This window comes from Musa acuminata, chromosome BXJ2-8 (genome assembly GCF_036884655.1).
Source record: "Musa acuminata AAA Group cultivar baxijiao chromosome BXJ2-8, Cavendish_Baxijiao_AAA, whole genome shotgun sequence".
Taxonomy (NCBI): domain Eukaryota; kingdom Viridiplantae; phylum Streptophyta; class Magnoliopsida; order Zingiberales; family Musaceae; genus Musa; species Musa acuminata.
The window spans coordinates 32,360,514-32,432,602 of NC_088345.1; the positions used below are offsets into that span (position 1 = coordinate 32,360,514).

The 72,089-nt window shown below is 39.3% G+C and overlaps 1 protein-coding gene across 1 annotated transcript; it reads left to right on the forward strand.

Moving 5' to 3' along the window:
• Positions 1-35,912: 35,912 nt before the first annotated feature.
• Positions 35,913-38,871, forward strand: LOC103994893 (B3 domain-containing protein LFL1-like). Its single transcript, XM_018830255.2, has 7 exons — positions 35,913-36,047; positions 36,991-37,032; positions 37,109-37,195; positions 37,281-37,381; positions 38,316-38,362; positions 38,464-38,540; positions 38,614-38,871. Exons 1-7 carry the CDS (start codon positions 35,913-35,915, stop codon positions 38,869-38,871), a joined length of 747 nt encoding a protein of 248 aa, XP_018685800.2.
• Positions 38,872-72,089: the final 33,218 nt, after the last annotated feature.

A 72,089-nucleotide genomic window follows, 5' to 3' on the forward strand; every position in this document is an offset into this window, starting at 1 on the left:
AAGTCAAGCAGAAACATTGCATGATAACTACTTTTGGATAAGCTAACATTTTTTACTTTACATGTGCAAAAATATTTTGCTTCTTCTTGAGATGTGCAAGTTTCTTTCTTCCTTTGTCATAAAAATAAGAAGAAGAGGAAGAAGGGTAAGGAAGGAATTTATCAAGAATCAAATTCATGAAAGGATTTGAACCAAGTCAAATGAGTTTCATTGAATCAAGCTTTTAGTTCAACAAAGAAAAGGAATTCATGAAAAGGATCAAGATATCCATATGAAATCAAATCTCCATTCTTGAAAGTGATCATCACATATTAAAAATTCATAAATTCTTCTTTCATGAGAAGAGTAAGGAAGAATTCATGGGAAAGGAGCATCACATGAAGGATAAAGAAATCCATGAATAAAACTTCAAAAATCAAATTTGTTTCTTATTAAAAATTCAGAAGAGTGAAATCCATGAGAGATGTAGTTGTCAATGAATTCCATGAGTGGAGGGACTAAGTGTTTCAAAAATCGTTAAGTGATGGAGCAAGGGTATGAAATAAATTTGATACCAAGTAAATTGATATTCTGGATTTCATTAAAGCTTTAAAAAATCAAGAAAGTTCAAAAAAGATATATAACAAACTCATGCATTTGTACAATTTAACATCTCTAACTCTCATCTAATAAAATCAAATTATTCTTCATTTAATGGTTTTGTAAAGATATCGACTAACTGATGTTTTGTATCAATAAACTCTAAAGAAATGTCATGATTATTAACATGATCTCTTATGAAATGATACCTAATGTTAATATGTTTAGTTCTAGAGTGTTGAATAGGATTTTTTGTTAAACATATTATACTTATGTTATCACATTTTATGGGAATATTCTTAAGGTGAATCTTAAAATCTTCTAATGTATTTTTCATCCATACAACTTATGCACAATATAAACCAGCTGCTATATACTTCGCTTCGGTTGTAGATAATGTAAGGATCAAGAGCGGCACTAAGAGGGGGGGTGAATTAGTACAGTGGAAAAATTACCCATTTCAAAAGTCTTCGTTTCGATTAAATCTGATTCCGACGAAAATCGTTTCATAAAGATTTTAACTTGAAAGTATATGAGAGAATAGAGAAAGCATTAAAAAGGTAAAGTAGCTTGCAAGAAAGGTAAATTACTTAAGACAAAATGCAACCAGAATTTAGAGTAGTTCGGTCGTTGTGACCTACATCCACTTTCGGATTCCTCCTCTGTCGAGGTCATCGACATCCACTAATGACCTTCCTTCAATAGGCGAAGACCAACTATCTTTTACAGTGCTTTCTCCTTTTCATGGTTTTAAGTGATAACCTTTACAAGTCTTACCCCCTCTTGAATAATCTCAACACTTAGAAAGGGAGGAGTACACTAGCACTTTTGCAATACTTTAACACTTCAAAGACTTAAGATTGTACCAATACTTTCGCACCGCAGAAAAGGGTGGGGTATTTATAAGCCCCATTGGCTTCAAAATTGGAGCCAAAAATTGTCATATCCTCGGATTTCAAGGTACTGGTGGTACCACCGCCATTACTGGGCGGTACTACCGCCTGCAATCTGACATTGGGCAGGCGGTACGACCACTTGACAGAGCTCGCAGACCGAGCTCTAGCAGTACCACTGCCTGACAAGGGTGGTACCACCGCTGGCAGCATTAACTGCCAACGGTACCACCGCTGGCAGCATTAACTGCCAACGGTACCACCGCTGGCAGCATTAACTGCCAACGGTACCACCGCCCAGTTTGGGTGGTACCACTACTTAGACCACTTGGAAGACTGGGTCTCCCAAGTAGTGCCACCGGCGGCCATGATTTCAGGGGTTGAATGAGCTATTCAATCTGGCCCAATTCAGCCCTATTAAGGGCCTAGTTGGCTCCTAACTAAGTTAGTGGGATTACCTCCCAATCCTAACTCAATTTATGAACTAACTACAATAATTAAGATAATTGACAAAGCATTCTTGTTTTGGTACGTTAATTGCTCTTTCGGTGAGCTTCTAGCGATCTTTCGGTGAACTTCCGATGAACTGTCAATAATGTTCCGATGGACTCCTAGTAAGCTCTTAAACTTTATGATGATCTTCTTGATGAGTTCTGATAAGCTTCTTTGGTAAGCTCTTGGACTTCTCGATTAGTTCCGGTAGAACTTTCGACGAACTCTTGAACTCTCAACGAGATCTCGATCTTGACTTTGGCACAACACCTGCTTTGTATCTTATTGCTATCGTAGTTAATCCTACACACTTTTCTCGACATATAGATTAGATCAAATGATTTATAATTGATTTCATCATTAAAATCCGAGATTCAACAGATAATGTAACCGAGTTTTGCTTCTTGGAAGACTAAGAAACATGTACATGACCTAAGAATTGACATATTCCGAATATGCTTTTTCTATCTTCTCTATATCTAGTAAAATCTACATCAGCATAAGCAATTAATTCAAAGTTTTCAGAATTTGGATACCATAATCTTAAATTAGGGGTTCCTTTTATATATCTAAGAATTCTTTCAACTGATTTAAGATGAGATAGCTTAGGATTAGATTGAAATCTAGCACAATGTCCTACGCTAAACATGATGTCTGGTCTAGTCGTGATGAGGTATAATAAACTACTTATCATACCCTTATATGTTTTTTGATCAAAGCTTTCTTCATTTTCGTCCATGTCTAACTTAGTGGAGGTACTCATAGGAGTATTGATAGCTTTTGAACCATCCATATTAAACAATTTTAGCAATTCTAATGCATATTGGGTTTGACCAAGAAAAATACCATCACTAAGTTGTTTGATTTATAAGCCTAAAAAGAAAGTTAGTTCACCCATTAAACTCATCTCAAACTCTTGACTCATACTCTTATCAAATGATTCGCATAAGGATTCATTTGTAGACCCAAAAATAATATCATCAACATAAATTTGAATAACAAAAAAGTCATTTTTAAAATTTTTAATAAACAATGTAGTATTGACCTTGCCTTTAGAGAAATTATTTTGGATAAGAAATGAGCTAAGTATTTCATACCAAGCCCTTAGGGCTTGTTTTAATTGATAAAGAGCTTTAGTTAACTTAAACACATGATTCAAAAAATTATCATTCTTAAATCTAGGAGGTTGTTCAACATAAACTTCTTCGAAAATAAAGCCATTAAGAAAAACACTTTTGAAATCCATTTGAAATAACTTAAAACTATTACTACTAGCATAGGCAAGGAGCATCCTTATGGCTTCTAATCTTGCCACAGGAGCGAAGGTTTCTTCATAATCGATACCTTATTCTTGGTTGAAATCCTTGGCCACTAGTCTAGCCTTGTTTCTAATCATGATACCAAATTCATCTTGCTGGTTTCTAAAGACCCATTTAATACCGATAACTAAATGGTCACTATGTCTTGGAACAAGCTCCCACACCTCATTTATCTCAAATTGGTTCAACTCTTCTTGCATTGCGATAACCCATGAATCATCTTTTAAGGTCTCGTCAATGTATTTAGGTTCAATTTGAGAAAAAAAAACGGTGTTGACATAAATTTTTTTAAGAGTAGAACGAGTTTGAACCCCTTTTGATGTGTCTCCTATGATCAGCTCCTTAGGATGAGTATCTATATACTTCCATTCTTTGCGTAAGGATATTTCGAAAAAATATGTATCCAAGTTGCTAATTGGAGGAGAGTGTTCATTTAAATTCAAAGCATCAAAATTAAGATTATTAGTAAACTCATTTTTCTTATAATCGAAGACTTCATTAAAGACAACATAAATAGACTCTTCTGTGACCAAGGTTCTTTTATTAAAGACACAAAGGGCTTTTGAAATAGAAGAATAACCAAGAAAAATACCTTCATCATATTTTGCATCAAACTTTCCTAAGGCATCTTTTTCATTCAAGATAAAACACTTACAACCGAAAACATTAAAGTATGAGACATTGAGTTTTTTGTCATTCCATAATTCATAAGGAGTTTTAGAAAGTAATGGTCTTACTAGAATCCTATTCATGACATAGCATGTTGTATTAATGGCTTTGGCCCAAAAATATTTGGGGTAGGCTATGTTTGTTCAACATGGTTCTTGCCATTGCTTGTAAATTTCTATTTTTTCTTTCTAACCTAAAGTAATCACTTTTGTGTGCCAAGAAATATGTCGAAGTGTATCTACTATAATCATTCACAATTACAAAGGCATATTTGCTACCTCCTAGGTTTGATGTATCAATTAGTGTAAACAAATCCATATGGATCAATTATAATGGTCTAGATGTGCTTATTCAATTCTTTGGTTTGAAACTACCATTTATTTATTTTCCTAGTTGACATGCATCACACATATTATCTTTAATAAAATTAATATTAGGAATACCTCTTACAAGTTCTTTGGATGAGATTTGAGATATTAGTTTCATGCTAGCATGACCTAATCTGTTATGACTCTAGCTAGGAGAGTCCTAATTGAGAGGGACATTCATATAAAATCTACCTAAGTCAACCCCTATTAAAGAGGTGAAGAGGCCGACTAGGGTTTGTAAGTTATTTCTTAGAGAAGAATTAGGAGTTGTAAAAGAATAGGAGTCTTAAGTATGAATCCTATTAGGAGTTGGTTAGAAGTAGGAGTCCTGAGTAGGAGTCTTATTAGGAGTCAGAGTTTAAAAACCTTATAAATAACTATGTATTCATCCTCTTTTAATAAGGAATAAATAAATCTTTTCTGCAGCCTTTGAGTAGTAACTTGGAGGAAGGAACCACTATAGAGTTCCAAGGAGGCTGATCCCCTAAAGAGATCAACCCCAAGCTTAGAATCTACAAGGGTTCTAACATAATTTTGTTGGGAAATCTTGGGGGCGACATCACATGCGCAGTGGAAGAACAAGAAAATAAAATCCCCGATTCCCAAAGAGATGTTCGTCGTCGAGCGAAGATTGGTGCGCAAAATCAGCGAAACTTAAAACTGCGTATAGAGTAGATTGTATTACCTAGGGAGATCGTATATCCCTGTTTCCTTACAGATCCTTAGGAGAGGGTGAAGGAGGTCAAGCGTCCTCCTCTCTAGCGGTGATCCACACAGTAGGGCTGCGATGACGCTCCTCAAAACTCTAGGCCTGCTCTGAGGTGGAGAGGGGGAGGAGAATAGGAGAGGCAAGCAAAAGCTCTAACCTTTGAGGCTATGAATCCCTCCTATTTATAGAGGTCCCTTGTCAAACCCTAATGGGTCCTCCCCTAGTGGGTATTGGATCTGCATCCAGTAAGACAAGGGCTCCGTCGGATATCTCATATCCTGAATCTCTACTCATCGCAATGCCTACCATATGTGTATGACCCTCTAGGCCCAATATCGAGCTGGTCGTAAGTCATACCTGTCAGAACTCCTTCTAACTCAGTAAATTATTATCTCTGTAATAATTCACTTGACTCATCGACTACGGACGTACTAGGCCACTACACCGTAGTCCCCAAACGATACAGGGGAATCTAATCCATTGGACTTGTCTATCCTCAGTTATCGTGTACCTATAGTTCCTCATCCATCTAATATCCCAAAGACCGTATATCGAGCATGGTGCTGTCAGACCCATACGGTTTCTACTCGAGTCTCGCTCTAATCGGATTCTTTTGGAGAACTCTTTCTCTCACAACCCGAATGACCCTGGCCAGGGATTCTTCTGAGCAAGAACACATGGGATATTCCTCTCATGACGCCAAGAGTGGTTATTCCTCTATCGACACTCAATAGCCCTCGTAAGGTCGACTACCACTCCAAATGACCAGTTGTACTAGATCTGGGACAGCCAAACCTATAAGTCTGGTATCAAAGAGTGGAGCACTCATACAGGACATCCTTGGTGTCTCAAGTCCAAGGACCAGATATACCACTAGGACTACGGAATCGCTGTCTAACAATAAGGTATCATCAACCATCCAACATTTCATAAGCAGATCAATCAGTGAACTCATTCTCCAATGAGCACATGTACTGTATCCCTAGTGTCCCTACACGAGCAACTATGAGACCAACTGCATCCATCATATGGATGGGTATACAGCACACCAGTCTGTCCGGTTATCACGATGTCCCTCTCGAGTAACCTATGACCGGGATTATTTAGGATATGTGTTTAAAGGTGAATCGATCTCATTATCGTGATCTCATCACGATCTGATTCCCATTGTACAAATCCAAGGACATCACAATATATATATGCATATATACAATAGTTATAAAGTGATATATGCCAAAATGTAATAAACAAAAAGATTATGTATCAAGTCACACGTGTCATCACTCATGTGATTGGCTTGTTGGGCACCTATGACTAGCAATCTCCCACTTGACCTAAAGTCAATCACCTATGTGTCTGATCCCCATCAGACCCTTGTGACGCTCAAATTTAAATCTGAGACAACGGCTTTGTCAGTGGATCTGCAATGTTATCTTCGGATGGAACATTTTCACTACAACATCTCCTCGGGTTACAATCTCTTTGATAAGCTGGAACCTCCTCAGAACACTTCTGATAAGACCCGTGTTCCCTTATTTGAGTAATCGCCCCATAGTTATCGCAATATAAGGAAGTCAGCTTCTCGCTATCCAGCACAACTCCCAAATCTGTGATGAACTTCTTTGTTGCATCTGATGCAGCAATGTACTCCGCCTTTGTGGTCGAGTCAGCAGTAGTATCTTGCTTGGAACTCTTCCAGCACACTGCTCCTCCATTCAAGGTGTACATATACCCTAAATTCGCCTTGCTATCATCGACATCAGACTGAAAACTCGAGTCTGTATAGCCTTTAACCTTAAGGCTATTACCTCCATATACTAGTAAAAGATCCTTAGTCCTTCTTAAGTACTTAAGGATACACTTTACTGCTTTCTAGTGCTCCAAGCCTGGATTCGCCTAATACTTGCTCGTGACACTCAAAGCATATGCTATATCAGACCTAGTACATAGCATGGCATACATGATAGACCGTATTGCTGAGGCATAAGATATCATATCCATGTTCGCCCTTTCTTTTGGAGTCTTTGGGGACATACTCGTAGAAAGCGATATCCCATGTCTCATCGGTATGAGACTTCTCTTGGAATTTTCCATGCCAAACCTTTTGACAATGATTTCTATGTACCTGGATTGGGACAAGCCAAGCATCATCTTGGATCTATCTCTATATATTCTAATCCCAAGATATATGATGCTTCCCCCAAGTCCTTCACGGAGAAGTGTCTAGATAACCAAGCCTTTACTATGGATAACATTCCTACGTCATTCCCAATGATCAGGATGTTATCCACATATAACACCAAAAAGGTGATAGCACTCCCACTTGCCTTCCTATACACACAAGGCTCATCTTCGTTCTTAACGAAGTCATAAGATCTGATTGCCTCATCAAATCTTATGTTCCAACTTCGGGAAGCTTACTTTAGTCCATAAATGGATCTAAGCAACCTACACACCTTATTTGGGTAGTTCTAGGACACAAATCCCTCAGGTTACATCATATACACCTCCTCCTCGAGGTTCCCATTGAGGAATGAGGTTTTCACATCCATCTGCCAGATCTCATAATCATAGTGCGCTACAATAGACAATAGAATTCTGATGGATTTTAGCATTGCTACGGGTGAGAAGGTTTCATCGTAGTCAACACCTTGCCTTTGACGATACCCCTTAGCCACTAGCCTTTCTTTATAGGTCTCTACCTTTCCATCTACTCCGATCTTTTTCTTAAAGATCCACTTGCAACCGATGGGTACAATACCTTCGGGCGTATCAACTAGGTTCCAAACCTTGTTAGAGTACATAGAATCCATCTCAGAATTCATGGCTTCTTGCCACATCCCGGAGTCTATACTTATCATAGCCTCCTCGTAGGTCTGAGGATTAATATCCTCAACATTCTCTCCTTTAATATGTCCCACATATCTCTCAGGAGGATGTGATACTCTATCAGACCTACGTAAAGTTGAAACTTGTGTATTAGGTACCTAAACAGACTCGGGCTGTAGAGTGGTGCTTGAGCTTGGTTCTCCAACCTCGCTCAACTCTATCATTCTCCCATTGTCTCCGCCAAGAATGTGTTCCTTCTTAAGGAACACGACTCTCTTAGCTACAAAGACCTTTTGGTCCTCGAGATGATAGAAATAATACCCACAAGTTTCCTTGGGGTATCTAACAAATTTGCATCGCTCTGTCCTTGATTCTAACTTATCGGGGTTGTGTCTTTTAACTTGGGCAGGGCAGCCCCAAATCTTAACAACTTTAAGATCAGGCTTCTTCCCTTTCCATATCTCATATGGTGTAGACACTACCGACTTAGTTGGAACTCTATTCAGAAGGTAAGCTGTAGTCTCTAGGGCATATCCCTAGAATAAGATGGGTAGGTCAGCGAAACTCATCATGGACCGTACCATATCTAATAGCATACGATTCCTCCTTCCAGAGACACCATTGAGCTGAGGTGTATAAGGAGGTGTCCATTGGGATAATATCCCATGGTCCTTGAAGAACTGAGTAAACTTTGTACTTAAGTACTCACCTCCTCGATCCGATCGAAGAGTTTTAATACTCTCTCCAGTCTGGTTCTCCACCTCATTCTTTTACTCTTTGAATTTCTCAAAAGCCTCGGACTTGTACTTCATTAAGTACACATATCCATACCTTGAGAAATCATCAATAAAGGTAATGAAGTAGGAGTAACCACCAATGGCATGAGTTGACATGGGTCCACATACATCACTATGTATGAGTTCCAACAGCTTAGTAGCTCTCTCTCCAATTCCACTAAATGGAGAGTTGGTCAGTTTTCCACGAAGGCAAGGCTCGCAAGTTGCATATGACACATAGTCGAATGGATCTAAATATCCATAATATAGCAACTTTTGAATCATTCCCTCATGGATATGACCTAGCCTACAATGTCATAGGTATGCACTGTTCACCTCATCTCATTTCCTCTTAGACACTTACATTCATGATATGTGGAGTAGTGTCTAGCATAAACAAACCTTTATGCAATATTCCTCTTGCCAATCTCCCCTAGGCTTTGCTAGAATTTATAATAAATTGTAGATGTGATAAGCAATACTAGTATACAATACCAATGCACTATCACAAAAATATGACAATTGGAGATTGATCATGAATGTACCTGAAGCTTCTCCAAGCTTCTATTTCGCCCTTTCTGCAAGGTACTCTTTGTAGTTCCTCTTTTAGTGCTCATCTTTGCCAAAGTGAAAACAGTGGCCTTTGTCCTTTGTTGGGTCTTTCTTAGCAACCTTTGCTTTACCTGGTCTGCCCTTGCCCTTTCCCTTCTTAAGGGACCTTTCTACTTTCCTTTTCTTTCTGGTCTCACCAGTGTAGAGAACTGACTTCTCTTTCTTAATAGTACTCTCTACCTCCCTCAATATATTGAGGAGCTCTAGGAGAGTCACCTAAAGCTTGTTCATATTAAAATTTATTATGAACTATGAAAAGGAATCTGGTAGGGACTGAATGTTAGAACCCTTGCAGATTCTAAACTTGGGGTTGATCTCTTTAGGGGATCGGCCTCCTTGGAACTCTATAGGGGTTCCTCCCTCCAAGTTGCTGCTCAAAGGCTGCAGAAAAGATTCATCTATTGCTTGAGAAAAGAGGAGGAATACATGGAAATCGGAGTTGCAGAGGTCAACTAGCCGATTGGGCAATAGGCCACAAGAGAGGATGATGTGCCGAAGAATCAGGCGAAGCGTCGATGAACCAATGATATGTCGGATAACATGATTCAAGCTTTGTAATAATTATATAAATCGAAGTAAGTTTTATTTATGCAGGATTAACTATGATAGTGATCAAGGCATAAAGCAAAATAAAGTCCCAAAGTTAAGAACGAGACTTCGTTGGGAGTTCAAGAGTTCGTCGGAAGTTCTACCGGAACTGACCGAGAAGTCTAGGAGCTTACCAAAGAAGCTCATTGGAACTCTCCAAGAAGATCATTATGAAGTCTAGGAGCTTGCTAGGAGTCTGTTGGAACATTGCCGAGAGATCATCAAAAGTTCGCCGAAAGATCGGTGGAAGCTCGCCAGAAGAAACCTAGACTAACCGGATTGAATTTTCTTAGTGTATGCCTTAAATTTTGTAGTTAGCACATAATTGAGATTGGAATTGGACTAACCTAATTAGGGGCCAGTTGGGCCCATGTATGGACTATGTTGGGCTAAGTGAAAGGCTCAAATAGTGACCCAACAGGTGGCACTATCATGACACAGTCTCTGAGACTATGTCAGGTAATGGTACCGTCAGTCTGGGTGGTGGTACCACCTAGATATAGTCTCCCAAGCAGTGGTACCACCAGACTGGGTGATGGCACCACTCAGTTTCAGTGCTGTAGGCAGTAGTACCGCCTAGCATAGGCAGTAGTACCGCCTAGCATAGGCAGTCATATCGCCAGGACCTGAGAAACCTAGGATGAGATCATTTTAGGCTCCAAGTTTGAATCCACTTGAGGCCTATAAATACCCCTCTCATCCCTAGTTAACAAATACATCACTAAAAATAAAAACAAGAGAAAATTATGTTGTAATCTTGAGAGTTCTCCTCCTTTAGTCTAAAGTGTGATTTTTGGCTAGAGAGGAGGTAGTGGGGGTGTAAAGGTTCTCTCCTGAGGTTACAAAAAGAGAATAGAGTTGTAAAGAGGTGGTTAGTCTTCAAGGAAGATCGATAGTGGATGCCGATAACCTTGATGGAAGAGGAATTGGTGGAGTGGATTAGGTCACGACGACCGAACCACTATAAAAATCTAGTTTATATTTCTTTTATGCAATTTACTTTAATTGCAAACTGCCTTCTTATTGCTTTCACTATGCTCCCTTACGCTTCCAAGTTAACATCTTCCAAGATTAGTTTTCAAAATATGAAAGATTTTCCGAACCGACGTAATTTTATCCACTGAACTAATTCACCCCCTCTCTTAGTGCCGACTCATTCCTAACAGAAGGAACCAAACACCCATAGGCCAGAGATTTCTTGGTTCCCACCTCCTATTCTACGCTCACTATTAGAGCTAGGTAGGACCTGCATGCATAGGTCGTATGGGGTCGATTCGATATTCATGATAAAATTATTATTTTGATATTCATGACTTGATGTTTTAATGATGTAATAATGCAATAAAATGATAGATATAAATCTTTCTTGTACACCTAACAAGATTAGTTTAAGAAGAATTAATGAGTATCTTGTTGATTTCATGATTTTGATTGAAGATGATTTATGCTTAATGAAATCATGCTTGATGATTTTATACTATGCATGAGACTTTAAAGTTATTCACGATGAAATGTGGCTTTTTCGATTTTAAACTATGATATATGGTTTTCATAAGAAAAACTTGAGCATGTTTATATGAAATCAATCATATGAATTGAAATACTAAAAAGAGGAAAGCTTTCTCTTTAAATTTTTTTCTTTATCTTATCAATTTTTCACTAAGAGATTAATAAAGTTGTTTAAGTCATTTTTAATCTCTCGAAAAGTGATTTTGATTTGAATGAAAAATTTTCAACCAAATCATGAACTTTCTTTTTGATTTCTCTACTTGAGCTATTTTTATGAGAATCAGAATATTTACTGTCTTTGATGATCTTGAAAATGGTTTGAAATTATGCATGTTATATGTTAAACATTTGAAACCATGTTTTGGTATCATGTATATCTAAGCAATATTGATTTGATAAATTGAAAGAGTTGAAAATGAATGATGATTTTTCTCTTGAATATAAATCATGATATTTTTTATATGAATCATCATTTTGACTTCTTGTCATGTGATTGTATGAAATCATGAAATACTCATGATAGTGTGTTAATTTGATAAATTGAATGAGTTGAAAATTATGATGAATGTTTTGAAAATAAATGATTGTATCATATTTAATGATTTTACATGTTGAAATTATACATGATGAGTTGAAGTGATGATTTAAAAATATTTATTCAAATGCATGAATCGATAATCTTTTTGTCCAAATGAATCATGATTTTTTGGAATTATAATTTTTATAATTCATAATGAATTTAGAGATATTATACATGAATCAAGATTGTTTATGTGTTCTCTCATGACATCTTTTAAGGTTTATGACTTGAATTTTATTATGTAAAATTCTTTGAATTTATGAAGTATATCTTATCACTAAGTTCTTTTAGATATTCTTCATGTGATGATACGAATGTATGAAACACTTATAATATTATTTTGATGCATGCAATGATGAAATATTCATGATGAAAAATTGTTTTGATATTGATTACCTTACTTTTATCATAATTTAAAAATTGATGTAAAGGGTCTTCCCTTCTTTCTGACAATGACAAAGGGGGAGATAAAAGATGCTAATTCAAGAAGAAAACAAAAATTACACATCATAAAATAGAAGAAAGAACTTGCTTCTTGAACATCTCAAATTGTTAGCTTCCATGTTGTAAAATAAAGTAACATTTTGTTAGCTTGCGTTTTTTCAAAGGAAGCAAAAATAATCGCACTTCTCAAAAGGGAAGAAATTTCTATCTTGAACAACATCAAGAATTGCTAGCTTGAAATCTCAAGAAGATGCAAAAATATGCTATCTTGCACATCGTAAAGAAAAGCAAATTTACAAACTTACACAACTCTAAATTATTACTAGATTGTATGTTGCAAAACTTACTTTCTTTTTCAAACACTTGCTAGCTTGATTATTGCAAAACAAACATGCTGAACTTGTATATCTAGCAAAATTTACAAACTTGCAAAACTCAAAATTTTTGCTTGCATGCATGATTATAAAACTGGAGATTTATGAGGCAATGTATTGAACTTATATCTCAAACACATGATAGTTGGAACTTCTCCTTTTTGTTGATAACAAAGGGGGAGAAGTATGTTGATGTTATGTATGATTTGATTATGACATGTTGCTTGGATTTTTGAATCCAAGAGTTTCTATCAATATGACATATTGATAGGGGGATTTTGTTTAAACTCCGGGAGTTAAGGTTAACTCCGTCATCAATTGGTTGTCATCATCAAAAAGGGAGAGATTGTTGAATCTCATATTTTGATGATGAAACCAATTGATAAGTGTTTACATTTTAAGCTGCATTTTGAGTGATGCAAGATGCTTCGATCAGGATGAGACAATTAAAGCAGGAACATGTCAGAAGATTGGACGTCGAGCCGGAGGATCGGTCGACGTATTAACAGAAGGCTTCGGGCCATGGATTCGAGCATCAGGCCAAGAACAATGGATATTATGCCAAGGATATCAGAGTTGCAGAGTCAACTAGTCGATTAGGCAATAGGTTGCAAGAGAGGACAATGCGCCGAAGAATCGGACGAAGCATCGAGGGACCAATGACATGTCAGATAACATGATTAATGCTTAGTATTAATTGTCTAAATCGAAGTATATTTTTACATATGCAGGATTAACTACGATAGCAAGGAATGAAGGAAAATAAAGTCCTGGAGTTAAGGACGCGACTTCGTTGGGAGTTCGAGAGTTTGTCGGAAGTCCGAACGTTCGTCAGAAGTTTTAGCAGAACCAGTTGAGAAGTCTCGGAGCTTGCCAGAAAAGCTCGTTGGAACTCGCCAAGAAGATCATCGTGAAGTCTAAGAGCTTACCGAGAGTCCACCGGAATATTATCGAGAGATCGTCGGAAGTTTGCCGGAAGCTCGTTGGAAGAATAGACTTACGGACTTGTTTAGCTCAGATTATGTCTTAGATTTCGTAATTAGCATGTAATTGGGTTTGTATTTGGGCCAACCTAATTAGGGGCCAGCTAAGCCCATGTAAGGATTGTGTTGGGCCCAATAAGAGGCCCAAACAATGCCCCAAGAAGTTCGTATCTTTTGGTATGTCTATGTCTTCTGGTATATTCATGCTTTGTACAGCATGTAGAGGGACAGCCCAAGGCTTAATAGTCCCATTTTAGTTAGGTTGGTGGCCATTTTAGGCAAGTAAATAAAGGTTGTGTCATGTGGACACGTGTGAGAGATTTTCGATCTATAGTGTATCATTTTACCCTTTGTTGTACAACTGTTCAGAGCTTGTAAAGTTTGTTTGTAATTTGCATTGTCTATGAAGTGTTTTCGGAAATGTTTGCTTGTGGATCCCGAATGAGGCATTTTCTCTAACCTGTTCTCTCTTTTGTGGGTCCTAAGGGACATGGGAGGCTTCGGGGAGGCTGACCTTTGCGGACGAACACGCAAGGGTGTTACACGACTTAGGCAAAACCAGCTAAGTCCGTGACAGATGGTATCATAGCGGGACAAGCACTCATAGAAACACTTAATATACAAATGTGGGGTACCTAGCGGGGCTGCGTTGAGGGCAGTCAGCACACGCGCGACCGTTTGGGGGAAAACAAGCATGGAGATGTAGGGAAAAGGAGTCGCTCGGAGGAGCGGGCATCTGAGATTGGCATTCAGAGGAATGGCCAACCCTTCGCGCAAGAGGCATCACGAGAATAGGCAAGCTTGGAAGAATGCGGAGTGCACAAAGGTTAGGATGGTTGAGTTTGAGCTATGGCTCAACGTTGACAACTATACTTGATGGTGCTTAAGGCAAGCGAGGTGCTTGGTAAAGGATGAGACCATGCAAGGTGGAATGAGTTGCTCAGCGACCGAAAGAGTTGTACAAAGCTCACAGAGGTGAGGGGAATTGCTAACTCAAAGAATTTGGTACTCATACATGGGCTTGTATATGGATGATAGAATGTTCGCGGCCATCCCAAGGCGACCGAAACTCGGTGCCATGGAGCATTGAAACTTTCTCTTTGGCGTGGGAAGGATACGTCCGTAGGAGGTTGAAGTGTGCAACGAGTTCAGCATGTTGCTAGGCCTTGAGTGGTGCAGCGAGGGCTGTATTAATGTGGAGTCACAATCTAGCAAGTGCATTTGCAGGAGGTAGAACAATGCACAGTTTGTTCAGCAAATTGGAGTAGTCCAAGGGGATGGTGGTCTCCAAAACGAAGAAAGATGTTGCTCCAATGGGACAGTTATCCAGGAGGGATAAGTCCCGGCTCTCTAGAGGGAGAGTCATGTGGGACAGACCTCACAGGTTGAGGAGGAGTACCTCAACAAATAACAACTCCACGAAGCTCAATGGACCGAGCAAGCGGCGAGGACTCGTCTCATGATCTCGCTTGAGAGAATGCATTGGTGGATGCATTGTGAGATCAAGTGGGGGAGTGACCCAAAAGTAACATAAATGAAGGCACACTTGGAGTCGATACGGAGATCGAACTCAAGGGAGGGCTGACCCGTGGAATGGTGGGTGCGAGGGCCACCATCAACTCAATGAAAAAATGAGCGGAGTAACTTGGGTGTAACTTGGCAAAGTACCCAAGCCGCATGAAGGTGTTGGGAAATCATTGGGCTACCAGCCCCGCTGGCAGCAAGGCTGTTACAAGCAGGCCGCCGGTCGGCTACTACAGACGCAGCCCCTGTGCTGCCCGCCTTCGGCTGAGCTTCACGCACGCAGATCGAGGGCAGCAACTATTGTTGCCCTTTCTCGCTTTTGCGTCAACGATTTTGACGTCAAAATTCTTCCTAAACACAACACACGCAGTTCAAAACCAATCATTCGCACGAACAACCTAGCTCTGATACCACTGTTGGGAAATCATTGGGGGGTGACATCATATGCGCAGCGGAAGAACAAGAAAACAAAAATCCCCGATTCCCAAAAAGATGTTCGTCGTCGTGAGAAGATTGGTGCGCAAAAATCCGCAAAACACAAAACTGCGTATTAGAGATTGTGTTACCTAGGGAGATCGTATATCCCTGTTTCCTTGCAGATCCTTAGGAGAGGGTGAAGGAGGTTAAGCGTCCTCCTCTCTAGCGGTGATCCACACAGCGGGGTTGCGACGACGCTCCTCAAAACTCCAGGCCTACTCTGAGGTGGAGAGGGAGAGGAGAATAGGAAAGGCAAGCAAAGGCTCTAGCCTATGAGGCTGTGAATCCCTCATATTTATAGAGATCCCGTGTCAAACCCTAATGGGTCCTTCCCTAGTGGGTATTGGATCTGCATCCAATAAGACAAGGGCTCCGTCGGATATCTCATATCCGAACCTCTACTCATCGCAATGCCTACCATATGTGTGTGACCCTCTAGGCCCAATATCGAGCTGGCCGTGAGTCATACCTGTCAGAACTCCTTCTAACTCAGTGAATTATTATCTCTATAATAATTCACTCGACTCATCGACTACGGACGTACTAGGCCACCACACCGTAGTCCCCAGACGATACAGGGGAATCCAATCCATTGGACCTGTCTGTCCTCAGTTACCATGTACCTATAGTCCCTCATCCATCTAATATCCCAGAGACCGTATATCGAGCATGGTGTTGTCAGACCCATACGGTTTCTACTCAAGTCTCGCTCTAATCGGATTCTCCCGGAGAACTCTTTCTCTCTCAACCCGAATGACCCTGGCCAGGGATTTGTCTGAGCAAGAACACATGGGATATTCCTCTCATGACATCGAGAGTAGATGATCCTCTATCGACACTCAATAGCCCTCGTAAGGTCGACTACCACTCCCAATGACCAGCTGTACTAGATCTGGGACAGCCAAACCTATAAGTCTGGTATCAAAGAGTGGAGCACTCATACAGGACATCCTTGGTGTCTCAAGTCTAAGGACCAGATACACCACTAGGACTACTGAATCGTTGTCTGATAATAAGGCATCATCAACCATCCAACATTCCGTAAGCGGATCAATCAGTGAACTCATTCTCCAATGAGCACCTGTACTGTATCCCTAGTGTCCCTACACGAGCAGCTATGAGACCAGTTGCATCCATCATATGGACGGGTATACAGCACACCAGTCTATCCGGTTATCACGATGTCCCTCTCGAGTAACCTGTGACCGGGATTATTTAGGATATGTGTTTAAAGGTGAATCGATCTCATTATCGTGATCTCATCACGATCCGATTCCCATTGCACAAATCCAAGGACATCACAATATATATATGCATTTATGCAATAGTTATAAAGTGATATACGTCAAAATATAATAAGCAAAAAGATTCTGTATCAAGTCACATGTACAATCACTCACGTGATTGGCTTGCTGGGCACCTATGACTAGCAGAAGGGAGCCAGCATAGAAGATGGAACGTGGAGCAAAGGCATAGTGCTTTCCTTGGACAAAGGTCAAGGACATGAACTATTGCAGAGGCTAGAGCAAGATCATGTTGTTCCATGGGTCCTTCATTCTGACGGAGCAGACTCATCTTGCATGGTGCCAAAGACGAAGGGAGCTTCTGGGCACATGCACCTTATCTCGAAAAAGCATTTGATGGAGAAACTAAGGTGACTCAATTTGTGAAGGCAAAGTTGGGTTTAGAAGACTTTGGCACGGGGCAAAAGGATGTATAGGTGGGTACTCTTGAAGAATATGTCATAGTGTTGCCATTCAAGTTGCTAGGCAGGAAGCGGTACGCAGTGGAGATTGTGCTGGTCGAGGTAGAGGCCTAGGATCCAGACAATGGTGCACTAATTGCAGTGAAGTCGGTGGACTTTGGGAGCTACTAGGCGACGGACTGTCCTAGAGCAGTGCTTCATCTAGGTGTGACCCAAGAGTGGGTAGATGAAGGTCGATTACAAAAGGAGCGAACAAAATCGAAGGTGGAAGAGATCCTGCAATGTATTGGCAGAGGCCACATATGGAGGGATCACAATTCAAGTTCATCCCACAAGGATCAGAATGCAATAGAGATGTCACCAGGATGTGACATGGTGGAATAGTTCATGGCAATGCGATACACATGACATAGTCCCGTGAGAGACTAGATCATACAGAGGTATGATCAGGAGCTATTGAAAGCTCCACTTCGGTGAACAACACGGCGGTAAGAAGGGCTATGGATTCAAGGAGTGAAGGCCATGGTACCACAGAGGCGGGTCTTCCGTGCGTGCATCGAATTTTGCATCGGATGAAAGCTTTGGTCATCAGCATATGGGGGCTGTGTTCCACCAATGGAAAAAATTCGAATGCAAGTACCAGTAAGTCCCATGGGAGGGACTTGATCATGCAGAGGTATGATCGAAGTAGTTGGAGAGTTGGACTGCTCCAGAGCTTATATTCGCTTAAGGGTGACCGACAAGTCAGAGGACAAGATCGAGTAAGTAAACGTTGCTACCAAGGAAGCTAAGGAGAACAGAATCGGTGCAAACCCTACAACGTGATGGCAGAGGCCATGCATGGGAGTTGCAATCTGTATTTCCATCGACCAAAGGGAGCTTCTAGGAGAATACAGAGGTGTTGAAGCAGGAGGTCGAAAGGGGCGAGGAAGCGACGATGAGTCCAGAGGGACTTAGCAACCCAAAATCAAGCATCAGTTAGAATGAAGGTGGACTCGGAGGAGTGCCACAGAGGCATATCCCCTGATTGTGAAGAAAAGGGATGCAGATGTAAGGCGATGGATAGTAGTGCCATGGGCATGGCAACGCCATGGTACCGCAGAGGCGGGACTTCCGTAAAAGTTATTGATCCCTTGCTCTCATGAAGGGAGAGTGCTTGGTCGTGAAAGGGGCCGAGAAGGTGGAGCATGCAAAGGCAAACTCCAAGTACCGAGACAAGGCTGCAGGGCAAAGGCCAACGAACTTCGTAAGACCGGTGTCAACGAGCTTCTCATTAAAATAGCCGAAAGTGAAGGACTTCAGCTCAGGCAAGAGTGCATGGCCAAGAAACGAAGCAGGCAGTATATGGTACTGTACCTTTGCTACTCAGTGGAGTAGGCGACAGGGTTGATGGAGAAGATGGTACAATCCCAAAGACGACCAAACCTATGAGAGAATTACTCCAAGTTAGGGTGAAAACTTCTTGCATTCCAGAAGTTCGATGGCATCGAGAAGGTGAATCACAGTAACTAACTCAACGCAAGGAGTGAAAACACTTCAAGTGCTTCAGAAGTGTGAGCAAAGAGCAGGCAAAGGCTAGTAACTAGCTCGATGCATAGAGTACAACCTCGAGAAGGTGAGCAAAGTCAAGTAACCTTTGCCTTCTCAACTCTTAAGAGAATGGGTGAAACCGAGTACACCAATTCTCTTATCTATCCAGCAAAGGAGCTTTGCACAAGTTCAAAGACCCTTCGAAGATAATGGAAGATAATAGTTGTCAAATCCTCACCAACGGTGATCAGTGCTACTAAGAGTAGATTGTCCGCTTCATTTCCCAATGAAATGTCAATCGAAAGTGGAAGTGATGCGAACCTACTTGGAAGTGACAACTAAGTGAAAGAAGAGTCAATGGGCAAATTTTATGGAGGAAAGACCCAAAACTTCAGAAGTTTGTGAGACGATGCTCGTTAAAGCTCCAACAAGCATCCACCCAATTCAAGCAGCATAACGCATTTGAGAGACTAGCGCAGTAATGATGGTCTTTTCCTTCATCTGGAGGATCTGTAGGAACCAATAGGGATCAACACAACTCAACCAACCCCACACTAGAGTCAGAGTCATTAGCGAGTTGAAGCAGCATGGCAAATCAAAGGTTCGACTACTCAAAAACAGCAGTGGAGAGCAGCTGGGAGCCAGGAGGCACATTGCAGCTGGAGCAGAAGATTGAAGACTCAGCAAAGGTGAGGAGTTGCAATGTCGACAAAGGCTTCGACGAGGATGTTGAAGGAATAAGTGGGGGAGAATGTCACGGACAAACTTGTAAACAGGATGTTTGATGTAATGCTTATGTATGTCCATGTCTTTTGGTATGTTCATGTTTTGTACAGCATGTAGAGGGACGACCCAAGGCTTAATAGTCCCATTTTAGTTAGATTGGTGGCCGCTTTAGGCTTGTAAATAAAGGTTGTATCATGTGGACACGTGTGAGAGATTTTTGGTCTATAGTGAACCATTTTACCCTTTGTTGTGCAACTGTTCAGAGCTTGTAAAGTCTGTTTGTAATTTGCATTGTCTATTAAGTGTTTTCGGAAATGTTTGCTTATGGATCCCGAATGAGGCATTTTCTCTAACCCGTTCTCTCTTTTGTGGGTCCTAAGGGACATGGGAGGCTTCTGGGAGGCTGACTTTTACGGACGGACATGCAAGGGTGCCGTATGACTTAGGCAAAACCAGCTAAGTCCGTGACAAGAAGCTCATTGGAAGAAGAGACTTACGGACTTGTTTAGCTCAGATTATGTCTTAGATTTCGTAATTAGCATGTAATTGGGTTTGTATTTCGGCCAACCAAATTAGGGGACAGCTAAGCCTATGTAAGGACTATGTTGGGCCCAATAAGAGGCCCAAACAATGCCCCAAGAAGTCTTACCATCGTGGCATAGTCTTTGAGACTGTGTTAGGCGGTGGTACCGCTAGTCTAGGTGGTGGTACCACCCAGCACTGCCCCCCGGGCAGTTGTACTGCTAAACCATGGCGATGGTACTGCCCAGGGCAGTATCAATGTCAAAATGACACTAGGCGATGGTACTGCCCAACGCAAGTGGTGGTATTGCCCGTGCCCGGGGAACCCGGGATGGAATAGTTTTAGGCTCTAAGTTTGAATCAACCTGAAGCCTATAAATACCCCTCTCATCCCTGGTTAAAGCACATAAGCACAGAGAGTTTATAAGTAATGAAACGCTATTGTAATCTCTTTAGAAATTCCCTCCTCCACTCTAAGTTTAGAATTCTGTAAGAGGAGTGTGAGTGCTTGTAAGGGTTGTCTCCTAAACCCGTGAAAAGGAGAAGATGGGTGTAAAAGGTAGTTGGTCTTCACCTATTGAAGGAAGACCTCTAGTGGACATTGGTGACCTCGTCAGAGGAGGAAGCCGAAAGTGGATGTAGGTCACATTGACTGAACCACTCTAAAATCTAGTTTGTGTTTTATTCTTGCTATTTACCTTTATGCAAACCTCTTTAATTACTTACTGCATTCAATTCATTTATGAACGTGTTTTAAGTTAAGTTTCCAAAGAATCAGTTTTTAACGTACGAAGGTTTTTGAAGAGGTAATTTTTACCGCTGCACTAATTCACACCCCCCCCCCCTCTTAGTGCCGACCCTGACTCTCGATCCTAACAGTAAGGACTATGTTAGGCCCACTAAAAGGCCCAAACAATACCCTAAGAGGTGACATCGTTATGACATAGTCTCCGAGACTATGTTAGGCGGTGGTACCGCTAGTCTGAGCGGTTGTACCGCCCCTGGCAGGGTGCCAGGCGGTGGCACTACTAGTCTGGGCGGTGGTACCGCCCAGCATAGCCTCTCAAGCAGTGGTACTGCCCAGCGCAGGTGGTGGTATCGCCCGTGCCTGAGAAACCCGAGATGAGATGTTTTTAGGCTCCAAGTTTGAATCAATTTGAAGCCTATAAATACCCCTCTTATCCTTGGTTAAAATACACAAGCACAAAGTATTCAAAAGTGAGAAAACACTACTACAATCTCTTTAGAAATTCTCTCCTCCATTTTAAGTTTAGAATTCTATAAGAGGAGTGTGAGTGCTTGTAAGGTTTGTCTCATAAACCCGTGAAAAAGAGAAGAGGGGTGTAAAAGGTGGTTGGTCTTCGCCTATTGAAGGAATACCAACAGTGGATGCCGGTGGCCTCGACGGAAGAGGAATCGGTGAAGTGGATGTAGGTCATGACGACTGAACCACTCTAAAATCTTGTTTGCGTTTTATTTGTGCCATTTACTTTAACTACAAACCTCCTTACTCATTTTTTACTCTTTTACGAACATGCTTTCAAGTTAACATCTTTATGAAACTGCTTTTATCGCAATGAAATTTTTAAACCGACATTATTTTACTACTGCACTAATTCCTCTCCCTCCACCCCCCCCCCCCCCCCCTTCCCCCCTCCCTCGCAATGCCGACCTCTGATCCTAATAGTAAAGAAGGGCAATTTGTAGGAAATGTAAATTGCAAGAAGTAAATACAAACCAAGTTATAGTGGTTCGATCGTCGTGACCTACATCCACTCCACAGATTCCTCTTCCGTCGAGGCCATCGACATCCACTAACGATCTTCCTTCCTTTAATAGGCGAAGATCAACCTCCTTCTTACATCTCTATTCTCCTTTTGCAGACTTAGGAGAGAACCTTTACACTGTTAGGAACAAGTCAGCACTAAGAGGGGGGGGGGGTGAATTAGTGCAACGGTAAAAATATCAGTTTCGTAAAATCTTCATATGATTAAAATCGATCTCAGAAGGTGTTTAACTTTAAAACATTTGTAAGAATGTAATGTGCAAAGTAAGTAAATCATTTTTCAATATGAGAATTAAAAGCAAAACAAGAATGCAAACCAATTTATAGTGATTCGGTCGTCATGACCTACATCCACTCTACCGATTCCTCTTTCGTCAAGGCCACCGGCATCCACTATCGGTCTTTCTTCAATAGGCAAAGACCAACCACCTTTTACACTCCTCTTCTCCTTTTCACAGGTTTAGGAGACAACCTTTACAAATACTCACTCCTCCTAAATGGAATTCTAAACTTAGACTAGAGGAGGGGATCTCTCAAGTGATTGCAATAGTATTTTCCCACTTTTAAGCTCTCTATGTTTGTGTGTTAACTAGGGATGAGAGGAGTATTTATAGGCCTCAAGTTGATTCAAACTTGGAGCCTAAAAATGTCTCATCCCTGGTTTCCCAGGTCCTGGCGGTACCAATGCCTGCAACACTAACACTGGGTAGTACCACCGCCTAGTTTGGTGATACCATTACTTGGGAGACTATGTTTGGGTGGTACCACTGCCTGACACTACCATAGGGCGATACCATTGCCTGACACAGTCTCAGAGACTATGCCACAATGGTGCCACCTGTTGGGTCATTGTTTGGGCCTTTTATTGGCCCTAACAGAGTCTATATATAGGCCCAACTGGCCCCTAATTGGGTTAGCCCAATTCTAATCTCAATTATATGCTAACTATGAAATCTAAGACAATTACTAAGCTAAACAAGTCTGTAAGTCTAGGTTTCTTCCAGCGAACTTCTGGCGATCTCTTGGACTTCATGATGATTTTCTTAACGAGTTCTGACAAGCTTCTTTGGCAAGCTCCTAGACTTCTCGGTTAATTCCGACAGAACTTCCGACGAACGTCCGGACTTCTGACGAACTCTCGAACTCCCAACGAAATCACGTCCTTAACTCCGAGACTTCATTTTTCTTTATGCCTTGCTATTACAGTTAATCTTGCACACATAAAACTTACTTCGATCTAGATAATTAATACTAAGCTAATCAAATGTTGTTCGACACGTCATTGGTTCATTGACGCCTCATCCGATTGTTCACCTGTTCGGTCACGGTTTGTGTCTTTCACTTGGCCCAATACATCCCAAACTTAGGTCACTGAATGGGCCTTTCTCTTGGCCTAAAACAGTCCTATTTTAGGATTAGTTAGCCCCTAATTGAGTTGGTCTAATTATATTCTAAATCAACCCAATTAGACTCAAAACTAACTCAATCTAGACATAATTGATTACAAGCGAATCCTATGTTGTCTGGTATGTCATTAGTTCTTCCAGCACTTTGTCCGATCCTTCAACGCATCGTCCTCTCCTTCGATGTATTACCCAATCGACATGTTACCTTCTTGCAACATCCGATCTTCTTAGTGCAATGTCCAATCTTCTTAGCCCGATACCCGAATTCACGGCCCGAAGCCTTATGTCGATACGTCGACCGTTCCTCCGGCCCGACGTTAATCTTCTGACATATTTGCTCTGACCCAACATTCGACTCCTCCTACTTTAATCAATTTACCTTTTTTGATTAATGTCAGCCCTGCATCACTTAAACGTACATTAGATCATAAACACTATCAATTGGTTTCATCATCAAAATATGAGATTCAATAATCTCCCCTTTTTTTATGATGACAACCAATTAATGATGGAGTTAACCTTAACTCCCAATATGCTATATTGATAGAACTCTTGGAATCAAAAATCCAAGTAACATGTTATCATAAAATTATGTATAACATCATACTTCTCCCCCTTTGTCATTAACAAAAAGGCGAAGTGCAACTTTCAAGTGCAGCTCTGATACCAACTATTGGGAACGAGTCGGCACTAAAGGGGGGGATGAATTAGTACAGTGGTAAAAATTACATCAGTCATAAATCTCGTTGTGATTAAACCCATTTCAAAAGATGTTCACTTCAAAGCATATAGAAGAGTGTAGTGGTCGTAAAGCAAGTAAAGAAGGGCAGTTTGCAGTAAATATAAATTGCAAGAAGTAAATGCAAACCGAGTTATAGTGGTTCGGTCATCATGACCTACATCCACTCCACTGATTCCTCTTCCGTCGAGGCCACTGATATCCACCAACGATCTTCCTTTAATAGGCGAAGATCAACCTCCTTCTTACAACTCTATTATCCTTTTGTAAGCTTACGAGAGAACCTTTACACCCCCACTTACTCCTCTCTCAAACTATACTAACACTTAGAGATTTGAGAGGAGTTCACACAAGATTACAATAGTATTTTCTTTCTTTTTCACTCTCAATTCTTGTGTTTGTTAACCTGAGATTAGAGGGGTATTTATAGGCTTAAAGTTGATTCAAACTTAGAGCCTAAAAAGTCTCATCTCGGGTCTCCCTGGTACGGGCAGTACCATCGCCTGCAGCATTAACACTGGTCGGTACCACTGCCTGACATCCTAACACTGGGCGGTACCACTGCTTGATAGTCCCTTGGAGACTGTGTCTGGGCAGTACCACCACCTAACACAGTCTCGGAGACTGTTCCACGACGGTTTCACTTGTTTGGTCACTATTTGAGCCTTTCACTTGGCTCAACATATCCCAAACTTGGGTCACTGAATAAGCCTTTCTCTTGGCCTAAAATAGCCCTATTTTGGACCTAATTGGCCCATAATTGAGTTAGTCTAATTACATTCTAAATCGACTCAATTAGACGCTAAACTAACTCAATCTAGATATAATTGATTACAAGCAAATCCTATGTTATCCGGCATGTCATTGGTTCTTCCGGTGCTTCGTTCGATCATTCGGCATATCGCCCTCTCCTTTGGTGTATTGCCCAATCAACATGTTGTCTTCTTGCAATATCTGATCTTCTTGGCGCAATGTCCGATCTTCTTGGCTCGATACCTGAAATCACGGCCCGAAGCCTTATGCTAATACGTCGACTGTTCCTCTGGCCTGACGTCCAATCTTCTAATATCTTTGCTTAGACCCAACATCCGACTCCTTCTGCTTTAATCAATTTGTCTTTTCTGATTGACGTTAGCCCTATGTCACATATTAGATCACAAACACTATCAATTGGTTTCATTATCAAAATCTGAAATTCAACGATGTTAAGTCATGAGTCATCTTACTTTTCAATACTCTCGTACCAACCTGACAATTATTCATGTTTGTCTACAATTTTTAATAAAAGAAAGATTCGGTTATGTGTTTTTCCCAAGAGACGTAAATTGTTATGGTTATATGTATAAATATTGGTGTATTAAAGTGAAATATTAGTTTGTATATATATACACTAATATATATACTTATATTAATTTGTATAAAATTCTTACCATCTCGATTTTTGCGTAAGTGAGACTTCGGCCAGCACATATCTGGTAGCCCTTGTCGTGGCACTAATTGTTGGTTTTAGATTTTAATTCTCAAAATCAACCGTTTCAAGTATAAAAAAAATTAAAGTATTCTATCAAAATTTGAACCCAAGTCCATAGGACTCCACCATAAAATCTTGTTTATATATTTTTTATTTATATTTAACTAATTTTATAAAAAGTTAATTCTGATTTTAATTTTTATGAACCAAAATCAAACCATAAGGAGTCACCCACATATCTAGGGATTTCTATAGAGTATTAAAAAATATTTTTTATTTTATATTATTTTTTTATGAGTAATCGATTTTGTTTTAGTCAAAAATTCTTAAAAAATAAAATAGATCCAAATTTATGATTCACATGACTTAAGAATCCAATGAATAATATGGTCCAAATTTATGGTTTTACTAAACGTTTGGCTCAAAATCTTAATTAACATAATTTTACATCTTAAATATTGATATGATAGTATATAAGATCTTCTTACCAAAGGTTGAGGGGGTTTGTGTTAGGACTCTAGCTAGGAGAGTCATAATTGAGATAGACATTCATGTAAAATCTACCTAAGCCGACCCCTATTAAAGAGATGAAGAGGTCGGCTAGGGTTTGATAGTTATTTCTTAGAGAAAAATTAGGAGTTGTAAAGGAATATAAGCCTTGAGTAGGAGTCCTATTAAGAGTCTTAAGTAGGAGTCTTAATTGAGTAGGAGTCTTGAGTATGAGTCCTATTGGAGTTAGGGTTTAGAAACACTATAAATAGTCATGTATTCATTTTTTTTTGATAAATAATAAATAAATCTTTTCTGTAGCCTTTGAGCAACAACTTGGAGGAAGAAACCCCTATAGAGTTCCAATGAGACCGATCCCCTAAAGAGATCAACCCCAAACTTAGAATCTGTAAGGGTTCTAACACTTGATATTAGAGCAGTGTTCTTGATATCTCATTGCCCTTCCACAGCCATTCATTAGCCCTCCATAGCCACCCAAACAATTCCCATAATTGCTTAAAAGATCATCGTCAAATTCCGTCATCATCTCTACTACCGTAGATCATCCTTTAATCTCCCCATGAATTGCAATAGGTTTTAGTTTTCTATCTTATTGCTGCTGTAATTTAGTTATCCTTGTTCAAAAATCCAAAAAAAAATTCTTCCAAAATTGCTGCATAAACTTTTCATCGTAAAGTTTTTATCTCTACGATGAAAGATACATTGTAGAATTCCAACCGCATAGCACAATCTGTTTGATCTTGCTACTATATTTTTTCTATCTAAATCTCTACGAAATTTTTATGACAGCTTTGACACTTCCTAACAGCAGATTTTTCTTTGGTTTTGTTAAAAAATTCTCAATATAAATAATTGATCTTTTATGTCTAAACTGCTATACTTGAAAATCTGCATTGTAAAATTCCAATCGCATAACATAGTTTGTTTGATCTTGCTACTACATTTTTTCTATCCAAATTTTTATAAAATTTTTATAATAGATTTGACACTTCCTACAGTAGATATTTCTTTAGCTTTATTGAAAAATTCTCAATATAAACTACTGATCTTTTACATCCAATCTGCTATACTTGAAAATATGCAGAAAATTTCAGCCACATATTGTTGCCTTAACTTATCTATTTGCAATCCTTTTTAAACAAATTTTTTATACACTTCATAGATCATCTTAGCTTCCATATAAGATTAATTTATTAGGAAATTCATTTCTAAAAACGATTTTGTGTTACTATAAATTTTTATCGCAAACCGCTAAAATTTTTCGACGAGAATTCTACTATCACAACTTACACCAATTTCCTTGCTGTAATACTGCCAAAATCTTCTTGATTAAATTAGACATCCTTACTGTCATATAAATTAAGATTTTATTGTCAATTTCCTCCTCAAATCTCTCAAGTTTTTGGTGAAAATTTCGTCGAGAAACCGCTATTTCTTCGACGATAATTCTGCTCTTATAAGACAGCACATATTTGTAGCAACTTCAACTCATTTCTATCAAACCTTTGCTGCCATCTACCATAGATCCAAAACTTTTATCCATAGTCCTAAAACTCCACTAAACAACACCCTCAAACTACACCTAAAACAGCCACAAAACAAGCCTAAAGCCACAGCCTACATCCACCAATCCACCAACCCTTTCGACTATCACTTCTCTCAACCTATACATGCCTTTAACCCGACAATAAAAGAGAGATATTAATATCATAGACATATACTATGGCATCTGAGAAGGTAATTAATGCTAAATTCGAAGCCTTCGAGGCCTAAATGGAGGATAAGATTCGGACTCTCTTTACCGAACTCAGTTTGGGCCGACCACCAATCCTGAAGAAATTACATCAAGGAGAGAGCTCAAACCAATCACACCAAGCCCGAAGAGATGACTTCCAAGAGAGGGGAGGCTCTATGACTGACCCCAACTATCCACGCATGAGGGCGGACTTCCCTAGATGGGAATAAGGAGACCCGATTGGTTGGATCTCGCGCGTGGAGTGATACTTTTGGTACCACAAAACTGCATATGCATCTATGGTGAAAATTATAGCTATACATCTTGAAGGGGATGCCATACAATGGTTTGACTAGTTTGAACACACTCATGGAGTCCTCTCATGGCAATAATTCAAAGAAGGACTGCTAATCCGCTTCGGACCAACCGATTATGAGAATATTGACAGACAACTAGCAAAGATCTGACAAACCTCCACCATTCAAGAGTTCTAAACCAGGTTTGAAAGGTTATCTAATCAAACTCGTGATTGGTCTAAAAAATAACTATTAGGGGCCTTCATTGAGGGCTTGAACCTGGAGATCCAGGGAGAAGTTAAAGCGTGATAACCGTACACGCTTATGGTAGTCATCTCTTTCGCACGATTTCAAGTTGAGCAATTGAACCATGAAGCCTAGAGGACTAGAGTTGCTCCCCAACTAGCAATATTGAAGCTCTCAGCCCCCCCTACTATCAACTGAGTCCCTGCACCAAAAAGTTTGATAAGAGAAGAACTTCGGGAGCAATCTGCAAAAGGGTTATGTTGAAATTGTGACGAGCCGTAGAGCCATGAGCATCACTGTAGTAAATGGAGACTTCTTATGATTGAACTAGTAGAAGAAGAGGTCATTGAACATCTAGAAGAGAGCCTTAAATATGAAGAAGAAGATGTAGAAGAAGAGACACAACCGGTTGAAGTTATAGTACATGCACTAGTCGGCTACTCAAACCCGCAAACGATGAAAGTTGGAGGCCTTCTCAAACAACAACCGATCACTATTCTCATCGACATGGGCAGCACTAATAACTTCCTAAATAGTAAGGTTGCTGTCCGGATAGCCTTACCTATCAAGAATTGCAGCAGGTTTGATGTTAAGATCACCGGCGGATGGATTTTGAAGTATGATCATAGGCGCCCGCGAGTGAAACTGTTGTTATAGGATCAAGAGATAATTGTATATTTCTTCCTCCTCCCTCTTAATGATCATGAGGCCATGCTCAGAATTGAATAGTTGATCACATGAGGTGATGTTTCCTAGAATTTTACAATAAGGGGAAATAGGTGATACTGCATGGGAAACGTGGGGGCGACGTAACGACGATTTGTACACAACAAATGGAGAATGTTTTGCATAAAGCATACAACGACTTTTAATAAACTTGAGTAGCAAACTAAGGGAGAGCCAATAGAATTTGAAGATCCAAACTTACTTCCTTTGCTTGCTGAATTTTCAGATATATTTGACGAATCGCATAACCTACCTCTTACCCGTCGGCATCATCATTATATAACGATTCTTCTAGGCAAACCTCCGGAAAATACTCGGCTATATCAGTATCTATATCTCCAGAAGGATGAAATAGAAAGGATTATAAAAGAGATGCTTGAAACAGGAGTTAATCGGCCAAGTTGCAGACTCTACTCTTCATAAGTGCTACTTGTACGTAAGAAGAACGGAACATGACGAATATGCATTGATTACTGAGCTCTCAATGACATAACTATCAAGGATAAATACCCTATTCTAGTAGTAGATGAATTGCTAGATGAAAGGGAGCATAAATCTTCATAAAGCTAGATATTTAATCCGGGTATTATCAATTACGAGTGTGCGAAGAAGACATACCGAAAATCGCCTTTCGAACACACAACGACTACTACGAATTTTTGCTTTCTTCAACAAAAGATAAAATATCTTGGGCATATAATATCAGAGGAAGGTATAATGGTGGACCCCTCCAAAATAAAAGCAATTCAGAACTGGCCAACCCCGAGGAACATAAAATTGCTACGTGGCTTTCTTAGTTTAACAGCCTACAACCGTAACTTCATGAAAAACTATAGAAAGATTAGTGTACCACTCACTTCTCTACTAAAAAATGATACCTTTCAATGGTCGGACAAAGCCTTCGCTGCCTTCGACAAACTTAAGGTAGCAATGACGATGATGCCGGTGCTAGCACTACCAGATTTCAACCGACCCTTCATCATTGAGGTCGATGCATCGGGAGTCGTAATTGGAGACGTTCTCATGCAAGATGGTTGACCACTCATATACCCAAGCAAGCTGAATATTTGGCCATTTCACTTTCGACTAGTGACTTCCTTAAGGATATCAAGAGGCAATGGCAAGAAGATTTGGAGACCAGTAAGATTATAACAAAATTGGAGGAAGCACCAAGCTCGGTGGATCATTACAATTGGGACTCAAAAGAATTACACTATAAGGGACGCATTGTGCTTGTGACAAATTCTACTTGCATCTTCACGAGCAGATTTTGGACAAAGTTATTTTATATGTAGGGTATTAAATTGAAAAAGAGTATAACATATCACCCACAAACCGACGGCCAGACGGAAGTTATAAATAGGTGCATAGAGATAGCCCAAAGCCACCCACCAAATATGACTACCCAAGGAGAACTTTAGACCTAGCCAAGTGTCATTATTGATCGATGGATCGTGACTCGACGACGATGACCCACTACTGAAGTGCTAATACAGTGGGCGAACCTACCAACAGAAGATGCCACTTGAGAAAACTATGACGACTTGAAGATCAACTTCCTAGAATTTATGAATCGTTAGTCTCGAAGACAAGGCTGATTCGAAGAGTCCTAATTGAGAGGGACATTCATGTAAAACCTACCTAAGCCGACCCCTATTAAAGAGGTGAAGAGGCCAGCTAAGGTTTAAAGGTTATTTCTTAGAGAAGAATTAGGAGTTGTAAAGGAATAGGAGTCTTGAGTAGAACTCCTATTAGGAGTCTTGAGTAGGAGTCTTAATTGAGTAGGAGTCTTGAGTAGGAATCCTATTAGGAGTTAGGGTTTAGAAACCCTACAAATAGTCATATATTCATCCTCTTTTGATAAGCAATAGATGAATCTTTTCTACAATCTTTGAGTAGTAACTGGGATGAAGGAACCTTTATAGAGTTCCAAGGAGGTCGATCCCCTAAAGAGAGTTATGAATGATGATTAGAATATTAATGTAATTATGAATGATGACTTGGAATCATACATTTTATATTTTGGAAATATACATGATGATTTGGTATTATGCATGCTATACTTCAACTTATGATAATGATGCATGCAATAATAAAATATTCATGATGAAAAATTATTTTGACATTCATGACTTAATTTTTCATCTTTGTTATTTATCTTTTGTCATGTTTTGAAAATTATTATATAGGGAAAAGAATTATAATATTATATTCTTCCATTCTTTTTGACAATGACAAAGGGGAGGGAGAAATATTGCTAGCTCATCTTGTAAAATTTAGAAACTTGCACTTTGCAAAGGAAGCAAGATTGTTAGCTCAAACATTGCAAAGGAAATAAAAATTTGCTAGCTTGCAAATTACATGAAGAAAGAAGTGCTATCTTACTTATCTGAAAAAGCAAAACATGCTAACTTACACATCTAGCAAAATTTATAAACTTGTATATTTCAAGAAGCAAGAGTTGCTTTCTTGAACATCTCAAAATTGCTAGCTTGCATGTATGATGATAAAATGTTGTAAAATTATTGCTAGCTTGCATGATGATAAAACTGAAGATTACATTTATTATGCGATGATTTGAACTAATATCCAAAGACTTGATAGTTGGAACTTCTCCATGAAGGCATGTTGCAAATATTCATGATGAAATTTGCAATGACTTGAATTTAACTTGAATTCAAGGTTCTATTAATATGACATATTGATAGAGGGAGTTAAGGTTAACTCCGTCATCAATTGGTTGTCATCATAAAAAAGGGAGAGATTATTGAATCTCGTATTTTGATGATGAAATCAATTTATAAGTGTTTATGACTTGATCTGCGTTTTAAGTGACGTAGGATGCTTCGATCAAGGAGAGACATTTAAAGCAGGAAGAATTATGTTGGGTTGGAAAACATGTCGGAAGATTAGACGTCGGGCCGGAGGATCGGTCGACGTATTGACAGAAGGCTTTGGGTCATGGATTCGGGCATTGGGGCAAGAAGAGCGGATATTATGCTAAGGATATTAGAGTTACAGAGGTCAACTGGTCGATTGGGTAATAGGTCGCAAGAGAGGATAATGCCCCGAAGAATCGGACGAAGCGTTAATAGACCAATGACATGCCGGACGACATGATTCATGCTTAATAATAATTGTCTAGATTGAAGTATGTCTTTATGTGTGCAGGATTAACTATGATAGCAAGGCATAAAGCAAAATGAAGTCTTAGAGTCAAGGATGCGATTTCGTTGGGAGTTCGAGAGTTCGTCGGAAGTCCGAACGTTCGTCGGAAGTTTTGTTGGAACCAACCGAGAAGTCTAGGAGCTTGCCAAAGAAGCTCATCAGAACTCACCAAGAAGATCGTCATGATGTCCAGGAGCTTGTCGGGAGTCCGCCGGAACATTGCCGAGAGTTCATCGGAAGTTTGCTAGAAGATTGCTAGAAGCTCGCCGGAAGAAACCAGACTTATTTTGCTTAGAATATATCTTAGGAATTGTAGTTAATACATAATAGGAGTTGGGATTGGGAGGTAATCCCATCAACTCTGTTAGGGGCCAATTGGGCACGAAGTTGGGCTGGTTTGGGCCGGATTCAAGGCCCAACCAGGATGTTGAAAGCTTGGCCGGCAGTGGCACCGCCTGGGAGACTCAGTCTCCCAGGTGGTTTAGGCGGTGGTACTGCCAACAGCAAATGTTACCGTGTGGTGGTACCGCCCAGATTGGGTGGTCGTATCGCCTAGTGTCAGACTAACACTAGCAGTGGTACCGCCCAACACAGGCGATGATACCGCCCGTACCCAGGAAACCCGAGATGAGATGTTTTTAGGCTTCAAGTTTGAATCAACTTGAGGTCTATAAATACCCATCTCATCCCTAGCTAAAATACACAAGCACAGAGAATTTAAAAAGGGAAAAACGCTGTTGTAATCTCTTGTGAGAATCCTCCTCTTCTAGTCTAAGTGTTCGAATAGTTTGAGAGAGGAGTGAGTGCTTATAAAGGTTGTCTCCTAAACCTGTGAAAATGAGAAGAGGAGTGTAAGAAGGAGGTTGATCTTCGCCCATTAAAGGAAGATCGATAGTGGATGCTAGTGGCCTCAATAGAAGAGGAATCGACGGAGTGGATGTAGGTCACGACGACCAAACCACTATAAATATCTAGTTTGCCTTTTCTTTTGTGCAATTTATCTTACTGCAAACCTCCTTACCTTCTTACTGTGCTTTTACTATTCCTACACTCGCATACGCTTTTAAGTTTCCGAAATCGGTTTTTATCATACGAAACGAAGAGATTTTCAAAATCGACATAATTTTTATCACTGCACTAATTCACCCTCCCCTTTTAGTGCTGACTCATTCCTAACAGGTACCACTAGTCTGGGCAGTGGTACCGCCTAGACACAGTCTCCCAAGTGGTGGTACCGCCTAGTGTCAGTGCTGCAGGTGGTGGTACCACCCAGCACAAGCGGTGGTACTGCTAGGACCCGGAAAACCCGGGATGAGATCTTTTTAGGGTCCAAGTTTGAATCCACTTAAGGCCTATAAATATCCCTCTTATCCCTAGTTAACATACACACAACTGAAAGCAAAAAGAAAAGAAAACACTATTGTAATCTTGTGTGAACACCTTTCAAACTCTAAGTGTTATTCTTGTTTAAGAGAAGAGTGAAGGGGGTTGTAAAGGTTCTCTCCTGAACATGTCAAAAAGAGAATCAAGTTATAAAATGGTAGTTGATCTTCACCCGTTGAAAGAAGATCGTTAGTGGATGCCAGTGGCCTCGACGGAAGAGGAATCGATGGAGTGGATGTAGGTCACGACGACCGAACTACTATAAATTGGTTTGCATTTCGTTTTGAGCAATTTGCCTTTACTGTAAGTACTTTACCTTCTTATTACTTTCACTATGCTCTTATACTCTTTCAAGTTAATATATTTAGGCAACGGTTTTCATCGGAATCGATTTTTTTATCGTACGAATATTTTCAAACCGATGATTTTATCCGTTGCACAAATTCACCCCCGCCCCCTCTTAGTGCCTACTCATTCCTAACATATAATTCCAAGGTTGTTATCTCTTAAAGTGTAGAGTCCCTCCTCCTAGAGCTAAGTGATAGTCCTAAGGGAGGTGTGTGAGGGAACACTTGTAAAAGAGGGGTGTAAAGGTTCTCTCTTGAATCTGTGAAAAGGAGAAAAAGTTTAAGGGTAGTTGATCTTCGCCTATTGAAAAATAGATCGGTAGTGCAAGTCGATGGCCTCGAGTTGAAGAAGAATCGGGAGTGGACGTATGTCACGACGATCTAAACACTATAAATCTGGTGTACTCGGATTGCATTTTTGTTTTACTTTTTATTCTTATATTGTAAACTGATTTATTTGCTTACTACTTTTACTATGCTTATGAATGTGCTTTCAAGTTAAACTCATCTTTCTGATACAAGTTTTATCGAATGATATTTTTGAATTAACGTAATTTTTCATAAGTATTACATCAATATTTTAATCATTATTAGAAGGAACCTTTACATCAATGTTTCGAGTAGGAGTCTTGAGTAGGAGTCCTATTAGGAGTTAGGGTTTAGAAATCATATAAATAGTCATATATTCATCCTTTTTTGATAAGCAATAAATGAATCTTTTCTGTAGCTATTTAGTAGTAACTTGGAGGAAGGAACCTTTATAAAGTTCTTTATAGAGTTCCAAGGAGGTCGATCCCCTAAAGAGATCAACCCCAAGCTTAGAATCTACAAGAGTTGAAACCTCAATCAACATATTTTTACACCTTAAATATTAATATATACCTTCTTACCAGAGATTAGGATTAGAAAACTCATATGTCTCTTATCATAGAACAACAAATTTACGTTAAACATTAATAGAAAAAGAAAAGATGATGAATGATAAAATAATATTATTAAAATAAAAAAGAATTTAGCACACCATCCATTTAACTAAAAAGTTTGCCTACATATAACTAAACGATACAAAGTGAGATATATTAGATTCACTTGTTGTTTGCATTATGATGATATACGTGTAAGATTCACATATCCCTTCTTTTTCTCCATGTTTTAGACAGATAGAGGTACACTGCAGATGCAGCCCAATCCAACCTTGAGATTCGTGTAAATTTCCTGATGCTCGCAACCTGGATCTTGACGGAGTAACGGCAAGGTTATCGCCCTCCCACCAACGCATACAGGTCAAGCCTTCAGATCCGTGCACGATTTTCCAACGGAAGCATCAAAAATCTTGTGGGACTTGCTGGATTTCTCGGAACCTTTCGAAGTGTAAAGGTTTACTAGTTAATTGCTATACTGCCCTAAATCCGCTGCCAGTTTCGAGAGGCCTCCCTCCACTTTCTCTTTCCCCCTCGGGTCGGATTCGTCATTACTCATTGAAGCCATGAACGACGAGGGGTGCTGATCTAGGGAACCCAGCTGCACTGATCCTTTTTATCTTCTTCCCGTTCTCTCTCCTTCGTCTATTGACCGCAGCTAGCTGGTGAAGGGGAGATGGACGAGTGTAAGCGCGGCGGAGCGCAGAGAAAAGAGGTCATTGATTGATTCCCGGTGCAGAGGAGTCAGAGCCCTTCCGCCACTTGGCCGTTCTTCCTCAGAAGAATTCACCACTCACGAACCTATTCCCCATCTCCGCCCTGCTATCCTCTTCCATTTATCTCTCCATCTCCCAACCCCTCCTTCGTCTTCCCTTCTGTCCTCTTGTTGTATGTATCTCAACCAACCCCTTCTTCTCGTATTCATCACCACCAGCCACTAGCTGAGTGACGGTCGCCATTCAGTAGCTGCCATGGCGGGGATCAACAAGCAGCAGGAGGTGGTGGTCGCCAAGCACCGTGCGAGACGGCGGCGGAAGATGGTCGCCAAGCAGCACGGCCGAAAGCCCCGTTGTCGCGTTGCAGCAGCCGACGCCGATGCTGCATCTGTAAGCCTCCTCCCTTCCGGTCACCACCCTCTTCTCTACTCTCTTCAGGTGTTCGACGTCTAAATCGTCGTGAACCACGTGATGGTTGACGAGCTCGACGGATATGGGCATTTGCATGCGCCATCTTGGCCGTCCATCGCGTCCCTCCCTCTCTATCATGAAAATTTTAGATGTTGCAAGCGATTTATCTGCTCTGCATCTCACTGTTCTGTGTGTTGAAAATGACTCCATATCGTTTAACAGAGAAAAATGTTCTCATTTCCATGTTCATGCAGAACAAGAGATCAATGTGGGTAGGCTTTACGGAAAAGTTCCTTTCAAAGAAAAATCTAATAGAAATGTCAAGTAGTATAATAGATAACTGATGAATAGTCTCGAAGTTTCTGCTGTTCTTTTCGTGATGATGATCAATGAGCAATTTGATCTCAGTCATTGTTCTTAACATTGTTAGAAATATAATCTTCAGTTGTAACCTGATTATGCTTAATACTGTTATGTTTTCACCCTCATACAAACATACACAAACACATCTGGTATCACATTTCTTTGTGATGACTATGAATTTCAATCTAATGTTGGAAGAATACAAGTATCCGAATTTGTTCCTATATCAGGATTTAATCTATTTATTTGTTGGCTTCAAATTGAATAGACTTGGGTATTGCCCTCAGGTTTTTCATTTCATTTATGCTGATTGTGTCAATTGAAAATATTCACCTGAGATGAACTTTACCTTTGTAGTGAATTAGCAGTCCCATGACATAGGTTATGATATTTGTTTTACTTTTTTATTCTTTTTGTAATTATTCTTATCCTTTCATATTTGGTTCCATGTTATGGTTTTGGCCTTTTCTAGCTTTGCTAATTGCTTTCTCAATGTTGCTGAAACATGTAAAGTTTTATAAGAAAAGTGGCTAATGGATTATGCATGTCCTTATATCAGGGCTCCGTGCTGGACTTGAGAGTGCCAGCCCTTGATCCTGGTGTAAGGTTCACTTGAAAATTATGAGTGTCTACTACTTCCTGCAGAGATTTGAGATTCTTGCTCATCTTTGTTTCAGCAAGCTGTGGGTGGGTTGAGATTTCTTCTGCAAAAGGAGCTCAGAAACAGTGATGTTAGCCAACTCGGAAGAATTGTTCTGCCAAAGGTCTACACTGTTGATAGCTTCTCCGAATATTTTTCCAAATTGCTAAAATTATGCATCATCTATCTCCTCTTGTAACAATTTCCAGAAAGAAGCAGAGGCCCACCTTCCCTGCCTGACATCCAGGGAAGGCATTATGATAAACATGGATGATCCGGACAACCTTCAAGCCTGGACCTTCAAATACAGGTCTCATGCAGCTATTTAAGCTTCTTTTGAGTTTTTATTTCATGCATTTTGCAAAATATATTTTGTTCTGCACTTTTGCATAATCGCATCCAATTTGATCAACATGAAGGTGCGCAGTGAATTTACTGTCGAGGAGGAGAGGAAATTAAATCCAAAAACGCCGACACAAGATCTACATTGTTGTTTAGCACTTTCTACCTATATTCATAGAGAAAACAAATTCGTCACTATATATTAAAAATCAACAAGGAATAACTTTGCTTTGAGTTAATATAATCCCAATACCAGAATCCTCTCTAATGTACTCTCTCATATAAATGTGGTGGAACTCCTCTCTCAATCCTCTCTATGCTTCTTCTTTTCACTAGAGATACTCTAGTGAAAATCTAGAACACCCATATCCCTTCTTTTCACTAAAATCTAGAGATACTCCAGAGAAAATCTAGAACACCCATAATACCTTTCTCTATGCTTCTTCTTTTCACTAAAATCATAAGATATATGGTGTGTTTATAAAAACAAATCATAATTCACTAAAGACTTTCTCTTCTTACATATAATCTAAATTCTAATTCTAATTCATCAACTAGTTATAATCTAATTATTACTCCTCAGGAGTAGAATCTTAAATACTGACCAACCCTAATATATATTCTCCGGAAAAAAGATAGGTGTTTCCCTTCTGTTTGATGACAATGATATATATGTAAAAACACAAGTAATCATCATAGATACTAGCTAGCCAGAATCCATAATAAGCATGCTGGCTTCTGATTACTTATTTTTCTCCAGGAATGGCTCTTCTTCTTGTTAAGAAGTAATCAAAAATTTGTGATGGTGAACCTCTGTACTCTCCCAGTTGGTCATTGTTCACATCATTGGCTCCATAAATCTACATCTGTTATAGCATCTCACATTTTCACATCTTCAACAGATTTTGGCCTAATAATAGGAGCAGGATGTACGTACTGGAGAACACTGGTGAGCTCCTCCTCACAAACAATAACCCAACCATCTGAGACCTCAGCTGCTTCACAGATGTGCCTATTCGAACTTGATCAGTGTTTGAATTCATTTTTAAGGGGACTACGTCAAGAAGAACTGTCTTCAGCTTGGAGATTTTATCTTGATATATAAGGATGACAGCAAAGACCGATACGTATGCTCCTTTCCCCAGCCTCGATTGGTTTCTCTTCACCATGATCTTTCTGCACTGGCACACTGTTTTATAGGTCATTAGGGCGAAAAAGACAGGAAGTGCAGAGCATTGTGTCGCACCTGCAGATGAGGGGATTTTTGACTCCATCGTGCCAGACATTGTGGTCGGCAGTGCCCGATACTCCGATCTCTTCTTGCCACTGGCTGAGGGTATCAACATCGCATATGGCTATGGCCTGAGCTGTGCCTTCGACGAAGATTTCCCCATGACCTTCCTTGATGAGAGTACTGGAAGTGCTTCAATTGCTTCTCCCAAGTCTAGTGATCATTAATCTGTCATAAACAAGTGCAAGATTTACTCTAACATGAGGATGCCGTAAACAGAGGAAATTGAACTGTTTTTGCCCTTCATTTCTTCTTTGGTCTTGTTCATGGATACATCAGCACGAAGATGATACAAGATTTCTTGTGCCTGCATTCTGAATCCCAATTCTGGTGGTTTCTATAGGAGGAAGCTAAAGAGAGCCTAAAATCCATGATGTTATGCCTGATGGTAAAGCCAATTACATATTTTCTCCTGTAGTTGGGTCTCATGGTTCTTGTACTTTTAAGAGTTATATTGATATTTTGATAATTTTAAAATTATTATAATTTATCTAATTTTTAATAATAATAATTTTTTTTAATGAAATCTTCTACACGTGACATAATGTGCTAATTTGACGATTAAGTGAGTACAAAACAATCATTTCACCCCATTAACCCATTGATACCAGGGGTGATTGACTTTGATTGAATGGCCTCTCATTGACTCCTCACTGTTCTTTCCCAAATCTTTCTCCTAGGGTTTGTAGTAAACTTCTTCACAATTAATAAATTATCCTCTACAATATTGCAATCTCAAGTTTGAGTTCAAATACTGATGTATTATGCTATTATGACATGTGATTTATGGTGAGGTGGACAGAGGAGAACCCTGGACAGAGATTTGCTTCGTGTCAAATTACACGTGAGTTGGACAACCAATTATATTTTTGTCATTCTAATGATTTTATCTTTGTTTGTTGTATACATGTATTTTTTTTACTGAAAATTATTGATCCACCTATGTTTGAATATGGGGGATGCTGACGAGGAACTTGTTTATGGTGTAACAAAACCTGAGGAATGCCGATTCTTTGCTTGGATTAATCCATCTATGTGTGAATGAGCAAAGAGAGTAATTTTAGGTCTGTTGTGAACAGTAAAAATGCTTGAAGTGGGGTTAGCCAGAAGTAGATCAATGGAGAAATTATACTGGGGAGCTCTGATCATTTGTTGGATTGCATCATCAATTCAAATAAAGAGGCATACATGATTGCATCATCAATTCAGAAGCTTTAAAATGTTGTCTTGGACTAGGTTGGGTTATTTCTTAGTTCATAAGTTCTATATCCAGGTCTTTTTGTAGTTATAAATTTTGGATAGTATCTGAATGTTGTACTCTCGATGAAATACAATGAATGGATACTTCATTAATGCAATACGCTTTGAGGCAAATTGATCATTTGTCGGCCAGCAACAGCTTTGAATGATTTGTTAAATTGGTGAATGCAGTAGTATTATGTACGTATCAATGCAGTATTATGTAGTGCTAAATACAACAACATTAGACTTGGATTATAATTGTATATATCAAAAACTTAACTTTGTTCTTTCCAAGCTCATGCTGTAAAGTGCATGTGGGTACAGAATTAGACTTGGATTCCTCAACTGGTCAGTATCTTCCTTTCTCACCCAGATTATGTTGGTACAACGGCAGGTTATGTCAACTTAATAAATGCTTTGTTACAACTACAGATTTAAACCAAGTAAACATCACTGTAAGCACCAGTAAGCAACTAGCATTCTGACATCCATGATATATGAATCTGTTTCCGTAACTAAACTTGTACACCTACGTTCGAGATATAAGTTTGAAGAAATCTAGCGTCAAGAAGTCTTGCTCCACATTCCATCAATGATTGAACCATATGTTTTGGATTCCTCAACAGGTTAGAGTCATTTTCAAGCACAGTATTGGCAGCAACAATACCAGACTGCAGAACGAAAACAAGTATGATGTACCAGAATACAACATGAACTTCTGTTGAGATCCAATAACACAATTTGATGTACCATTATATGTATCGAGTGATCGAAAACAATAAAATTTGTGACCCAATAACGAAATTTGTAATACAAGACCCAACTTGATCGTTATGTTTGGAACCCAAAAACCTACTGCTGCATTTAACAATCTTCCCAAAACATCAACATTGCAAAACACCAAAAACTGTTCAAAACATTTATAATCTTCCAAAAACATCAAACCATTTAATTTATAGTCTTCTAAAATAATCTACAATACATTTAATTTATAGTGTTAAACAAACACTGTCAATTTAACTTACAGTCTTCCATAAACTATCCAAAACTGACCAAAAAATCACACATATAGTATTCAATAAACTGCCCAAAAGATTATTGCTGCAACTACCAAAGTTCTGTCTTTTTACCAAACATCATTGCTTTCTTCTAAACTACAGATGTATTAAAAAACCCGTAATTAGCAGACCGCTAAACACACTGTGGTGAAACAAACACTGAATCAGATCACAAGAAGCAATTGTATACCTGCAACTTTTTTCGAAAGTGTTTATTATGTGGAGTTGACACTAGAGTCCACCCTGCAGCCTGCACTGGAGCATGTGAGTCCACCCTGCTTTTTTCTATATATTTTTTATTATGACCAAGCTAGTGGCAAAGACTAGAAGTGTCAATGGTATTATGTATTTTTAGTTTGAGAACCTTTAGTGGCTAAAGACGTCCTCTCCTAAATTTGTTGCTTTCTAGGTTTTCGTTTCTCGAGTTTGGGAGCCTAAAATGATTTATGATTAAGGAGATGATTATACATATCTAAGAAAATAACTTCCTAATAATATCTGTCCACTTTTCTCTCTACATCATTTCATAAATAATTTAAATAAGTTATATCATGACAATAAGGGATACTAGTTGAGTCTTATTTTCTACAATTATAAGTATGACAATCAATATCAATTATTTTTTTATCTTTCCTCATTTAAGTTACCTTAAACTTCTCACCACTATTTTAAGCAGGTATCCAATTGATAGTACGATAATCAATCTGTCATAATCTCCTCAACGACAGTCTTAATATTATGACAAAATAATTCATTAAGCCTCATCAATGAATCTCGCAATATATAGATTCTCATTTTTAACTTGAATTACCTTAAGGATGACTGGTTTATTACAAGCTTCCAATATCATAGAATTATAACTTTAATAGAAGTTATTCAGTTGAACTTCATACTTCGCTATTATTCTGAAGTGTAACTTTACTAAATTTATAACTGGTCTATCTCTTAACTAAAGGAATGCATTCTTGTCAATCTTTTCTAGTTCATCTATTGCTTAATCAGAGTCATGCACCCTCATAGCTCTTACAACTCTCCAAAATATTTTCTCTATGCTAATCTCTTATGCTTCCCCTTAAAATTATTGTATAAATGCTTCAAATAAAATCTATGCTCGGTGCCGGGAAGCAAATGTACAATGGCCTCCAATATATCTTTTTGTTTCACAATGATGAATGTAACTACTGATTGAGATGTTTAAATCCCTAACCAATTAGATGATGAACCAATTTCATGCATTATTTTTTCCATCTAACTACTACATATGCAAATGGAAATATTTGATTATTTGGGTCAATCACCATAATAATTAATTATGCATCTTTTAATGTATAACTTAGATGACATCCATCTAACCCTATAATAAGTCTAATGTTAGGATTGAAATCGACACTAAGAAAGGAGGGGTGAATTAATACTTATGAAAAATTATGTCAATTCAAAAATATCATTCGATAAAGCTCGTATCATAAAGATGAGTTTAACTTGAAAGCACATTCATAAGCATAGTAAAAATAGTAAGAAAATAAATCAGTTTACAATATAAGAATGAAAAGTAGAACAAAAATACAAACCGAGTACACCAGATTTATAGTGGTTCGGTCGTCGTGATCTATGTCTATTCATGATTCTTCTTCACTCGAGGCCACTGGCTTGTACTAACGATCTTTTTTTCAATAGACGAAGATCAACTACCCTTAAACTTTTTCTCCTGTTCACAGGTTTAGGAGACAACCTTTACACCCCTCTTTTATAGATGTTCTCTCACACACCTCCTTTAGGACTATCACTTAGCTCTAGGAGAAGGGACTCTATACTGTAAGAGATAACAACCTTGGAATCATATATTAGGAACGAGTAGGCACTAAGAGGGGGCGGGGGTGAATTAGTGCAACGGATAAAAACGTTAGTTTGAAAATATTCATACGATAAAAAAACTAATTCCGACGAAAACTGTTTCATAAAGATATTAACTTGAAAGAGTATGAGAGCGTAGTGAAAGCAATAAGAAGGTAAAGTTCTTTATAGGAAAGGTAAATTGCTCAAAACAAAATGTAAACCAATTTATAATGGTTCGGTCGTCGTGGCCTACATCCACTCCATCGATTCCTCTTCCGTCAAGGCCACCGGCATCCACTAACGATTTTCTTTCAACGGATGAAGATCAACTACTATTTTACAACTCGATTCTTCTTTTGACAGGTTTAGGAGAGAACCCTTACAACTCCCTTCACTCCTCTCATAAACAAGAATAACACTTAGAGTTTGAGAGATATTCACACAATACTACAATAGTGTTTTCTTTTCTTTTTGTTTTCAGTTATATGTGTATGTTAACCAAGGATGAGAGAGAGATTTATAGGCCTTAAGTGGATTTAAACTTGGACCCTAAAAAGATCACATCCAGGGTTTCCCGGGTCCTAGCGATACCACCACCTGTGCTGGGCAATACCACCACCTACAACACTGACACAAGGTGGTACTATCGCTTAGGAGACTATGTCTAGGTGGTACCATCGCTTGGGAGATTGTGTTTAGGCGGTACCACTACCTAGACTAGCGATACCTATTAGGAACGAGTCAGCACTAAGAGGGGAGGGTGAATTAGTGCAGCGGTAAAAATTATGTCAATTTTAAAAATCTCTTTGTTTCGTATAATAAAAATCGATTTCGGAAACTTGAAAGCGTATATGAGTGTAGGCATAGGAAAAGCACAGTAAGAAGGTAAGGAGGTTTGCAGTAAGATAAATTGCACAAAAGAAAAGGCAAACCAGATTTTTATAGTGGTTCGGTCATCGTGACCTATATCTACTCCGTCGATTCCTCTTCCGTCGAGGCCACCGGTATCCACTATCGATCTTCCTTTAATAGGCGAAGATCAACCTCCTTCTTACACCCCTCTTCTCCTTTTCATAGGTTTAGGAGACAACCTTTACAAGTACTCACTCTACTCTCAAACTATTCTAACACTTAGACTAGAAGAGGAGGATTCTCACAAGAGATTATAACAGTATTTTTCCCTTTTTAAATTCTCAGTGCTTGTGTATTTTGTTAGGATCGAGAGCACTAAGAGGGGGGGGGTGAATTAGTGCAGCGGAAATCGTATAATAAATTTAAAACCAAAAGCTGCGTTTGTTCAAACACTATTATGATGCAAAAGCAAATTCTCAGTTTGTATCTAAGTGCAGTTTGCGTCTAAGCGCAGATTGCGTCTAAGCGCAGTTTTGCGTCTAAGCGCAGATTGCGTCTAAGCGCAGTTTTGCGTCTAAATGCAGATTTACGTCTAAACGCAGATTTTACGTCTAAACGCAGTTTTACGTCTAAACGTAGTTTTACGTCTAAGCGCAGATTGCGTCTAAGCGCAGTTTTGCGTCTAAATGCAGATTTACGTCTAAACGCAGATTTTACGTCTAAACGCAGTTTTACTTCTAAACGTAGTTTTACGTCTAAACGCAGATTTACGTCTAAACGCAGTATTACGTCTAAACGCAGTTTTACGTCTAAACGCAGTTTTACGTCTAAACGCAGTTTTACGTCTAAACGTAGATTTACGTCTAAACGCAGTTAGACGCAGATTTACGTCTAAACTTTGAAACTTGTTTGTATACTCGCAGAAGGCAGTATGCAGATGAAACCAAGACGTAAACGTGAACTGAAATCTGATGATTGAGTGAAGAAAGCCGATTTACGTCTGAATGCAGTTTTACGTCTAAATGTTGAAACTCGTTTGTAAGATCGTAGAGGACAGATTGCAGTTATTAATAGGATTAAAATGTAAGCGTAAACTGCAAGGAAGCTCGTTCGTAAAAGCACGGAAAACAGATTTGCAGAATCAAACGTAAACGTAAACTGTAATGTATGAAAATACGAGTTTACGTCTGAATGCAGATTTGGAAGAACAGCACTTAGAACTTGTTCGTGAAAGCGCAGAGAGCAGTAGTGATGAGGGAGGTTTGCAGTAATGATAAAGTGCTCGAAAATAAACGCAAACCAGAGATTTAGAGTGGTTCGGTCAGCCTTGACCTACTCCACTTTTGGCTTCCTCCACCGATGAGGTTGCCGACGTCAACTAGGTGCCTTCCTTCAATGGGCGAAGGCCAAACTTCCCTCTTACAGTTTCTCTCCTTTTGACAGGCTTAGGAGACAACCTTTACAGACCTTTCTCTCCTCACTTTACAGTTGAAAACTTGAAGAACAGAAGGAGGAGACTCAAGGGCTTTACAACACTTTTGAGCTCTTTAGAATCACAGAAAAGATCACAATTTCGGTATAGGTCTGTATCTTTTCAGTGCTGAATGGGTGGGGTATTTATAGGCCCCAACCCAATTCAAAATTCGAGCTCAAAATGATCAAATCGATCAAATCCCAGAATTCTGGGATCAGGCGGTTGCACCTCTCGACTGGAGAGGTGGCACCGCCTGGCAGAGCTCGAAGACTGAGCTCTGCCGATTGCTTCTTCTCTGCCAGAGCTCGAAGACTGAGCTCAATGGTTGCATCACCTGGCAGAGCTCGAAGACTGAGCTTGGTGGTTGCATCACCTGGCAGAGCTCGAAATCTGAGCTTGGTGGTTGCATCACTTGGCAGAGCTCCAAACTGAGCTCAAGCTGATGCACCATTCTGCCAGAGCTCGAAGACTGAGCTTGGTGAATGCATCACCTGGCAAAGCTCGAGACTGAGCTCAGGCTGATGCACCACTCTGCCAAAGCTCGAAGACTGAGCTTGGTGGTTGCATCGCCTGGCAGAGCTCGGAACTTGAGCTCTGGCGGTGCAACCTCTTGGCTGGAGCGGTTGCACCTCCCAGCCTTGCAACCCTGGCGGTTGCACCTCCTGGCTGGGGCGGTTGCACCTCCCAGCCCCACAGCCCAGGCGGTTGCACCTCCTGGCTGGGGCGGTTGCACCTCTCAACCCCACAGCCCAGGCGGTTGCACCTCCTGGCTGGGGCGGTTGCACCTCCTGGTGCGATCAGGGTCCGAATGGTTCACTCCATTCGACCCACTTTGAATCTTTTCAGGGGCCCAATTGCCCCAAGATTAAGCTAATGGGATCACCTCCCATTTTCCTGCTTAATCATCGTGCTAACTACGATTATCTCTAAGACAACTTCTGCAGCTTGCTCCGATGCGTCAATCGCTTCTTCCGGCGAGTTTCCGGCCAACTTCCGTCGATCAACCGATAACCCTCGGTGATCCTTCTGCGGACATCCGGCATACTCCTGGACTTTGCGACGATCCACTTGGCGAGTTCCGACGAGCTTCGCTTGGCAAGCTTCTGGACTTCTCGGATCTGTTCTCTCTGAACCTCCGACGACCGTCCGAACTTCCGTCGAACTCTCGAACTCCCAACGTGATCATGATCTTGACTCCGGCGCAACTCCTGCTGCTTGTCTTAATCTCATCGTAGTTAATCCTGCACACTTATCTCAACACATAGATTAGATAACAAATGACAATTGACTTCATCATCAAAATCCGAGATTCAACAATCTCCCCCTTTTTGATGATGACAATCAATTGATAAAGGAGTTATCCTTAACTCCCCCTATCTATATGCCATAGTTGAGATAAGTCAACCTTGAATTCAAGACCTAAGAATTCAAGTGACGTATTGATAAGTTAGATCAGTTAAACTTATCAATGATGCCTATCATGATGTATCTCTTCAAGAATTATGTCAAGGCATGACATACATCATCAAGTTTGTATGATCGTGTTTGTAACCAATCATCATGTAATCATATAAAGCTACGAAGGACTTTTTACATGATGCTCACATTTGAGATTTTCTAGTAAGTTTGCATTTTCTTCACAATATCAAATCAAGATATGATGCAAACTATAGTACATGTTCACATATCTCTTGGTGATGCAAGGATGGCATAACATTGTTTATGGCATCACACAAGTATTTGTAACTATGACATAGATATGATTATGGCAGTTTAGCTATGACATAGTGTTTATCAATTCATATTTTTCTCCCCCTTTGTCATCAACAAAAAGCATGATAGCATGATCAAGCATATAAAGGAAGTCATGACACATATATCTCTTTATTGTTTTTGCTTGACGGAGGAAAGTCATTTTCCAAGGAGTTTTCATAAGAGTGTACGGGAACATCCCATTTTTAGCATACAACCCGAAAAATGAACTTCTTACATGCATTTGGTTAAAAATATTTGTCACATAATTTGCAACATGTTATTTGATCAAGCGTTTGTCAAGGCATGTAATAGTAATAACATCCGAAAAATAATTTTGATGTAGTAACACAATTATTTCAAGTGCAGCATTATATCATATTGCATAGCAGGATTTTTATTTCAGCAAGTGTAGCATTGCATCACATGGTAAGATATCAGCTCGTATGATGCAAATTTTTGTTTGATACATGGCATGATAGCAATCATATTAGCAATAGCTACCATATCAATGTCATACTGCTGACTTATCAACTTACATTGGTATGTTGCTTCATATTTTCAAGGCATAGGCTTTTAAACCTTTTTAGTTTTAGTGCAAAAACCGAGATAAACAATAAGAGATGTTTGCAAATATGCTTACGCAGACAAAGATAACCATATCAGGGTAACATATGTACAGTATATCAGATAACCATAAAGACAAAGTCCTTCATGAATAACATAAGGAGTTTACAACATGTCATATCAAAAACATCAGATGTTTATACAAGCTTATTCATGAGGTGGAAGATTAAAGTGCCTAAATAAAGAGTCAAATTGTCGATGGATTTGTTGTAGCTCGGTTAGGATTTGATCTTGTCGAAGTTCAAGCCGTTCTTGTCGTTGCTCAAATCGGTCCATCCGAATCCCGATATCTTCGATGGATGATGTGTGAGTTTGCTCAACCGGATGTGTTTCCTCAAAGGGACAGATTGGAGGAGAGTGGGTACTCCTAAAGACTGGGGTTTCCGGCTCTGGTTCAGGTTCAGGTTCAGGGGGATTAGTTCTTCTAGGCATTCTAACCCAGTTGCCGTTTCTATAGTGACATCTTAGTCGGTGAAGTAGATTTTTGTTTATTATGCTGTATCTATCTGATTTCATTACTTCTTCTTCTAGTGGTATTTGAATGTCGTAAGCTTTCATTATTCTAGTAATAATTCCACCATATGGGAGCATCATATCTTTCGTAGATAATTCCAACATGTTTTGTTGGATCAGATAGCCAAGACAAATGTCACGTTCTTTCATAATTAGGTACATAATTCCTAATTCCAATTGACTCACTTCATCATGATGGTATTGCTTAGGAAGAATTATACTAGTCATGATATGATGAAGTATCTTAGTGTTAAAGGGCATTAGATGTTCACAACTTTTAGGAATAGATTCTACGTTAGGATTGGCAAGGATTGTTCCTAAGGCTTCAACGTAGGATGTTTCAATAGTTTTTTCATCCCATGATCCTCTGAAGTAAAGTCCTATGCTTTTCATGGGAATACCTATCATATCACAAATGAATCTATCAGTGATTGAAATGTGTTGTCCTAAGAGATAGGTTGATATCCTTTCTTCATCATCTTTTTGCATGTTGTTATAAAACAATCTAACCAGTCTAGGATAAATAGGTTCGTTGATCTGCAAAATGGGAAGTAGATTAAGGTTTGCAAACCAATGGATAGTCTCTACATCTCTTAGTTCATTCAGATCTACATATTTTCCCTTATTAATGCTTCTTAGTTCGAAGGAGAGAAATTTTTCAGCATGGTTTTTGGAATCAAAAAGAGTGAGATCAAACTCTTCTACTACTCTCCTCTTTCCCTTGTCCCTTGAGGATCTTCTAGATCCCATTACTACTGCTGTTTTAGAGGGATGATGATGAGCTAAAGTAAATGAAGAACAAAACAGAATTTTAAGAGCTTCTTAGAGAATACCTTTGTGAAATCTTCAAGAGAAGGAAGGATTCTTGATGTTTTGTTCCGAAAAGGGAGGTATTTGGAAGGCTTAGAGGAGTGAAGTGGGAGTGGAGGAGTCTTGGAAGAGTAGAGGAGGAAATGGGGGTGAGTTGGGGTCGGTTCCTTAGCCGGCCCTAGCGTGATTTTAGAGGGCAGAGCTGCTGGCGGTTGCACCTCTGGCTGGAGCGGTGCAACCTCTGGCAACCCGTGATGGCTGGAGGTGCAACCGCCAGCTGGAGAGGTGCCACCGCCTGCAGCAGGTGAGTGCTTAGGATGATTTGATTTGGGAGAGTTTGCCTTGAGGAGAGTTTCAGAGCAATTGATGTTTGTTACATGATTTCGTATAAGTTTTTATTTAAGGAAGAAGCTCTTTGTAAGATAGATCTTTTAACGTGCATACGAATGTTTGTTTGGTGTCCCTTTTAAGATCATGACATGTTTAGTTTCTACAAGAATTAATTCGTAGATGAACAGGTTTTGAAGATCAGGGGGGTATGTGAATTTGGATATCATAAGTTTCTAATTGTATCGTATTTGTGATTTCATAGCTTCCACTTGTTACTTAAGCGTTGCGAGTTCCTTTTTGATTCTTGGTTTATGATCATTGAGAGTTAAGGAGCAGAACATTATTTCTTGCTCCGGCCTAGACTTTTAATGTTTTTATAGGAACGGATGATCTTTAGGAACCCATTTGCTTTTGGGTGCCTCATAAACAGATCTATATTTTCTATCATGATGCATAGAGTTTATCATGGTTCCTTTAGGAACCCAAATTAATTTGTTTGGACTTATTTTCTTGAATGGACAACAATGTGTCTTGTGTCCAGATTTGCAACAAAAGTTGCACTTGGTTTGGTGTTGAACGTGTAAGATGGGGCCTTTTACAAAGGTAGTTGGATTTCGGTGAGGACTCCTCACAAATCCAATCCCACTTCTTTTGGGAGCATGACCCTTGTTTGTAAGGATCATGTTTAATGACTTGCTACCAACCTCGAATTTCTTCAAGGTGTCCTTAAGCAGCAAGTTTTCTTTTTGTATAGTTTCTAAATCATGACATTTGATACATGAGTTTAAACTATCATGATGTTCGACTTTTAACTTATCAAACTCACAAGTAAGATTATCATGTACCCTTTTTAGCAACTTGTATTTTCTATTTATAACTTTGCATTCATCAAATAAATCATGGAAGGCATTTAATAATTCATCGAAAGATAAATCAGCATCTAATAAATCTGTTACCTCCCCTTCGATGGCCATAAAGGCGTAATGAGCAACTTGCTCGGTGTTGGATTCTTCTTCCTCGGATGCGCTCGAATCATCCCATGTTGCTTGGAGCGCCTTCTTCTTTGTTGTTCTTTTCTTGACTTGGGGACAATCACTTTTGTAATGTCCCGGCTTTTTACATTCATAGCAGATCACTTGGTCCTTCTTAGGTTCAAGTTTATTTTTCACATCGTTTTTAAACTTGTTTCTTTTGAAGAATTTTTTAAACTTTCTTGTCAACAGTGCCAAGTCATCGTCACAATCCTCATCACTTGAGTTTTCTCTCAAGTGGCATTCAGAAGTTTTAAGTGCCATATCCTTCCTGTTCTTTGGAAGGATGTCTTCTTGCTCTTCATGAGCTTTGCAGGTCATTTCGTAGGTCATTAATGACCCGATTAGTTCTTCAAGAGGGAAATTTTGCAGATCTTTTGCCTCTTGAATGGCGGTGACTTTAGGATCCCAACTCTTAGGAAGGGATCTTAGTATCTTATTAACAAGCTCAAAATCCGAAAAGCTCTTTCCGAGACCTTTTAAACCGTTGACGACATCCGTGAAACGGGTAAACATGTCGCCAATGGTTTCACTCGGTTTCATTCGAAAAAGTTCAAAAGAATGCAGCAACAGATTGATTTTTGACTCTTTCACTCTACTTGTGCCCTCGTGGGTCACTTCAAGTGTGTGCCAAATATCAAAAGCAGTTTCGCAAGTTGAAACACGATTAAACTCGTTTTTATCAAGAGCGCAAAATAAGGCATTCATAGCCTTTGCATTAAGAGCGAAAGCCTTCTTTTCCAAATCGTTCCAATCGATCATTGGAAGAGAAGATTTTGAAAATCCATTTTCAACAAGATTCCATAGTTCAAAATCCATAGAAATAAGAAAGATCCTCATTCGGGTCTTCCAGTAAGTGTAGTCCGTTCCACTGAACATGGGTGGACGTGTAATCGAATGCCCCTCTTGGTTTCCGGCGTATGCCATCTCTCTTGGGTTTTAATCCTTTAGAGAGTTAACCGAGCTCTGATACCAATTGTTAGGATCAAGAGCACTAAGAGGGGGGGGGTGAATTAGTGCAGCGGAAATCGTATAATAAATTTAAAACCAAAAGCTGCGTTTGTTCAAACACTATTATGATGCAAAAGCAAATTCTCAGTTTGTATCTAAGTGCAGTTTGCGTCTAAGCGCAGATTGCGTCTAAGCGCAGTTTTGCGTCTAAGCGCAGATTGCGTCTAAGCGCAGTTTTGCGTCTAAATGCAGATTTACGTCTAAACGCAGATTTTACGTCTAAACGCAGTTTTACGTCTAAACGTAGTTTTACGTCTAAGCGCAGATTGCGTCTAAGCGCAGTTTTGCGTCTAAATGCAGATTTACGTCTAAACGCAGATTTTACGTCTAAACGCAGTTTTACGTCTAAACGTAGTTTTACGTCTAAACGCAGATTTACGTCTAAACGCAGTATTACGTCTAAACGCAGTTTTACGTCTAAACGCAGTTTTACGTCTAAACGTAGATTTACGTCTAAACGCAGTTAGACGTAGATTTACGTCTAAACTTTGAAACTTGTTTGTATACTCGCAGAAGGCAGTATGCAGATGAAACCAAGACGTAAACGTGAACTGAAATCTGATGATTGAGCGAAGAAAGCCGATTTACGTCTGAATGCAGTTTTACGTCTAAATGTTGAAACTCGTTTGTAAGATCGTAGAGGACAGATTGCAGTTATTAATAGGATTAAAATGTAAGCGTAAACTGCAAGGAAGCTCGTTCGTAAAAGCACGGAAAACAGATTTGCAGAATCAAACGTAAACGTAAACTGTAATGTATGAAAATACGAGTTTACGTCTGAATGCAGATTTGGAAGAACAGCACTTAGAACTTGTTCGTGAAAGCGCAGAGAGCAGTAGTGATGAGGGAGGTTTGCAGTAATGATAAAGTGCTCGAAAATAAACGCAAACCAGAGATTTAGAGTGGTTCGGTCAGCCTTGACCTACTCCACTTTTGGCTTCCTCCACCGATGAGGTTGCCGACGTCAACTAGGTGCCTTCCTTCAATGGGCGAAGGCCAAACTTCCCTCTTACAGTTTCTCTCCTTTTGACAGGCTTAGGAGACAACCTTTACAGACCTTTCTCTCCTCACTTTACAGTTGAAAACTTGAAGAACAGAAGGAGGAGACTCAAGGGCTTTACAACACTTTTGAGCTCTTTAGAATCACAGAAAAGATCACAATTTCGGTATAGGTCTGTATCTTTTCAGTGCTGAATGGGTGGGGTATTTATAGGCCCCAACCCAATTCAAAATTCGAGCTCAAAACGATCAAATCGATCAAATCCCAGAATTCTGGGATCAGGCGGTTGCACCTCTCGACTGGAGAGGTGGCACCGCCTGGCAGAGCTCGAAGACTGAGCTCTGCCGATTGCTTCTTCTCTGCCAGAGCTCGAAGACTGAGCTCAATGGTTGCATCACCTGGCAGAGCTCGAAGACTGAGCTTGGTGGTTGCATCACCTGGCAGAGCTCGAAATCTGAGCTTGGTGGTTGCATCACTTGGCAGAGCTCCAAACTGAGCTCAAGCTGATGCACCATTCTGCTAGAGCTCGAAGACTGAGCTTGGTGAATGCATCACCTGGCAAAGCTCGAGACTGAGCTCAGGCTGATGCACCACTCTGCCAAAGCTCGAAGACTGAGCTTGGTGGTTGCATCGCCTGGCAGAGCTCGGAACTTGAGCTCTGGCGGTGCAACCTCTTGGCTGGAGCGGTTGCACCTCCCAGCCTTGCAACCCTAGCGGTTGCACCTCCTAGCTGGGGCGGTTGCACCTCCCAGCCCCACAGCCCAGGCGGTTGCACCTCCTGGCTGGGGCGGTTGCACCTCTCAACCCCACAGCCCAGGCGGTTGCACCTCCTGGCTGGGGCGGTTGCACCTCCTGGTGCGATCAGGGTCCGAATGGTTCACTCCATTCGACCCACTTTGAATCTTTTTAGGGGCCCAATTGCCCCAAGATTAAGCTAATGGGATCACCTCCCATTTTCCTGCTTAATCATCGTGCTAACTACGATTATCTCTAAGACAACTTCTGCAGCTTGCTCCGATGCGTCAATCGCTTCTTCCGGCGAGTTTCCGGCCAACTTCCGTCGATCAACCGATAACCCTCGGTGATCCTTCTGCGGACATCCGGCATACTCCTGGACTTTGCGACGATCCACTTGGCGAGTTCCGACGAGCTTCGCTTGGCAAGCTTCTGGACTTCTCGGATCTGTTCTCTCTGAACCTCCGACGACCGTCCGAACTTCCGTCGAACTCTCGAACTCCCAACGTGATCATGATCTTGACTCCGGCGCAACTCCTGCTGCTTGTCTTAATCTCATCGTAGTTAATCCTGCACACTTATCTCAACACATAGATTAGATAACAAATGACAATTGACTTCATCATCAAAATCCGAGATTCAACATATTTTAACTAGGGATGAGATGAGTATTTATAGGCCTCAAGTTGATTCAAACTTGAAGCCTAAAAATATCTCATCCCGGGTTTCCTGGGTACGGGCGGTACCACCGCCCAAACCACTTGGGAGACTGAGTCTCCCAAGCAGTGCCACCGCCGGCCAGGCTTTCAGCGTCCTGATTGGGCCTTGAATCCGGCCCAAACCAGCCCAACTTCAGGCCCAATTGGCCCCTAATAGAGTTGATGGGATTACCTCCCAATCCCAACTCCTATTATGTGTTAACTACGATTCCTAAGACATATTCTAAGCAAAATAAGTTTGGTTTCTTCCGGCGAGCTTTTAGCGATCTTCCAGCGAACATTCGACGAACTCTCGACAATGTTCCAGTGGACTCCCGACAAGCTCCTGGACTTCACGATGATCTTCTTGGCGAGTTCCGATGAGCTTCTTTGGCAAGCTCCTGGACTTCTCGGTTGGTTCCGACAGAACTTTCGACGAACGTCCAGACTTCCAACGAACTCTCGAACTCTCAACGAAATCGCATCCTTAACTCTGAGACTTTATTTTGCTTTATGCCTTACTATCATAGTTAATCCTGCACACATAAAAACATACTTCGATCTAGACAATTATTACTAAGCATGAATCATGTCGTCCGGCATGTCATTGGTCCATCGACGCTTCGTCCGATTCTTCGGTGTATTATCCTCTCTTACGACCTATTGCCCAATCGGCCAATTAGCCTCCATAACTCCGATATCCTTAGCGTAATATCCGCTCTTCTTAGCCCGAAGCTTTCTATCAATACGCCGACCGATCCTCCGGCCCGACGTCCAATCTTCTGACATGTTTTCCAACCCAACATGATTCTTCCTGCATTAAATGTCTCTCCTTGATTGAAGCATCCTACATCACTTAAAATGCAGATCAAATCATAAACACTTATAAATTGGTTTCATCTGTTAGGATCAAGAGCGCACTAAGAGGGAGGGTGAATTAATGCAGCGGAAAACTTTCATCGGTTAAAATCTGATTTTGTCAAAAACCATTTTGGAAAGATCTTTAAATTGAGAGTGTGTGGAAGTGTAGTTGATGTAAAGTAATAAAGTCAGTTTGCAGTTAAGATAAATAGCAGAAAGTAACTGCAAACCAAGATTTAGAGTGGTTCGGTCAATCTTGACCTACATCCACTTTTAGCTTCCTCCTTCGACGAGGTCACTGACATCCACTAGAGGCCTTCCTTCAATAGGCATAGGCCAACTATCCTTTTACAACTTTTCTCCTTTTATAGGCTTAGGAGACAACCCTTGCAAGTTTTTACTTCTCTCTTGAACGATCAACAATTAGAAAGAAAGAGGGAGAAGAACTCTAGCTTTTACAACACTTTTAAGCCTTAAAATACTCAAAATTAAAGCAAGATTTCGGTGCCCTTTCATGCAGGAAAGGGTGGGATTTATATAGGCCCTAATCAGTTTGAAATTGGAGCTTAAAAGTGTCTATTCCCGGATTTCCAGGGTCCTAACGGTACCATCGCCATAACTGGGTAGTACTACCACCTATCATCTATCACTGAGTGGTACTATCGCTCAGTCTGGGCAGTACTACCGCTTGAAAGCTCTTGAAGACCAAGCTCAGGTGGTACCACCACTAGCAGTAATAACTGCCGGTGGAACCATCGCCTGACAAGGGCTGTACTACCGCCCAGAACTCCTAGGAGACCAAGTCTCTTGGGCAATGCCACCGCCGGCCAGGAATTCTGGGTCCGAATGGGCTATTCCATTCGGCCCAATTTTGGACTATTAAGGGCCCAATTGGCCTCTGATTAAGTTAGTGGGATCACCTCCCAATCCTAACTTAATCTATATACTAACTACGATAATTAAGACATTATTACTGTAATTAGTGTTCCAGTGCGTCAATCGCTTCTTCCGACGAGCTTCCGACGAACTTCCGGCTAACATCCGATGAACCCTCGGTGATGCTCCGACGGACTCTCGGCAAGCTCTTGGACTTCGCGACGATCTTCTTGGTGAGTTCCGATAAGCTTCTTTGGCAAGCTCCTAGACTTCTCGGATTGTTCCCGTAGAACTTCCGATGAACGTTCGGACTTCCGATGAACTCTCGAACTCCCAAAGTGATCTTGGTCTTGACTCTGGCTCAACACCTGCTACATATCTTATTGCCATCGTAGTTAATCCTGCACACTTATCTGAACATATAGATTAGATAAACAAATGATAATTGACTTCATCATCAAAATCCGAGATTCAACAATCTCTCCCTTTTTGATGATGACAATCAATTGATGACGGAGTTAACCTTAACTCCCCTTATCTATATGTCATACTTGAGATAAGTCATTCTTGAGTTCAAAGCCTTTGAATTCAAGAGACATATTGATAAGTTAATTTCATTTAAACTTACCAATACCCTCATCATGATTCCTATCATGATATAGCAATTCTGAAAATGATGTCAAGGCATGACATATATTTTCAAGTCTTATATTTCAAACATGAAGGATAGCAATTATAGCAAATCATTATATTGTAAGATATCAACATTGTAAAATTACAATGTAAGCTCTAGATATCTTAACATAATGCAAACATTTCAAGTATATAGCAATTCATTATATTATCAATTTACCATATATTTCTCCCCCTTTGTCATCAACAAAAAGGAGAGATATTCAAGCGTATTTCAAGTGTGGTAAAAATTCATGTCATAAAAAGATTCATGTCATTTTTCAACAATAAGCGGTAAGATACCATTCATACAATTTATTTTTCAAGCAATCATGATTTGGTATTATTCAAAAGTCCATTAAGGAGATAGCTTTCATTACTTCTTCCCTTTTTATTTGTCATTAACATTTTGCATGAAGGAGAAAAGTCATTGAGAACTAAAATTGAATGAAGTTTAAAAATGATAAGAGATTAAATCGTACTTTATTTTTACAAGGATCAAGATATACATGTGAAATTAAATCCTTGCAAGTTTCCATCTAAAAAAAATCTTCCTTCATCAAGAAGGAATTTATGTGAACGAATGATTACATCAAATCCATATAAAAAAAAAATTACAAAAGATAAGTCCATGAGAGATGCATTTATCAATTAATTCCATGTATCAAAAATCATTTAGTGATGGAGCATGGATATATAATAAATTCGATATAGTATAGGCTCATGAAAGCTCCATTCAAGAAATACCTTAAATCCAGAAGAGAAATACAACAAAATCATGCATTCAGATAATGTTTTGTTATGGTTTTTCAATCACAATTATAAAGCAAAATTATTAGTGCTTTGTAGTACTCAAAGATTAAGAATTTGATGTATGAATTGTTGAATCTCTTATTTTAATTATGAAACCACTTGATATGTGTTTATAATTTAATCTGCGTTTTGAGTGATGCAGGATACTTCGATCAGGACGAGACAATTAAAGTAGGAAAATCATGTTGCGTCAGAGGAACATGTCAGAAGATTGGATGTCGGGCTGGTGGATCGGTCGATGTATCGACAAAAGGCTTCGGGCCGTAGATTTGGGCATCGGGCCAAGAAGAGCAGAGATTATGCCAAGGATATCAGAGTTGCGGAGTCAACTGGTGAATTGAGCAATAGGCCGCAAGAGAGGACGATATGCCGAAGAATCGGATGAAGCGTCGAGGGACAAATGACATATCAGACAACTTGATTAATTGCTTAGGATTAATTGTCTCGATCAAAGTTTTGTTTTAAGTATGCAGGATTAACTATGATAGCTTGAAGACATAAAGCAAGTCTATCGGAGTCAAGTTCGATGGGTGTTCAAGAGTCTGCTGGGAGTCCGCCGAAACAAATCCGAGGGTGTATCGGAAGTCCGCCGGAAGATCGCCAGAAAGCTTGCCGGAAGGAAACTCGACATTGCCGGTTAAAATCCTACTTAGGACTATATATTAATTTCATAGTTTACATGTAATTAGGGTTAGGATTAAGAGTTAATCCTATAATTTGATTAGGGGCCAACTAGGCCCTAATATGAATTGGTTTAGGGCAAATTTGGAGCCTAACCAATGACCCGTAAGGACGGACGGTGGCACCACCCAGAACCCGAAGGATTGGGCGGTGGCACCGCCCAGCACCCGAAAGGTCGGGCGGTGGCACCGCCAGTAAACGGTCAATGTGACATTGATAGGCGGTGGCACCGCTAGCACTGGGAAACCCAAAAGCAATTCAAATTTGGAGCCCAAATTTGAATCATCTTAGGGCCTATAAATACCCCTTAATTCTAAGTAGAGACAAAGACCTTTTTTGAAGTTAGAAATTGAAAAAAAGCTTTAGCAAAGTCTTGTTTTCAATAGCTTAAGTGTTCACCTCCCTCTTTCTCTTTGAAAAATCTGTAAGAGTGTGAACCACTTGTAAAAAGATTGTAAGAGGGGTATTTGGTCCTTCCCCTTCAAAGTGATTTGCTAGTGAAAGTTAGTAGCCTTATCGAAGAAAGCTTCGCAAGTGGATGTAGGTCATTTGACCTAACCACTTTAAATTACGTTGTTCCTTGAATGTGTGAGTGTTTAACTTTCTGAAACATTTATTTACTTAGTAGCAAACTTTTGGTTTTCATCTCATTCCTTTACTCGAGCTATTTTTACTAAGTCATCCTTCGTCGAATCGAAATCTCTGCACATTTACGAAATCAATTTCAAACTTACAAGTTTCAATCCGCTGCACTAATTCACCCCCCTCTCTTAGTGCTACTCCGATCCTAATAATTGGTATCAGAGCCATGATTTTCTACTTTGGTTTAACATCCAAACAAAAATAGCTCTTTTTGACTTTCAAGAGGGTTACTCTCTTATTCGTCCTCCCTTTTTCAATAGGATGGACTACACTTATTGAAAAACTCGAATGAGAGTTTTCTTACTTTCTTTTGATTTGAATTTATGGCATATTGTCGAATCTGGCTTTAAAAGGTCTTCTCTTCCAATGAAAGATTGGAATGATTTGGAGAATAAGACTTTTTCTTTAAATGCTAGAGCTATGAATGCTCTATTTTACGTCTTAGATAAAACGGAGTTTAATCGGGTTTCTTTGTGCGAAACGACTTTCGATATTTGGCACTTTCTTGAAACCACACACGAAGGCACAAGTAGTGTTAAGGTTTCAAAGGTCAATCTTTTAATGCACGATTTTGAACTCTTTCGAATGAAACCAAGCGAAACCGTTGTTGACATGTACACCCGTTTTAGGGATGTCATCAATAGTTTAAAAGCACTTGATAGAAGTTTTTTGGATTTTGAACTTGTAAACAAGATTTTGCGTTCTCTTTCTAAAAATTGAAATTCAAAAGTAACTGCGATACAAAAAGCTAAAAACCTAAACAACTTACCACTTGAAGAACTAATTGGTTCGTTAATAACATATAAAATGATGCAAAATGCACATGATGAACATGATGAACAAAACAACTTTCCAAAGAATAGGAAGGATTTGGGACATAGAACACATGAAGACCACTTGAGCATAAGCTCAAGTGATGGTGAATTTGAACTTGCAAAGAAATTTAAAAAGTTAATGAAATAAAAATTAAAGAATAATAAAAATGGAACTACTTGCTTTGAACGCAAGAAGAAGAACACAAATTGGGATGAATCGAGCTCCTCCGAAGATGAGGAGAAAATCAACAAAGGCGAGGTGGCAAACTACGTCTTAACCACTTTCAATGATATGGTAATCAAAATTTCCCTAATTTACTTTGAAATTACATAATGCTTTTCATAATGCACTTTTTTTTGTAATTTAGTTTTGAATCAATTTTCTTAAAAATTAAATGTTTAAAAATAAAAATACAAAAATATGATCGTGCTCGTAATTTTGAAAATGACAATGAAAATTACATGTTTTATGTTAATGTAATAAAATGTTAGATATAAATCTAATGCTTGTACACCTAGTAAGATTAATCTTATGTATGTGCTTGAGAAGCAAGAATGTGTATTTTGATGATTTCTATATTGATTTTCTGAACCTTGTCTTTGGTTTTCAAACATGATGTATGGTTTTGACATAAGAATAAAATTTGAGCATGCTAATATAAAGTCAATAAGAATCATTTAGAAAATCATGTTGCGTCGGAGGAACATGTCAGAAGATTGGACGTCGGGCTAGTGGATCGGTTGATGTATCGACAGAAGGCTTCGGGCTAAGAAGAGTGGAGATTGTACTAAAGATATCAGAGTTGCGGAGTCAACTGGCCGATTGGACAATAGGCCACAAGAGAGGATGATGTGCCGAAGAATCGGACGAAGCTTCGAGGGACTAATAACATGCCGGACAACTTGATTAATTGCTTAGGATTAATTGTCTCGATCGAAGTTTTATTTTAAGTGTGCAGGATTAACTACGATAGCTTGAAGACATAAAGCAAGTCTATTGGAGTCAAGTTCGATGGGCGTTTGAGAGTCCGCCAAAAGTCCAAAGAATCGTCGGAAGTGCTGTTGGAACTAACCGAGAAGGAATCGGGGACTTGCCGAAGTTTTCAGAAGTCCACCGGAAAGATCATCAGAGGTTCGCGGAGATCACCGAGAAGGTTCGACTACTTATCAAAGACTCGCTGAACTCACTACAAGATCGGGAGCCTATTGGGAGTTTGTCGGAAGAAATCCGAGGGTGTATCGGAAGTCCACCGGAAGATCGCCGGAAGGAAACTCGACGTTGCCGGTTAAAAACCTGCTTAGGACTATGTCTTAATTTCATAGTTTGCATATAATTAGAGTTAGGATTAATAGTTAATCCGATAACCTGGTTAAGGGCCAATTGGGCCCTAATATGAACTGGTTTGGGCCAAATTTGGAGCCCAACTAGTGACCCATAAGGATGGGCGGTGGCACTGCTAGACTAGGCGATGGCACCGCCCAGAACCTGAAGGATCAGGTGGTGGTACCATCGGACTGGGCGATGGCACCGCCCAGCACCGAAAAGTCGGGCGGTGGCACCGCTAGTAAGCGCTCAATGTGACATTGACAGGCGGTGGCACCGCCAGCACCGAGAAACTCAAAAGTAATTCAAATTTGGAGCCTAAATTTGAATCCTCTTAGGGCCTATAAATACCCCTCAATTCTCAACAGAGACAAGACCTTTTTGAGAAGTTAGAAATTGAAAAAAAGCTTTAGCAAAGTCTTGTTTTCAATAGCTTAAGTGTTCACCTCCCTCTTTCTCTTTGAAAAATCTGTAAGAGTGTGAACCACTTGTAAAAAGGTTGTAAGAGGGGTATTTGGTCCTTTCCCTTCAAAGTGATTTGCTAGTAGAAGTTGGGAGCCTCATCGAAGAAGGCTTCTCAAGTGGATGTAGGTCATTTGGCCGAACCACCTTAAATTGCGGTGTTCCTTGAATGTGTGAGTGTTTAACTTTCTGAAACATTTATTTACTTAGCAGCAAACTTTCGATTTTCATCTCCTTTTTTTACTCGAGCTAGTTTTACTAAGTCATCCTTCGTCGAATCAAAATCTCTACATATTTACGAAATCAATTTCAAACTTACAAGTTTCAATCGGCTGCACTAATTCACCCCCCCCCCCCCTTAGTGCCGCTCCAATCTTAACATGAATGAATCTTCTCAAATCACAATGAGAATATAACATGCTCATCATGGAAACTTATGTTAGGATCAAGAGCACTAAGACGGGGGGGGGTGAATTAGTGCAGCGGAAATCTTTCAACAATAAAAAAACATTCGAACGATAAAAACGATTTCGGTGTGAAAGTCGATTCTAAGATTACTTTAACTTAAGATCAAGCGAGATGACGTTAAAGTCAATCTATGAAGGCAGTTTGCAGTTATGATGAAAACCAGAATATAAGCGCAAATTGAAATACGACGTTCGTACGAAGAAACTAATTTACGTCTAAATGCTGATTCGTAAATCACTTGATTAGGCGAGATGCAGTTTAAGCAAGGATATAAAGGTAGTTTGCAGTTATGATAGAAATCAAAACGTAAACGCAAACTGAAATATGATGATCGTACGAAAAAATAGATTTACGTCTAAACGCTGATTCGGAAAGTGCAAAGCTTGAAACCCAATCGTATATGCGCAGAAAGCAGTAAGCTTTAGAGGAGGTTTGCAGTAAAGATAATATGCTCAAAGTAAATGCAAACCGAGATTTAGAGTGGTTCGGTCAATCTTGACCTACTCCACTTTTGGCTTCCTCCACCGACGAGGTCACCGATGTCAACTAGAGGCCTTCCTTCAATAGGCGAAGGCCAACCACCCTTTTACAGTTTCACTCCTTTTGACGGGCTTAGGAGACAACCCTTACAGAATTTTCTCTCCTCTCTTTACAACTCAGAACTTGGAAGAAAAGAGGGAGAAGAACTTTTGGCCTTTACAACAATTTTGAGCTCTAAAAATCACAGAACAAGATCAAGATTTCGGTGTATGTTATTGCTCTTTCAGTGCTGAATGGGTGGGGTATTTATAGGCCCCAACCCAGTTCAAATTTGGAGCTCAAAACTGTCAATTCCCGGAATTCCGAGATCAGGTGGTTGCACCTCCTGACTGAAGCGATTGCACCACCTAGCAGAGCTCGAAGACTGAGCCTCTAGGCAGTGCTACCTCCTGTCAGGGGCGGTTGCACCTCCTGCCAGAGCTCGAAGACCGAGATCAGGCGGTGCAACCTCCTGACTGAGGCGGTTGTACCGCTCAGCCAATGCTCGGAGACCGAGCCCAAGCGGTGCCACCTCCTGTCTGGGGAGGTTGCACCGCCTAGTCTCGCTCGGAGACTGAGCCCAGGCGGTGCCACCTCCTGGCTAGGTTGGTTGCACCACCCAGTCTCACTCGGAGATTTAGCTCAGGCGGTGCTACCTCCTGGCTTGGGCGGTTGCACCTCCTGGTAGAAATCAGGGTTCGAATGGGTTGATCAATTCGGCCCAATTTGGGTTTTTCAGGGGCCCAATTGCCCCAAGATTAACTTAATGGGATCACCTCCCATTTCCAACTTAATCATTGTGCTAACTACGATTTTTCCTAAGACATTTACTGCAACTTGCTCCGGTGCGTCAATCGCTTCTTCCGGCGAGCTTCCGTCGAACTTCCGTCGATCATCCGATGAACCCTCGGTGATGCTCCTGCGGACTTCCGGCAAACTCCTGGACTTGCGACAATCCACTTGGCGAGTTTCGACGAGCTTCTTTGGCAAGCTCATGGACTTCTCGGATTTGTTCCTGTAGAACCTCCGACGACTGTCCGAACTTCCGTCGAACTCTCGAACTCCTAACGTGATCATTGTCTTGACTCCGGCGCAACTCCTACTACATGTCTTTCTTCAATCGTAGTTAATCCTGCACACTTAAAACAAAACTTCGATCAAGATAATTAATCCTAAGCAATTAACCAAGTTGTCTGGCATGTCATTGGTCCCTCGACGCTTCGTCCGATTCTTCGACGCATCGTCCTCTCTCGCAGCCTATTGCCCAATCGGCCAGTTGACTCCGCAACTCCGATATCCTTGGCACAATACCCGCTCTTCTTGGCCCGATGCCCGAGTCCACGGCCCGAAGCCTTCTGTCGATACGTCGACCGATCCACTGGCCCGACGTCCAATCTTCTAGCATGTTCCTCCGGCACAACATGATTTTCCTGCTTTAATTGTCTCATCCTGATCGAAGCATCCAGCGTCACTCAAAACGCAGATTAAATCATAAACATATATCAAGTGGTTTCATCATCAAAATACGAGATTCAACAATCTCCCCCTTTTTGATGATGACAACTACTTGATGACGGAGTTAACCTTAACTTCCGGAGTTTAAACAAACTCCCCCTATCAATATGCCATATTGATAGAATCTTGAATTCAAACTGAATTCAAGTCATTGCAATATTCATCATGAATACTTGCAACACGTCATCATGAACTTATGCATAAACTTATGCATAACATGTCATATAATCAACATACTTCTCCCCCTTTGTCATCAACAAAAAGGAGAAGTACCACAATCAAGTGTTTGTGATATTGGTTCAACTCATTGCATGAAAAACATAATATCAAGTTTTATCATCATGCAAGTTTGCTATTATCAAATATCAACATGTAAAATTGTGATGTAAGCTTTTGATATCATAACGCAAACATTTCAAGTGTTTATCAATTGTAGCATTTCATCACATGGTAAGATATCAACGCGTAAAATTATGATACAAGTTCTTGATATCTTAACACATGATGCAAACATGGCATAATGCAAATTTGGCAATCATAGCATCAATTCATATATCTCTTGATGATGCAAGCATTACAAATATGGCAATCATATTAATTCATATATCTCTTGATAATGAAAGCATGGCATAATCATAGCATCAGTGTTCATAGCATCAATTCATATATTTCTCCCCCTTTGTCATCAACAAAAAGGAGAACGATATAAGCAAATTTTAAGCATAAGTGCTTGTAATTATTCATGTCATAACTAAGTTCATATCATTTTCCAACAGTGAGTGATAGGATATCAATTATACAAACATCTCAAAGAAAACATGACATGGAGATAGCTTTGAAAACTTCTTCCTTTTTATCTATTATTATCTTTTTGCATGAAGGAGGAAGACTATTTGTGATACGTGCTATTTGTGAGTTTACTTCGAGTGAAGTTAGAATCAATGAGAGATTAAATCATGCTTCATTTTTACAAGGGTCAAGATATGTATGTGAAACAAATCCTTGCAAATAAAAACACTTTCATCCATATTCATCAAATCCATTTCTCAGAAAAAATATTTTTCACATGATATGTGTATGAGAGATGTATTTGCTAGTTGATTACATATGTCAAAAATCAATGATATGAACTAAACTTGATATGACATATGCTTGTTAAGTTCGGAAGAGAGTAAACTTGATATGTTAGGATCAAGAGAATCCGAAAATGAAATTTGACTCTTACTTGCATTCGGACAAGGTTTTGCTATAGATATTTAATTACAATCATGAAGGTAAAGCATGCTTGTTATCATGGAAGTTTTGTATTCAAGCACATAATTTCCAAAATGGAATTGTGTAAAATCATTATGCCAATCAAGTGATTTGATCATTCAATCAAGAAAGTTTAAAAAATAATTTTAACACGTTCAATCATTAGGACGTATTTTTGCCATAGTTTTTCAAATACAATCATGAAGATAAGGCATGCTCATCATCATGGTAGTACGATGGCAAGTTTATAATTTTAAGACACGTAAGCTAGTAATTTTGAGATGTTCAAGAAAGCAACTCTTGCTTCTTGAATTATAAGTTTTGCTACATGTGCAAGTTAACTTTTTGCTTCTACAAGATATCATTCCTTGGTGATGTTCAATATAGCAAGTTCTACATCATGCAAGCTAGTGAATCTTATAACATTTTAGAACATGCATAATCACCAAAGCATCATAAATTTTAATGATGTGCAAAATTACAAATTTTGCATGTTTGCATTTGTGCATCTTCAGATTTGTAAGATAGCACTTCTTGGTGATGTTCAAGATAGCAATTCCTTTTCTTTTGAGAAGTGTAATTATTTTCTTTCTCCTTTTTTTTGAATTATATGAGCTAGCAAATTAGCTTTCAAGCATGTTTTGCTCCCCCTTTGTCATTGTCAAAAAGAAGGGAAAACCCTTTATCTTAATTTCTAAATTATGACAAAGGTAAATAGCATTGATGAAAATTCAAGTCTTGAATGTCAAAACAATTATTTTATCATGAATATTTCATCATTGCATGTATCATTATCATCATATATATTTTTAAAACATATAAACTCATTATTATATGATTCCAAATCATCATTCATTTTCAATTCATTCAATTTGACAAATCATGATCATGATGTTGATAAAACTCATTTCAAATTTAAATCATCAAAATCATTTTTATGGCTCACAAAATTTATAACATAAATAGATTTATGATTTCATTGATAATATATTTTTCCCCCTTTTTTTAAGTGTTTCATCTTAAGTAATCTATTTCATGTAAGCATGCCTTTTCATTTATGTCAAATGAAAACATGCATCAACATTTAGGATCGTAAAATGAATTTCATCATAAAACCATCAAGACCAATAAGTCACAAAACTCATCATGTATAACTTTAAAATCTCATGCATAAAATCATAAATCATGGTATCCAAACATTTAGTGTTTTTATTACATCATTACGCATCATTGAGTATACAATCATCAAGCATGACACTTACACTATTTCATATAACCATGCCTATTTCATTTATGTCAAACATGCATCAGTTTTTAAAGCCATTGTTATTATCATGAAAATCGATAATCCATAATTATCAAGAATCATCATACATAATTTCAAAAATATATACTCATTAATCATAACTTCAAATTAAACATGATTTAATATACTCAAAATCGAGAAATAACAATGGACATCACCATGATACACATTATTACCTCTTAACCATGATTTCATATTTTCAATCAAAATCATTTTGTTTGTTTATCATAAAATATGCAATATTATCATTTTCGAAATTACTAGCATGATCATAATTTTTTTTAAACATTAATTCTAAACTAAAAAAGAAAATACATCATGAGAGCATCAAGTAATTTCAAAATAATTCAAGAGAGTTGAGTTACTTACCTTGTAGTCGAAGCCCGTCAAAGCCCAATTCGCCGTTTTACCTTTGGAAGTTCTTGATTCATCCTTGGTTGCCTTCCTCTTCTTTGGCCTCTTCCTTCGTTCAAGTTCATTATCTATTTTAGATTTTTATTTAATAAACTTATTAAGATTTAGTGTTCGAAGTTCAAGTTCATCATTGTCCTCATCACTTGAGTCATCGCTCAAGTGGTATTCATTTGTCCGGAGTTCCAAATCCTTCCTGTTCTTTGGAAGGTGACTTTGTTCATCATGTTCATCATGTGCATTGTGCACTATTTCATATGTCATCAACGAACCAATTAGTTCTTCAAGTGGTAAGTTGTTTAGGTTTTTAGCTTCGTGTATTGCAGTTACTTTTGAATCCCACTTCTTAGAAAGAGAACGCAAAATCTTGTTTACGAGTTCAAAATCCGAAAAACATTTTCCAAGAGCTCTTAAACTATTGACGACATCCGTGAAACGGGTGTACATATCGCCTATAGTCTCGCTTGGTTGCATTCGAAAAATCTCAAAATCATGCAATAAAATGTTAACTTTCAAGTCTTTGACTCTACTAGTTCCCTCGTGTGTGATTTCAAGTGTTCGCCAAATGTCAAAAGCCATTTTGCATGTAGAAATCTGAATGAACTCATTTTTGTCCAAAGCACAAAATAAGGCATTCATAGCCTTTGCGTTTAAAGAAAAATACTTCTTCTCCAAATCCGACCATTCATTCATCGGTTTAGAGGGAAGTTGAAAATCGTTTTCAACGATATTCCATAAATCCAAATTCATAGAAATCAAGAAAACTCTCATTCGAGTTTTCCAATAAATGTAGTCTAATCCGTTAAACAATGGTGGACGAAAAACCAATAAGCCCTCTTGAAAGCCATGAAGAGCCATTTCTCTCGGGTGTAAATCTGAAATAAGAAAAACCGGGCTGTGATACCAATTGTTAGGATCAAGAGCACAAAGAGGGGGGGGGGTGTGAATTAGTGCAGCGGAAATCTTTCAACAATAAAAAAATGTTCGAACGATAAAAACGATTTCGGTGTGAAAGCTGATTCTAAGATTACTTTAACTTAAGATCAAGCGAGATGACGTTAAAGTCAATCTATGAAGGCAGTTTGCAGTTATGATGAAAACCAGAATATAAGCGCAAATTGAAATACGACGTTCATACGAAGAAACTAATTTACGTCTAAATGTTGATTCGTAAATCACTTGATTAGGCGAGATGCAGTTTAAGCAAGGATATAAAGGTAGTTTGCAGTTATGATAGAAATCAAAACGTAAACGCAAACTGAAATATGATGATCGTACGAAAAAATAGATTTACGTCTAAACGCTGATTCGGAAAGTGCAAAGCTTGAAACCCGATCGTATATGCGCAGAAAGCAGTAAGCTTTAGAGGAGGTTTGAAGTAAAGTTAATATGCTCAAAGTAAATGCAAACCGAGATTTAGAGTGGTTCGGTCAATCTTGACCTACTCCACTTTTGGCTTCCTCCACCGACGAGGTTGCCGACGTCAACTAGAGGCCTTCCTTCAATAGGCGAAGGCCAACCACCCTTTTATAGTTTCACTCCTTTTGACGGGCTTAGGAGACAACCCTTACAGAATTTTCTCTCCTCTCTTTACAGCTCAGAACTTAGAAGAAAAGAGGGAGAAGAACTTTTGGTCTTTACAACAATTTTGAGCTCTAAAAATCACAGAACAAGATCAAAATTTCGGTGTATGTTCATGCTCTTTCAGTGCTGAATGGGTGGGGTATTTATAGGCCCCAACCCAATTCAAATTTGGAGCTCAAAACTGTCAATTCCTGGAATTCCGGGATCAGGCGGTTGCACCTCCTGATTGGAGCGGTTGCACCGCCTGGCAAAGCTCGAAGACTGAGCCTCTAGGCGGTGCTACCTCCTATCAAGGGCGGTTGCACCTCCTGCCAAAGCTCGAAGACCGAGCTCTGGCGGTGCAACCTCCTGACTGAGGTAGTTGCACCGCTCAGCCAGTGCTCGGAGACCGAGCCCAGGTGGTGCCACCTCCTGTCAAGGGAGGTTGCACCGCCTAGTCTCGCTCGTAGACTGAGCCCAGGCGGTGCCACCTCCTGGCTGGGGCGGTTGCACCGCCCAGTCTCGCTCAGAGACTTAGCCCAGGCGGTGCTACCTCCTGGCTTGGGCGGTTGCACCTCCCGGTAGAAATCAGGGTCCGAATGGGTTGATCCATTCGGCCCAATTTGGGTTTTTCAGGGGCCCAATTGCCCCAAGATTAAGTTAATGGGATCACCTCCCATTTCCAATTTAATCATTGTGCTAACTACGATTTTTCCTAAGACATTTACTGCAACTTGCTCCGGTGCGTCAATCGCTTCTTCCAGCAAGCTTCCGGCGAACTTCCGTCGATCATCCGATGAACCCTCGGTGATGCTCTTGCGGACTTCCGACAAACTCCTGGACTTGCAACGATCCACTTGGCGAGTTCCGACGAGCTTCTTTGGCAAGCTCATGGACTTCTCGGATTTGTTCCCGCAGAACCTCCGACGACTGTCCGAACTTCCGTCGAACTCTCGAACTCCCAACATGATCATTATCTTGACTCCGGCGTAACTCCTACTACATGTCTTTCTTCCATCGTTGTTAATCCTGCACACTTAAAACAAAACTTCGATCGAGACAATTAATCCTAAGCAATTAACCAAGTTGTCCGGCATATCATTGGTCCCTCGACACTTCGTCCGATTCTTCGGCGCATCGTCCTCTCCTGTAGCCTATTGCCCAATCGACCAGTTGACTCTGCAACTCCGATATCCTTGGCACAATACCCGCTCTTCTTGGCCCGATGCCCGAGTCCACGGCCCAAAGCCTTCTGTCGACACGTCGACCGATCCACCGGCCCGACGTCCAATCTTCTGACATATTCCTCCGGCACAACATGATTTTCCTGCTTTAATTGTCTCATCTTGATCGAAGCATCCTACGTCACTCAAAATGCAGATTAAATCATAAACATATATCAAGTGGTTTCATCATCAAAATACGAGATTCAACAACTTATAACACCAAGGCACATAATTTTCAATATAGAATTTAAGTGAATGATCAAAGAATCAAGAAAGTCCGAAAACGAGATTTAATAAATTCATGCGTTTGGAAAAGTCAACATTCCTAATTCTCTTCTAATAAAATCAAATTGTTCTTCACTTAAAGGTTTTGTAAAAATATCGACCAATTGAAGTTTTATATCAATAAACTCTAGATTACATCATGATTAGTGACATGATCTCATATAAAGTGATGCCTAGTGTCAATATATTTTGTTCTAGAGTGTTAAATGAGATTCTTTGTTAAACATATTACACTTGTGTTGTCACATTTAATGGGAATATTTTTAAGATGAATTTTATAATCTTCTAAGGTGTTTTTCATCCACACAACTTGTGCACAACATGCACTAGCTATAATATACTCAGTTTCGGTTGTTGATAGTTTAATTGAGTTTTGTTTCTTGGATGACCATGAAACAAGAGCATGTCCTAAAATCCGCATGTTCCTGATGTGCTTTTTCTATCTAGTCTACATCTAGCAAAATCCGCATCAGCATAAGCAATTGACTCAAAATTCTCGAATTTTGGATATCATAATCCTAGATTTGTAGTTCCTTTAAGATATCTAAGTATTCTTTTAACTATTTTAAGATGAGATATATTAGGATTAGATTGAAACCTAGCACAAAGTCCAATACTAAACATGATATCCGGTCTAGTTGTAGTGAGGTAAAGTAAACTTCATATTATACACCTATAAGTTTTTTTATCAAAGCTTTCTCCACTTTCATCAATTTCTAACTTAGTGGAAGTGCTCATAGGAGTGTTAATAGCTTTTGAACTATCCATATTAAACCTTTTTAGCAAATCTAAAGCATATTTTGTTTGACTAATAAATGTGCAATTACTTAGTTATTTGATTTGTAAACCTAAAAAGAAGGTTAATTCTCCCATCAAACTTATTTCAAATTCAAGGCTCATACTTTTAGTAAAAGATTCACAAAGAGATTCGTTCGTAGAACCGAAGATAATATCATCAACATAAATTTGAACAATGAGAAAATTATTTTCAAATTTTTTTATAAACAATATAGTATCGACCTTGCCTTTAGAAAAATTATTTTCAATAAGAAATGAACTAAGTCTCTCATACCAAGCCCTTGGGGCTTGTTTTAAACCATAGAGAGCTTTAGTTAATTTAAATGCATGATTAGGGAGACTATTATTCTCAAATCTGGGAGGTTGTTCAACATAAACTTCTTCAGAAATAAAGTCATTTAGAAAAGCACTTTTAACATCCATTTGAAATAACTTAAAATTATTACTAATAACATAGGCAAGGAGCATCCTTATGGCTTCTAATCGAGCCACAGGAGCGAATGTTTCTTCGTAATCGATACCTTCTTCTTGGTTGAAACCTTTGGCTACTAATCTAGCCTTGTTTCTAACCACGATACCATATTCATCTTGCTTGTTTCTAAAGACCCATTTAGTACCAATAACTAAATGGTCATTTGGCCTAGGAACAAGCTTCCACACCTCATTTCTCTCAAATTGATTTAACTCATCTTATATTGTGATAATCCATGAATCATCTTTCATAGCTTCATCAATACATTTAGGTTCAATTTGGGAGAGAAAATCGGCATTGGCACAAAAATTTTTAAGAGAAGAATGTGTTTGAACCCCTTTAGATGTGTCTCTTATGATTAGACCACTTAAATATTTCAATCATTTCAAGGCATATAAGCCATGAATACAAAGAGATCATGTCATAAAAGATAAGACCACTTAAATACCAAAAGACATGATTCATATAGTAAATCTCTTCTTTAAATAAAATACCAAGAAGAATCATAAGAGAATGATTAATGAAAAATCTTGATTCAAAGTAAATATTAATTTATAAATATCAAGGAATCAAGATCATGATTTGGATAAAAATTTATTCAAATTTAAATCATCAAAATCATTTTCAAAGTCCAAGAGATTCGTAAAAATGATACAAATAGATTCATCAAAATCAATAAGATAGAGAAAAAGAATTTTCAAGAAAAATGTTTTCCTCTTTTTAGTTGTTTCAATTCATATGATTTATTTCATTTATGCCAAATAAAAATATGTATCATGTTTAAAGCGGAAAGTGTAAGATTTATTACGATAAAGATCAATAAGGCATAAATCACCAAAAAAAAAATCATTACTTCAAATCATCATGCATAATTTCAAAAGATAAATTTATTAAGCATGATCATTATGCATCATTACATTATTTCATCAAATATGATTTCATAAGATGTTTTCAATAATACGAAAATCATTAAGATACACATTATCATTAAAACATCTAGCATGATTTAAGTCTAACATTTTGTTCCTTTATCATAACATATGTAATTTTTAAGATTATTTTCAAAATTACTAGATAAGCATGATTCCTAATTTTTTATATTTTTATTTATTAAATATATAATAACAAAATTACTAGATAAGCATTTTGATTATCTCATTATCGAATGCCATTGAGGCATAATTTGCCACCTCGCCTTTGTTGATTTTCTCCTCGTCTTCGGATGAGCTCGATTTGTCCCAAAGTGGTTCCCTCTTCTTGCGTTCATACCAAGTAGTTGCATTCTTTTTATTCTTTAATTTTTGTTTCATGAATTTTTTAAATTTCATAGTAAGGAGTTCAAGTTCACCATCACTTGAGCATATGTTCGAGTGGTCTTCAATTGTTCTAAGTCTGAAATCCATCCTATTCTTTGGAAGGTGGTTCTCAAGTTCTTTACGTGCATTGTATGTCA

Coding starts and splice junctions, on each gene's coding strand:
- LOC103994893 (XM_018830255.2), top strand. CDS start 35,913: ATGGCGGGGATCAACAAGCAGCAGGAGGTGGTGGTCGCCAAGCACCGT. Junction 36,048..36,990: donor CCGACGCCGATGCTGCATCT/GTAAGCCTCCTC, acceptor TCCTTATATCAG/GGCTCCGTGCTGGACTTGAG. Junction 37,196..37,280: donor GAAGAATTGTTCTGCCAAAG/GTCTACACTGTT, acceptor AACAATTTCCAG/AAAGAAGCAGAGGCCCACCT.